Source organism: Gadus morhua, chromosome 19 (genome assembly GCF_902167405.1).
Source record: "Gadus morhua chromosome 19, gadMor3.0, whole genome shotgun sequence".
NCBI lineage: Eukaryota > Metazoa > Chordata > Actinopteri > Gadiformes > Gadidae > Gadus > Gadus morhua.
Window position 1 is genome coordinate 17,938,478 of NC_044066.1, and position 65,617 is coordinate 18,004,094.

The 65,617-nt window shown below is 44.9% G+C and overlaps 4 protein-coding genes across 11 annotated transcripts in view; 3 read left to right on the forward strand and 1 right to left on the reverse strand.

The window, feature by feature from the left end:
• Window positions 1-22,742, reverse strand: part of impdh1b (IMP (inosine 5'-monophosphate) dehydrogenase 1b) — a 25,255-nt gene extending 2,513 nt beyond the window's left edge. The window contains exons 1-15 of one of the 5 annotated variants that reach the window (XM_030341329.1): window positions 22,495-22,742; window positions 15,416-15,514; window positions 15,052-15,129; window positions 10,455-10,503; window positions 9,019-9,120; window positions 8,493-8,567; window positions 5,948-6,154; window positions 5,526-5,613; window positions 4,626-4,825; window positions 4,120-4,210; window positions 3,924-4,019; window positions 3,153-3,296; window positions 2,445-2,589; window positions 2,062-2,205; window positions 1,551-1,634 (exon numbers count right to left, since the gene is read on the reverse strand). In XM_030341329.1, coding sequence (XP_030197189.1) covers window positions 1,551-1,634; window positions 2,062-2,205; window positions 2,445-2,589; window positions 3,153-3,296; window positions 3,924-4,019; window positions 4,120-4,210; window positions 4,626-4,825; window positions 5,526-5,613; window positions 5,948-6,154; window positions 8,493-8,567; window positions 9,019-9,120; window positions 10,455-10,503; window positions 15,052-15,129; window positions 15,416-15,514; window positions 22,495-22,715 — 1,823 coding nt within the window. In that variant the 5' untranslated portion in view covers window positions 22,716-22,742. Of the gene's footprint in view, window positions 1-1,550; window positions 1,635-2,061; window positions 2,206-2,444; window positions 2,590-3,152; window positions 3,297-3,923; window positions 4,020-4,119; window positions 4,211-4,625; window positions 4,826-5,525; window positions 5,614-5,947; window positions 6,155-7,696; window positions 7,811-7,935; window positions 8,425-8,492; window positions 8,568-9,018; window positions 9,121-10,454; window positions 10,504-15,051; window positions 15,130-15,415; window positions 15,515-16,616; window positions 16,775-22,494 lie in introns of those variants that run through there. The other 4 variants (XM_030341331.1, XM_030341330.1, XM_030341333.1 and 1 more) reach the window with 4 other exon arrangements.
• A 4,623-nt stretch (window positions 22,743-27,365) lies between these two features.
• On the forward strand, window positions 27,366-30,184 carry LOC115531973 (uncharacterized). Of its 3 annotated transcripts, XR_003973971.1 has the most exons (3): window positions 27,366-27,617; window positions 28,218-28,384; window positions 29,469-30,184. XR_003973971.1 is itself a non-coding variant. In XM_030341361.1 (2 exons), exons 1-2 carry the CDS (start codon window positions 28,990-28,992, stop codon window positions 29,706-29,708), a joined length of 549 nt encoding a protein of 182 aa, XP_030197221.1. In that variant the 5' UTR covers window positions 28,902-28,989; the 3' UTR covers window positions 29,709-30,184. The 3 variants fall into 3 exon arrangements, 2 of the variants coding, with proteins under 2 accessions (XP_030197221.1, XP_030197220.1); XM_030341361.1 differs by lacking the exons at window positions 27,366-27,617; window positions 28,218-28,384 and adding an exon at window positions 28,902-29,325 and having other exon boundaries at window positions 29,496-30,184; XM_030341360.1 differs by lacking the exons at window positions 27,366-27,617; window positions 28,218-28,384 and adding an exon at window positions 28,918-29,325.
• Window positions 30,185-31,377: 1,193 nt separating this feature from the next.
• Window positions 31,378-51,470, forward strand: si:dkey-159a18.1 (sortilin). Of its 2 annotated transcripts, XM_030341320.1 has the most exons (21): window positions 31,378-32,323; window positions 32,798-32,860; window positions 34,390-34,466; window positions 34,811-34,913; window positions 35,621-35,788; window positions 36,252-36,325; window positions 37,409-37,455; window positions 38,443-38,579; window positions 39,485-39,568; window positions 40,682-40,742; window positions 42,303-42,455; window positions 42,919-43,013; window positions 43,270-43,369; window positions 43,741-43,915; window positions 45,004-45,197; window positions 47,612-47,804; window positions 48,260-48,376; window positions 48,932-49,073; window positions 49,267-49,367; window positions 49,840-49,954; window positions 50,276-51,470. In XM_030341320.1, the coding sequence occupies exons 1-21, from the start codon at window positions 32,030-32,032 to the stop codon at window positions 50,294-50,296; spliced, it is 2,514 nt and encodes an 837-aa protein (XP_030197180.1). In that variant the 5' UTR covers window positions 31,378-32,029; the 3' UTR covers window positions 50,297-51,470. The 2 variants fall into 2 exon arrangements, with proteins under 2 accessions (XP_030197180.1, XP_030197179.1); XM_030341319.1 differs by having other exon boundaries at window positions 49,840-51,470.
• Window positions 51,471-51,720: 250 nt separating this feature from the next.
• Window positions 51,721-58,562, forward strand: fam3c (FAM3 metabolism regulating signaling molecule C). Its single transcript, XM_030341356.1, has 10 exons — window positions 51,721-51,893; window positions 52,478-52,524; window positions 52,651-52,755; window positions 53,119-53,145; window positions 53,532-53,655; window positions 53,968-54,026; window positions 54,401-54,451; window positions 54,665-54,749; window positions 55,383-55,509; window positions 57,059-58,562. The coding sequence occupies exons 2-10, from the start codon at window positions 52,509-52,511 to the stop codon at window positions 57,146-57,148; spliced, it is 684 nt and encodes a 227-aa protein (XP_030197216.1). The 5' UTR covers window positions 51,721-51,893; window positions 52,478-52,508; the 3' UTR covers window positions 57,149-58,562.
• The last annotated feature ends 7,055 nt before the right edge of the window (window positions 58,563-65,617 follow it).

Genomic DNA, 65,617 nt, shown 5'->3' on the forward strand with positions numbered 1-65,617 from the left:
CTCAGGCAGATATTTCCTTGCAATAAAACAACTCTGCAATGTAAGCATAGCATAAATCCAGCCTCTTTTATGTCCGTTTCTGCGTATGGCCAAAAGGGTGAAAACTATGACTCATCTTAGAAATGCGTTGATATAAATCGACGTAAAATATTGATATTCTATACCATTTTCAATACCAGAGGGAAAGTTTTTTTCAGAAAAGAACGTAACCAAAGTAAATAGAGTATATCTCCAAAACTGCTAGGGCTATATTAAATCTTGGTTCCAATAGAAAGATTGTTGTGCAAGGGAAATATTCAATGTGGATACTACTTTACGGCATAAGTGGAAGATCACATTTCCACCTGAAATAATTATCAGTTGTTCATTATCAGTTGGTATCACTGTCGTACTATGAGACACAAACAGGTAGATATCTTACCATATTGACACTTTTCACCTCTATTTAAAGTTCAGGGCAAATATAATCGAATGACACCAAGCCAAACATTCGCAAATGCACATACGGCCACTAGATTGCGCTGAAGAACAACTGTTCTGATTGATGGCAATTTATCTTTTTCCTAAGAAACCTTCTCTTAGTAATTTATTGTACACCATGTTTAGCTGCTGGATTATCTGTTTATGGTGGTTTCTTGAGATCAGATTAAACTTTGTGGACAAAAATCAAGGGTAAAATTTCATTTTTAGTTGTTAAAAGAAAAGGGGAAGATTCTTCTTAAATTGTTATTTGCGAGTTTTAGTCCCAGAATGATATGGTTTCGATTGTCGGAATCAGTGGAGGCTGAGCTTTCATGTAATATGTAGTTTGTGCAGGTCCAATTTCTTGAAAAACATCGCTATTGCTGTGCATGGGCAGAGTTATGAATCCCAAAAGCGTATTCTTGCATTTGCATATGACTTTAAATGATTCGGTAATCATGACTTGGTGATTTGCTTTTATCTGAAGTACTTCCAAACCACACTCCTCCATCACTACTCCGTGTAGCTTCTCTACCTCAACCGTTCGCGGCGGCGCTGCACTCGAGATGCTAGTCTGTGTTGGCTATACTTTAGCCAACACAGGCTAGTGCCGAATCACTGCCAGAGGCCGCACTGCGGGTGAGTGACAGGAGGCGGGGCTATGTAGCACTGTGAGTCTGTTAACTCGCTGTCCGAGAGAAGACAAGACAGCGCGCTGATCAATTGCAAACATATCTATTTTGTGTGATTTTGCGGAAGAAAATGGTCGCTCTGCAGTTTTTAGAAACTCTTAAATAAAAAGCCTTTACATGAACCAACCCTAAAAAATGCACTTGACCTTTCGGGCAATCAGAAATCATCTCAACTTGCCCAAATATTATTTCTAGCTGCCCCGGGTAAGCGGGCGGCCATTAGTGTCAACCCCTGAGTGATCTTATATGAATTAAACGCAAAACAAACCCATGTATGAGAGGTGGAACAATTGATTTATATCACTGCACGACTAAAATGAGGCTTAATTTGACCCTTTTGGCCATCCATACAAGTGTGTGTGTTTGGGTGTGTGTGTGTGTGTGTCCACGACTCACGAGTGCATCCCGTGGACTCCACCCTCCACCTGTGCCGACATCGTCCTCTTCTCAAACTTCAGCTCCCCGGAGTACATCATGGACCTGGGGAGGGAGGGACCACAGGTTCACAGAGACACAACACCACGAATGACGCACACAATACACACAACTATTAACACACAACACCATGAATGACAACGCACACATGACACACAACTATAAACACACAATACCACGAATGACAACGCACACAAGACACACAACACCACACTCAAGACACACAACTATAAACAAACACCTCGAATGACAACGCACACAAGACACACAACTAAAAACACACAACACCACGAATGACAACACACTCAAGACACAACTATAAACACACAACACCACGAATGACAACCCACTCAAGACACACAACTAAAAAGACAGAAAGAATAACTTCACGGCTTTAATTCAGATCGTCTTAGCAGCAGGTGCGTTGACCTCCATGCGTTTGTGTCGTTGTGAGCTCAGACACGCCCCTCACCTGAGCACAGACAGGCTCTTGGCGCCGATGTCCTGGCAGCCGTGCTGGATGCCGGCGATCAGGTAGGGGACGAACTTGTGGATGGAGCCCTTGTCCTGAACGGAGCCCGACACGCCCTGGGCGACCTTCACCTTATCGCCCTCACTGGGGGACACACGGGGAGAACCACCGATGAGGGGGGGGGCCACACACACACACACACACACACACACACACACACACACACACACACACACACACACACACACACACACACACACACACACACACACACACACACACACACACACACACACACGATAACATACGCACAACACCCTAAATTAGGACACACACACACACACACACACACACACACACACACACACACACACACACAGTACCTGAAGTATCTCTTCTGGCTGCTGGTGCTCTTCTCCATGGCGTCCAGCGATCCCATCCCGCGGTACTTCTTCAGCCGCACGCCGTCCGAGAAGAAGTACTCCCCCGGCGCCTCGGAGGTGGCGGCCAGCAGGGAGCCCATCATCACTGGTGGGGAGGGGGGCACATGGTTACAGGAGGCAGCGCATAGCAACGGGCTCTATGGGTTTAAATTACTAAATTAGAAGGTTTATGTTTTTGAAATCAAAATGAGAAAATCGAAATTTGAAAAAATCTGAATTTATGAAATCGAATTCCTATATTACAGTTTCTAAACTGAACATCATTCAAATCGGAATAACAACTTTTGATAAAAAGAGCCGTATTACACCACCAGGCGTGAGGGTGATTAGCCGTTTCTAGACGTTTTGACCATTGGCCTCTTCTCTAGCGTTGCTCATCTATGCGTCTAGGTGGACACGCCCACTTGTGATGTCAGAAGAACGGCGTGTAACGGCTGACCACACTCACACCTGGTGGTATGATACGTCACCTTTATTTTTGAAATAAGAAAATTTAGGTTTTTTTAAAATCAAAATGAGAAAAAAATCCTAAAAAACAAAACTTCCCCTCCTCTTGGGCCCCTCCCCCACAGCCCCTCCCCCTCCTCCTCAGCCCCTCCCCCCTCCTCCTCGGCCCCTCCCCCCTCGGCCCCTCCCCCCTCCTCTCACCGGTCGACGCCCCCAGGGACAGCGCCTTCACCACGTGTCCGACCGTCTGGATCCCGCCGTCGGCGATCACCGGCACGCCGAAGCGCCGCGCGTACTCCGCCACCTTGTACACCGAGGTGCCCTGGGGCCGGCCGCACGCCATCACTGGGGGGGGGGGGGGCAGCATCAGTCACCATGGAGACACACGAGGAGGCGCGGCGCTCCAAGAGTACTCTTCATGTAAAATGATATCTCTAGATACAGACATGAAAAGGGGGGTGTGTGTGTGTGTGCGTGCGTGCGTGCGCGTGTGTGTAGCAGAGCAGGAAGTGCCCCATGCTGCCAGGCCGGGGATCTCCCCGGGTGTGTACAGTGATGGCTGGTTTAACCCGTACCCACCGACTACACAACACACACCAGGTGTGCAGCCCCGCCCAGTCAGCCTGCCGCGGGCCAGGTGAGGCTGCTCAGACCAGCACTCCTCTAGAACACTGGGTCACGACCCACAAGATGATCGCGGGAGATTTTAATTGGGTCGCCAAATAAATAGATATTCAAAACTTTTATTTTGATTTAACAGAAATACTTGCCACTATTTCGGCATTTATTTCTACAGTTTCTTGACAGTCTCACTTCTTGCTGCTGAAACACCCGAATTGCTTCCCCGGAGGATTATTTAAGTTTTATCTTATTTTATCATTAAAAAAAACCTTTAAACAAGGAGCATGTTTTTGATAGTATTATTCTATTTTGGGTGGTGGAGGAGGGCGGGGGGGGGGGGGGGGGGGGTACCTTCTTGTGTGATGCAGATGGAGCCACAGCCCATGCCCACCCGGAGGGCGTCCACGCCCGCGTCGATCAGGTTCTTGGCCTGCGCTGCCGTCACCACTGCAGGGGAACCACAACACCGGACATCAGCCAACAGGGCACAGATCAACGGGGGGGGGGGGGGGGGACCGATATCAGCGAGCGGGAAGGGGGGCCGTACCGTTGCCTCCCACCACCTGCAGGTCGGGGTACTTCTGTTTGATGTAGTGGATCATGTTGATCTGGTACACCGAGTTGCCCTGCGAGGAGTCCTGCAAACGAAATAATGAGTTGATAAAAGTGTAGGAGGGGGTTCTTCTTTGCTCTGCTCCACAGCATTTAATACCAGCGTCCTGCATCCTCTACAAAACCCTCACCGACTCGTTACCAATCCGCTTCAAACTGAGGCCATGGAGGAAGACCTAGGCTTTATCTTTGATCGAGATTAATAAGCGGAACACCCAAACGCACGCCCCTTTCCCAGAATAATGTCGTTAATTAAATCACACACACTTTAGATGATCACATCCGCGGAATTAAAAACGCCAGGACGAATCCCCCCCCCCCGTTTCACACCATCCCATCCCCCAGGAGGGGACAGGGAACACAACAAGCCTCCACCCATCCTCCACCATCCAGCACTGCCCTATCCCACCAGGAGGGGGCAGCGAGCACAGCTCCACCCACCAGCACCACCATGTCGACCCCGGCCTGCACCAGCAGGTCGAGGCGGTACTTGTCGTCCTCCCGGGTCCCGATGGCGGCTCCACAGAGCAGCTGCTTGCGGGAGTCCTTGGAGGCCAGCGGGTAGTCCCGGTTCTTCTTCAGGTCCGTCCGCGCGATGATGGCAACCAGCTCGTCGCTGTCGTTCACGATGGGCAGCTTGCCTGGGGGGGCGGGGGGGGGCGTGCAAAGACATGTTTTTGTCAACATGTGCCGTAAACTATTTTTGATACAAAATGGATGTTTTTAAAAAAGGCGACATATCATACCCCCAGGTGTGAGTGGGATTAGCCGTAACAAGCCGTTTGTATAATCAGCCTCTTCTGACATCACAAGTGGGCGTGTCCACCTAGATGTGTGCTGGATAGATCAGTCTACCAGCCCACTCGGTGGACTGTAGCAAACGTTGCTCAATCTATCCATCACACATCTTGGTGGACGCGCCCACTTGTGATGTCAGAAGAGGCAGATTTTATAAACGCCTCGTCTCACTCACACATGGCGGTATAGTATGGGACCTTTAACGTGTGACGGAAACCCTTTTAGATACAAAACGGATGTTTTAAAGGATTCAACTGATCGAGGAGATCCACACCCTGGCACCCCTCTGAGATTGGTTTGCACTCGGAGGCTCCCCGTTAGGTTACCTGCAGATCACCTGCTGCCCCCAGCGGATGGAGAGGACAGGTGTGGAGCCAGCACTTAAACAGCCGCTCCTTTAATGAGGCCACACACCTGTCCTCCAGCTACTGGAACTCCTGTAAAACGTGTTTATGGAAGCTTCTTTTTTTTTCTGTTCTTTTTTTTTGTTTTTAAAGGGCAGGGTCGGTGGTTATCCTTTGAAGAGTGTAACCGACGTCTCACCCTTTTTGCTGCGCTGCAGAATGTCGTTGGCCTCCTTCAGTGTGACCGCTGCGGGCGCCACCACCAGCTCCTCCCTCTTGGTCATGGCCTGTCGTCATGGAGATGCACGTCAAAATGCAGGAAGACGGGGTCGCAAACTTTCATGGATGTTGAGAACAACCAACGCATGTTCAGACACAATACCCCCGTCAACAAGACTGATCTGCGAGGCTAGACCACTGAAAGACCCTCAAGGACAAAACGAGGTCATTGACAGCACACACACACACACACACACACACACACACAGCGGAAATAAAAGACGATGTAAGCACACCCACAGACACAAGCCCTAAACAAGGAAATTGACACCATACACAAGGCACAAAAAGATAACAAACGCACAACACCCTAAATTAGGACACACACACACAAACACACACCTCCCCCAGGGGTCTGCTGTGATCCTTCTCCGTGAGGAAGTCGATGTCTCTCGAGGTGACGATGCCCACCAGCTTGCCGCCCATCTTGCCCGTCTCCGTGACGGGGATCCCCGAGAAGCCGTGGCGCACCTTGGCCTCGAAGACGTCGCCCACCGTGTTCTTGGGGCTCATGACCAGGGGGTCTGTGATGAAGCCCTGCTCGAAGCGCTGCGAGACACGAGGACGAAGGCGTTACGGGAGGAGCCAAGAGCGCTAGGAGTGGTCCAGCATGGAAGCATCTAGAATAATCCTAAACGCAAAACTTATTAACGACAACAAAGGTGAATCTTGATTTAGCGTTTCTATCCGCAAACGATCACTGGAGGGAGAATGAGCTGCCGGTCACTCAGAGTTTCAGCATTTTCTGTTCTCTGCACATATCGGAAAACAGAATGTTACGTATTTTAAGCACATAAGCTGCCCCCACATAGCCACTAGGAAGCAGGATCGAACACACAAGCTGCATTACCCTCACATAGCCACTAGGAAACAGGATCGAACACACATGCTGCATTACCCTCACATAGCCACTAGGAAGCAGGATCGAACACACAAGCTGCATTACCCTCACAAAGCCACTAGGAGGCAGGATCGAACACACAAGCTGCAATAACTACTCCAGCCACAGATGGCAGCACCTTTAGACAGGCGAGGATGGCGGAGCCATTACGTCACACCGGGCACACTCCCACTTCACACAGGCCACGCCCACTTGACGATGAGAGCGCGGAATTCAGATGGAGAGGCCAGAATCAATAGGAGCCCGGCCGAGAGTCCTGGGCCTGTGCCCGGAGCTCGAAGTAGTGCCCGATATTATTCCAATACGCGTTAGATACATTCCCTCCCTTATGCTTCATAGTTACCATACCGAAATAAGCCTACTTTAACAAATAAAGTGAGTTAAAAGCGACCAAGGACTGGACTGCTTTCTTCAAGAAAAAATCGCAACAAGAAGAACATTAAATAACGACAAACAAATGGGCCTAGGAGGCGATCACTAGCATTCCATTGCCAGACCCTCAGTTTGTTTTTAGATTTCAAAGGGCTGTTATCAACGGGCTCAGCCCCAAATGGCCTCTGGACACAATTGGAACGAGCTACAACCAATAAGAGCAACGACGGTGTGTCGTAGTGGTGGTCTGCCGGGAACCGGACTGAACGGGAGGGGCGGTCAAACCAAAGCAGGAACTCCCCGATTCATCCGGTCCCCCGCTAGATCACGATCCATGAGAGGACTAGTCTAGTCCACCCTTGGCAGTGACAGGGTGAGGTTTGATCCGCCCTGTAGTCTCTTCAAAACGCTTAAATCCACTTTGTGACGTTTCGTCAGATATCGATCTTCACCCACACAGGCCGCCGCTCTGACCTGCTCTATGAATACCTGCACAGGGAGTGACCGCCCTGGGCGGCCCTGCCTGGAGCGACGCGCTCGCACCAGGGACGTCAACAACAGACAAAGTACCGTCTTTTTTAGAAAAAGCTACATTTTCTATAAGCCGCAGGAGCGTTAAAATGGGGTTGTATTCTTTCAAATAAAAGTTTTCAAATGTTTTTTTACTCAACTATTTTACTTGATTATTTTATGACGCCGTTTCTATGTGAAGCACTTTAAGTCTGTCCCTTGGTATTTCAGCCTAAAGCATAAATAAGCCACTCCATAGTGTAAGCTGCATCTTATTAGGCTTATCTTTGCACACAACCAATACTTGCCTGCACTAGGGTTTGGCGGTGGTCTCTATGTTCATTGAGCCCGTTCATGGTTATTCTAGAAGGCCAATATACAATAGGAGGCGTTCCAAGGAGGTGGGGAGGGAGTAAAGTACACTGCAAGCAATACAATTAAAGTTTCGGAGAAATACATTTATAAAAGATTGAACATTTTATTTTTAATATTTAAAAAATCCAAAATAATTGTAATAAGAGTAAGTTAGTAAATTAGTTAAAATCACCTTAATATCGGCGTAGGAATAACTCATTGTCCATCCTCCCTTCAACTGCCAATATACGATCCGATCGCAACTTAGAAAGATCCCTACATTTACCCCCAATGCTGGCGTGAAACCGTTCAGAAACCGGTCAAAAAGCAGCATTATTCCTTGGGCCGTGACATGGCTACGTAACCGGTCATCTGATGGCTGAGTAAGCGTGTGAGTCATTGGAGATAATGCCAATTGAGGCTTTAGTAAAACCTTGAACCTTCAGACAGATTTAAGGCATCCTTTATTTTGCAAGCAATTCCTTTAGAAGCACCATCCTCGAATTTAAATGAGCGCATGGGCTGTACATCGTGACGGCATTAGGAACTTCATGTTTCATCACTCAGCGCAAATCCCTGAAAACTGCAGATAATTTTTTCAGTGAAGTCGTTGCAAAATCGACCTCGAAGCTGCTCTGGAAATTCAGCTGCAGCGATCCCGATAAACTCAGGATATAAGCTGCGGCTTGAAAGACGGTCTCCATAAGATACGTAGCGCTTCCAGATCGCGTTGAGCACAGGCGGCCTTACCTTGGCCTTCCGGACCTCGTTGGCCTGGAACTCAGGTGTGCAGTTGTGGTGGACGATACCGATCCCTCCCATCAGCTAGGAGAGGAGAACCGCTTTAGAACCATGCAGGAGACTTGGAACAATACGGGCGAAATTAAACTAGCCAACTTATCGACAATAAACCTTTTTTAGGGTCTATTTACTCCATGGAATGTCATGAACGGGGTGAAATGCCCATCCCAAGTTTGCAGACCAAAGTGCATTCGGTTGCTTTGACTGACGAGCAATCAGAGAAAGCCAGTATTCAATGTTTAACGACGTGGAAAGAAAGGCATGGCAAATACCTGCCTTTTGTAAACCCATGATTAGCAAATATTTGTTAAGATAGACCGCATAATTGAGACTAAATATGCAAGGTCAACAGGTTCATGATTATACATTTCCTGGAGATCCACTCAAAACTCTCTGCTGAACAACTGAACCGCTGAATAATTCAAACGACATTGCCGGAGTGGACTCAGCGCACGGTCTGCGCAGTGAGACGTACCGCCATCGCGATGGCCATGGCCGACTCTGTGACGGTGTCCATCGGAGAGGAGATGAGGGGGGTCTTCAGCGTGATCTTCTTGGTCAGGGCCGACGTGAGGTCCTGGAGAGGAAGAGGAGCCACAATGAACACCATGAAGGCTTACGCGTAAACAACCAGGGAAAGCATGGTTCTAATGTAAAACCAGTCTCGGCCAGTAGGGGGCTTGGTTGCTTGGATACAACACCGGCCACAACGCGTCTTCCGATGAAAAGAAATGCACAACATCCTCCCAGCCGGCACAGCCAGCCCCCCCCCCCCCCCCCCCCCCTCCCCCCCCACAAGGTGCCCCTGTGGGGGCGCGCACAGAGGAGTTGTATTCCCATAACAAGCAGCCGGGTAAGCGATGGGAGAAAACGAAAATTAAAGCATTCCTTTCTCATGGGACCCTGTCGAAGGAGTTCTTCATACGAGGGGACGTTTTTAATTTGTTCTCTCACGCCGACATAACAAGATTGTACAAGTGGCTGTACAGGTGCAGCGTTCCCCAGGGACAGTACAGTCCAAGGGCGAGAGGGTGGGATACATTCCCAACACTAGTTCTCCATCTTGTGAGGATAAACGCACTGCCGTGCAACATTCTTCCCAGGGATGTTGAGTTGTATCATGGGCCTCCAAAGTTAAACAACTCCCATCTCCCAGCTCCGTCTCACCCCCCCCCCCCATCCAACGTTTCATGCAGACCTAACACCACTGCTTCAGGACTTACAGTAAACCTTCACGCTTCCAGAAGGCCCAACATCTGCCTAACCACAGAGGAGTGGTCTGGATAAAAATAACATTTGCAAAAAAAAAAAAAATACAGTGAGAAAACGTCTACAGGCCTTTTTGTTTTACTCCTTTTTTTATGAAAGGGAGTAAAAACAGAGAATGACTCGCCAGACTTCTTGGCTGTGCTCGGGCAGAGAAGGAGCAACAACCCGACCACTAATGTAAGCACAAGGGTTAGCAGACAAGGCAGTGACGCAAAAGAGAGAAAAACAAAGCGAAAAAAAGGAAATAATGCGGCTGACTTATCGGAAGACCAGAAAAATGTAAGAACATTTATTTTTGGAGTTGTGAAATTACGTTAAGGTCCGGGAGTACAGAGAGCTTTTGTATCTCTATGGACCGATCTGGTAGTTCTTGGTGTTGCCTGTTGGCCTCTAAGGACAGCGTTTGTGGTGGTAGGGGTTGGATTTCGTTGAAGTAACCTGGAGGGTTAGGGTTACTACAGTTACTACTACGACTACAGCTGCATACTAAAATCGTCCACCGTTGTGGAAATGCCTGACAGCAATTTATATACAACATGCGTTTCATTGTTATGGCCATCCTGCGATGGCCATCCTGCGACGGCCTTGTGCACCGTACGGTGGGCGTTGGGAAACGGTCAGTTTGGATCGCCACACACTCACCACTTCGTCTGAGGTGAAGTCAATGAAGCCGGGGAGAATGAGGAAGTCACTGAAACAAAAAAGCAGAGTAGTGACGGTTTAGCGCGACTCAGATGACATTCACAGTGCGATCAGCAAGCCAAACCTGCTTGAAAACGTCAACAGTGTCCTCAGTCAACGCACAATTTTCTACGGATTAACCTTAAAGTTCATCTTAACTGAAGTTGAAATGTACAAGCATTCGACTAAACGGTGGACTTGAAAAAAAGGTTATCAGATTAAAGTCTTTTATGGCATTTCCTGTTTCTGAATAGTTGAATCAAAGTTCTTGGCACACAAAAGAAAAGACACAAAAGAAAAAGGAAATACGCAGAAACGTCAACACATTTCTGAACACTGCGACCATGAACCAAGAAATGGAAGCTCTGTTCCCAACCTACATCCAAACGTAAATAATTGATAACGCTAAATGATATAAATAGACACAGCTCACAATGGCTTTGCTCTTCTGAGATCTTTGGGAAAACCATGCTCCTGATAAAAATCGCATGTAAACTGACTCTAACATATAAGTGCATGACCCCTTTGACAACTCAGTCTTCGTAGACAGCACGACCGCAAGAGCGGTAGGGCGGCACGATGAATCATCTTAAAAACGGGATCTCGATAACTGCAATCTGATTTCTAAATAATAATGGTTCTGCTGCAGTTTCATTAAGGACATCAGCTGCATCGAAACAAGCGCTCCTACGTTCTTAACAATTGGCAACGCAGTGCTACACCCCGTGATGCAGAGAAGCAGAGAACCAGGGGAAGTAGACCAAGACAGGGAGTGAGACACCAGTGAATTACAGTCAGACAGTGTGAGGGAAGAGATGTTCAAGGAAGGACAGATAAAAAAATGACAATTGAAACAGAAACAAACCGTATCACATTCTGTGGAGTGGAAGTGTTTCGCATTCAGAAGAGGATGAAAGTCAAGCTTGCGTACATTGCAAGCCGCGTTTTTGCAATAGTAGAAGCAGCTCCGCAAGTTAGAGGTAATTTACATTAAACACGATTTTCAGTTGTGATTTCTTACCACCTCAATAAAATAACAAATCCAGGAGCTGAATGGGACTGTACGGAATATATCGGTTTCGTGAAAAAGTGATATTACTTTTATTCGCACCATTGTCGATTTTGGATGGCTCTAGCATGCGCAAAAATCTGTTTCTTCTTAGATATTCACCATGGTCATTGTACATGAGCAGGACTTGGTGAAGACAACAGAAAATTCACGTTACTCACTCAGTCCTCTTATCGAATCCACAGAGGCGAATTACAATCAGAGGGCTACAATTATCACCATCTGTTATGTACTAATCATTCATCTCGATAGCATCCGGCACTACAAGCCTACTGTGGGAAGTGAACATAGGTTGCTTGTGGTAACATGACGCGAGCATTTGTATTGCGACGGCTGTGGGTACCAACTCTATCCGAAAAAGTACTTTTAGTTGTTGAACGTGGATCCTAGCTCACACACGAAAGTCTCCAAAACATGTATTCAAGAGTACTTCCAGCGTACCAACTACCCGTCGCTGCACTATTTTACAGTTAGATTATAACTCACTATATTTGGGATATTTATGGTTTATTATGGTTATGTATTGCATTATCTCTCAGCACTTAAATTACATCAAAAGTGTGACTAGTCGACTCTCAGCTTGACATGGCGATTAAGAGGGTCAAGTCTTTAGGTCGGGGGCAGGCTTAGTGTTTCTAGTGGCTAGTCTAGTACATGGGTTGGATTTGAAACCTTTGCCGACTCCTGTCTAAGGACTGGTTTTGCCACTGGCAACGGAGAGATGTTTAGTTAGTGCGAGTGCTTTGGTTGAATGCGTGTGTGCACACACCCGTGCACGCTTCGGGGCGTGTTTCTACGCGTGTGTGTTTCCTACACTACATCGTCCAGACGGCCCACAGAACAGCCATACAGGGCTGGGCAGGAAGACGAGAACACATCTGTCCCCATTCACGGCCAAGCCACAGACCACAGCTGGGCTGGGCTATGGACCAGGCCTGTTTGCTCAAGTCTCACACACACACACACACACACACACACACACACACACACACACACACACACACACACACACACACACACACACACACACACACACACACACACACACACACACACACACACACACACACACACACACACCTCAAGTCTGCACACCAAACTCACAAAGTGTATCAGCTAGAAACATAAACAGCCATGTCATTATGAGCGGGAGGATGTTTAAAAATAAAATCTGAGTGTCGGGTTTAGAGTGCATTATTAATTTTTTTTTTTATGCTGTTTGCCAGTTCATTTAAATGTAACATTTATGACTCGAAAAAGTTCATTTAGTCTAACTTGATATATTAACTTGTATGTTCATGTAAACAGACTAGCATTCATGAAGAAGACTGCATGAAGTAGTCAAACCATGTCAGGCACAAACAAATGAATATGAATGACTGTTTACATGAACATACAAGTTAATGCAACATTCATACAAATGTGTTAAGCCCAGGTAGGTGCCACAAGCTGCCCTAAACAGACCACAATCAGGCAGCATTGTTTACCTGCCCCCCCTTGCAGACATTACGGCCTGGTTGCCGGAGTGAGTGTGCTAATAAGCAGGCAGACCTCCACGAGCTAATTTAGGATCAGATATTTGTCTTCTGCTCATCATTTAGCATGACTTGTTTACACCCAACAGGACTCGCCTCGTTTTGTCTGACGTGTCATTATGGAATTACAGTAATTACATTCACCGAATGATTTAATCCTAAAATGTGTCCGATGGTACAACCACTCCTCCACCCTCCTGTGGTTGGCTCACATGATCGCCCTACCGACCCAGTCACGTGAGGCACACATCCTCACAACGCAATGCTCCTTATTAAAAAGGGCCACAGCCACCAGGACGCTCCTCCAATCAAACGCACGCAAATCCACTTAAAGAGCAGCGACCTGCAGCTCATCAATGGGCTCGATTGTTCCAGCGCCTTCTAAACTCAATCAACAGCGCAGTCGTACAAAATGTCCCACTACAAGACTGATTGGGTTTCAAGTGGTCCGTTTTAAATCTACACAAAATAAGAGCATATTGGGAGACGTTCCACTGAAGCTGTAGGGCCGGGTGTCTTTGGTCCAACATCTACAGTTACTCTGATCAAAACTACCTGATTCAGGAAAGACTGACAAATGTTTGTTTTATAATAAATAACTGATCCACGCTAAACCAGCGAGCAGCTTGGGGCACCTTAAATAAACGTCGATAATGGTAATCCAGCCACTATGTGTAGGGCATTAAAGGCTCAGGTTCTGCGGGCACACTGCCAGCTAAAGGACACGTCTAACAGGAGACCAGAGATGCGTCTGAGGAATCCAGACCAAGTCCAACCCGTTGCCCCATGACATGAGGAAATTAAAGAAACCACTAAAAATACCTACTCATGCTTCTTATTGGCCTTCGCCCAAAAATATGTTCCGGATGATTATCTACCATGAGAAGTGATTATTATCAGTATGGACATCCTAGTAGTAGCCTGCTACTAGTAGATAGTAGTAGGGATGCACCGAAATGAAAATTCTTGGCCGAAACCGAAACCGAATACACTGAAACAGTTGGCCGAAAGCCGAAACCGAATACCGAATGTGGCTTTTACGTTTTTTCATTCATTTTGCCTTAATTTTTCACCATTGCATAAATCAAACAATTAAATGTCCTTTATAAACTTTTTTGTCTTCCTTTTCAATAAAAAAAATCAATTACAAAATGGATACAAAATATTTATTTAGTACCGAACGTTTTCTAACATTCCAGCAGACCTTATAGCAAGAATTTAAGAACAATGTACCTTTAAATAAATGAGTAAAACAATTATTATTTATTTATTTTTTAAATCAAAAATAAAAAGCTGTATATTTTCTGCCTTTTTACTCCTTCGGCCGAAACCGATCATTATGTTTTGGGGCATTTTCGGTGGCCGAATATTCGAGGGCATCCCTAGATGGTAGCCATTAGTTTGATTTACAGTTACACTAAACATTAGTAGGGACATGCTGCCAGTGGCGATTAGTAGTATTAGATGCTTATTTTAGCCACTATCAGTTGTAGCATGCTTATAGTAGCAGTAGCATGCTACTAGTAGCCATTAGTGTGGCCAGGGTAAACTACAGCTGAATGCTGAAATCGAATAGATTACTAGCGTGTTCAAAACGATGGATCCAGCAGTTCATGCACAAATGAAAGATAGTCGTTGTTTTAATGATGAATGCTGGATGACAACAACAAGCATTATATCCTCCCTAATCATGATCACAATTACGGCTATGTCCTCATCATCCGACTTTATATTCATCAATTCATAATAAGAACAGAAGCGGTCGTGTCTCTCGTCTTAAATGCGCTGCGGTTGAGCGGGAACATTTTTGGTGTTTTGATTCCTAGTTGGGAGCTCGCCACTCGTGGGGGAAGGTGGTGGTGGTGGTGGTGGTGGGTGGGGGGGGGGGGGGGGGGGGTAGCGCATTCTCTGGTATTAGAGTGTCATAGATTGGTTAGAAGGCCGTTCTACTCACTTGTAAGTCAACCCATCTCCTCTAGAGCACAGCTCATCAGCAGTTTGACCATCCGAGACAACACACTGTTGGTCAGATCTGCGATTCAAAACGTGTTGGCCGTTACAAAGCGCTTGCGCACGCGCGCGCACAAAGACACTCACACGTACACGTACACACAGTTAGACGTAGACGGACAACCACACCTGGACACGTACACACAGACAAGCAAAGTGTTCCAACTGTTGCATGACGGGAACATTTCCACCATCACCACAACCAACTTGAAAAATTTGAGTTGTTGTTGAGTTGTCCATTAGCAGCAGAAAATAAAAGAGAACAATAGATTGATAAAAGTAAGGATGAGAGATGAGAGTAGGCTTACTTGTAGGTGAGGCCATCCCCGATGGAGAAGAGCTGCTGGGCCGAGAGTCCATCCTCCGGAACGTAGCCTGTGCCACCACTGATAAGGAAATCGGCCATGCTGGGAAAAGATGTACACGAAACGACGATAAGTTAACTGGCTCATTGAATTACAGAATGCAATACAGTACACAATGCCAAGCGCAGAACAAAACAGTCCTATGATGAAAGCCAAATACGACCTTTCCCTAAGACGGCATAACCATGGAAACATCAGCATCAGCCAGGCGAATGCACCTGCGCAGTAGCTGCCAGATATATTCGCTGGGCATCTCAGTGAAGCGATTGCGATTTGTGGGCATTTATTGTTCATCAGACGAAAATAGGACCCGAGCCATATAAATCGCTTTCATCTATTCCGTCTGATCGTACAAGAGAACCACGTTAAGACTTGCCTTCGCGTCATCTAGGTACACTTGGCCAACGAGCTACAGGAGCAGACAAGAAGAACAAGACGAGCATAACAGCACAGCACACGTATATCAAAATGACGCACTTGCCCTGTGCATCTCTCCCTCTCCCCGGTCTGCTGACCCATATCCTATAGACAGGGGCTATTGGTCTCAGTACCATTGATCAGCTGTCTGGTAGTCATCGATTATGGTCGTTTTCCTTGTGGCATGCTTGTGTTGGATACGAACATAGGACGGCTAGGCTAGTGGCGGTGGCTAATGGTACATGTGGCACTTCTATTCAGATAAGCTCCATGAGGAGCAAGTACATGAGGAGCAGCTTAGGAGGAGACACTAGGCTAAAAGCATCTTCAGCCACCCCTGCTACTTCAACACAATGAGAAAAGATGATGTAAAAAACACATTTAGATCCGTGCATTACCCAGCCATCAAGAGAAGATCGGATCTGTATCAAATAATAATAGGATAATCGCAATATTCAAATGTCTATCCTCCTGTATTAACACAGAAATATCTATCCCCAGGATTCGGAGCAGGGCTGTACAATTGACTGCCACGTACATCGTAAATGAACCCCACATGCACTGCTTCCTAGGGTGTGAATGGCTCTGCTCCAGGCTGACACATGAGCACACATGGCGCTAGCTAGCATAGCAGCGTTAGCGAATACGTGGAGCAGAACTAGTGCTCAGCGATCGGCGGGTCGGATCAGGGACTATGCGCCTTTCTTAGGTCTACTAGGGACTTTACCTTTAAAGAAAAATCCAAAATGAATGATGGTGAGTTGCTCCCCAGATGTCAAAGTGATGCTGGATAGTAATAGGTAGCAGAGTTGATTGCCTGTCGCTGGTTCCACCGGGTGTGTGTGTTGATGCGTTGCAGCAGTATGTGTGTGTTTTGTACTGGCAGAAGCGTCACATCCCCCCTCTCTCTCTCTCCGTGGACCACGAGGCCAATCACGGGCTCAGGCCTCGATTGAATTAAAAATACTCGTCAAACCACTTTTTCTTATGAAGAATACAAAGTATTCTGCTTTTGGATCACCATGCACATTTTTTGGAGAAAATAATCATTGAAATCCCTTCCTCTTGTATGAGTGTATGAACTTTTTTTCCCCCTCTATTTCTATGATTTTTATGGATTGCATTTATTCATTTATTTAATATTTGGAATGTTTGAATTATTTCAATCCATTTGGGAATTTAAATTTGCAGTTTATTTGCTGCTATTCTGACGTCGAATGCATATTGGTCTGTTATAATATAGTTGTCCTTCCTTCCAGTCCACAAACTGGCCCATGTACTGTCAATCATTCCAGAATAGAGATGCATAGTGAATTACAAAACTTAAATAATCAGCGTCTTTAGGGTCCCTATAAGGAGTTGGTCGTGGATCTAAAAAGTGTCCTGTAGTATTAATAGCCGATTAGGGTAGGCCTACTCCGACCAACAAATAAATTAATCAACCACCACATTATCTGTTTTATTCAAAGTGTGTAAACATTCAAAGTTAGCATTATGCTATAGCCGCCTATCTATCTTCCTATGCATCTATATTTGTGACTTTTGTCTTTAACTAATGTAGTCCACTAGTCATGTGTCCACCAAATTGACTCACAGTAGGTTTCCTAAGACATGATGTTTCATGTTAACCTTTGGCCCAGCAGATATCCAGATCAACTGACACAATTACTGTGGCATTCTGAAGGCTATAAGAGAATGTGTATACTTCTTCAGCCACTTTATAGGTCTACCTGCCTATTCACACTTTTATTTTTCTTCTATTTTGACTTAGATAAAAAAATCTATCTTTATTTCCTTTACCTATTTATTTCATTTTATTTTGTATTTTATTATTTTATAGGGGAGAAAAATGTGATGGAAACTTTCAAAATGATGTATTAATATGAATGTATATGCTTTTTAGGGTTAGGTTTTGAATGCCTTGGATATATCACATCTACATTTTAAGAATAATTCAAGAAAGTTTAGGCATACACTTTTCAGACTATGCAGAACATCAGTTATGGTTTCACTTGTTTTGTGTTTATGTTATGTTATGTGTATGTTTACGTTCAAAACTACCGTCAAATACTGTTTTATTGTGAAGAATAGAAATCCATACCAGGTCTTACATCCCCTCACGAGTCACCGCTCCAATTTAATCCATTCCACTTCCATTGCGCGAGAATAGCCACCTCTCTAAAAATTCCACTCCAGGATTTGTCTCTTTCTACCTTGCAGCGACACATGCTTGGCTGCTGTCAAGGCTACAAGTTAAAAGTGGATCGAGCTCTTAATAGGTCAATGATCGAGCTCCCCTGACCCGACCATGTTGACGATTCTGGCGGAGACAGGCATGCAGTGTGATATATAATATAATATGAGATTAGAAAAGGTGTGGGGGACTAAACAAGTGGCGAAGCTAGACCTCTTTTGCCTTAGCCCACCCTATCGTTTCGTCCTCAAATCTCATATTCAACCTCTTTTTTTTTACACAAGCAATGAGAGAATGGATGTTGTACACTAAAGAACAGGCTCAGATGGGCTAGTGAAATCGAGCGCAACCTTCCTGCAGGAATCTCTGATTTGTGGGTGGGAGTCTCCTGTTTGACAAAACCAAAAATGCAGCACGAGCGCACCTAACATAGTTTCTGCTGTTTTGTCTGTCAAAAAGGCTAGCTAGTCTTTATCAGAAAATCCACGATTTCCAGCTATGTAATAACATGACCAGGTAACAATAATAACATTCATTTTAAAACCTTGACATAATCTGTCAGATGTATTAAATGACAGTTGACCATAAGGCGATTCTATCTATGCCTCCTCTTGAATTGCTTCATAGTTTAGTCGGCAGAGGCTTGTGCATGCGTAATAAGCATGATAAGCATGATAACAAGTACCGCATGTTCTAATACTATGTGACTCAGCTGATAGAAGGTGTGGGGGGGCTGGGCAGATGGGACTTAGTGTCTTATATATATATTTATTTATTTTAATAAGTTACTTATTTTATTTTAAATAAACATAATACCAAGGGTCAGAAGTTTTTCAAGAATTTTGATCTTACAGAGTCATGACAGAGGGACTTGGTGTCTTTATTGATGCTTGAAAGATGAACACATATTATTTTTTTTGAAAGGGAATAAGCTGATGAAGCTGACAAGTGACCAATATTTACTGTTTATTTAAATTAAATGCAAACCCCAGTGAATCATTTGCTCTTGTTTCTCTGTTTTGAGATTCACACAGACTTAGCATTCTTGTTTAAATGTTACAAATTGAGTTAATAAACTGAAGTTGGAAATAGTTTTAAGTTGTTGCAGATGTTATCTCCGCTAATTTTATTAATCTAAATAAATAAATATCAGCAGGTTCTCAATAGTAGGCTATTTCGATTCAGGGAGGGCGCCTAGGGGGGGAATGACAAAAAATTATTGAGAATCACTGTTCTAGAAAATGTTGTAGGCCTACTTGTTGATTAGCTCACGTTGGCAATGAAAACACCCTCAGCTGATATAATAATGCCAGCTTTTTGTTTTTTACTGAAAATTAGCACCCATTTTTTTTGCATCAGAAAAACAAGATTATTTTGCATCAGAAGATTTATATAAATGTATTGGTCCCTGAAAGTGAGACAACATAGTTTAGTCCTCCCGAAACAGTGGTTTGTTAATCATAGTATTAGGCTAGTACCTGTGGTATGTGGTATGTTTCGCATATTATTGATCTAGTACAGGTTGTACCAATGTGTTTCAGTAACTGTGTAAATAAAAAAAAAGGGAAAAATATGGTCATTTTGAGTGAAACTTACACAAAGGAAATCTTATATGCCTCAAATTTGTTTGTACAGTTCACATCCATGGATTATCTCTTCATCCAAACAGTCTTTTCTCCTTTCATCACTTTACTGGTTCAGAACTGCATTTTTTAGCTGACACGGCCAGCTATTGGCTTAGACATAAAACAGCATAGTAATTAAAATAGATATGAAGGTTGTGGAATAAAAAAAGTTTGTACAAGACTTTATTTACTTCATAGACCCCTGTGGCTTCCTGGGATTCAGCCCCCCCAAAAGTCAAACCTAGAATCACCCCTGGACTAAACCTAGATGTTGAAATGTGCCGGGGACACGTCCCCTCCACTTACAATAGCTGTTACGCCCTTGGGTCTGTTTCACTTTAAAGTTTTCCTTCTTCCCAGACCACAAACTCACAAAAAAATAAAATAAAAATCATGCCCGATTAGAAATAGAGCTGCGTAGCGAATTACGAAACTTGGATAACCAGGATCACCCTGTAAGGTGCTGGCAGTTTGTATAAACAATTTAGACTTTTAGCCAAACAAAGTGTACAAATATTCAAAGTTCGCACATCTCTATAACCGCCTATCTATCAATTTAAGCATCTTTTTTTATTATATTCATTACTTCTGTCTTTCACTAATGTGGACTATTCAATTCCAGGAACTGGACACACATTTGGTACAGCAAACATCCAGATAAACTGACACAATTACGGTGGCTTTCTGAAGGCTATTAGAGAAAGTGTATTGATGCAGTGGTATTCTACTGTTTCTTTCGCAAACAGACTGCAGGAGCCAAAATTATTGCACAAATTATGCTGTACTTTTATTTTGCATTTGTTTTAGTATTTTACCTTTATTTTATATTTTATTGACAGCCGTGGATCTAAAAAGTGGAGTATAAAGTTTGGTAAAGTATAGATTAATAGCTGATTAGGGTAGCCCGACTGAACAAATAAATGAATCAACCAGCTCATTATTTGTTTTATTGAAAGTGCCATTCAAAGTTGCTCTAAAGCCACCATCTTTCCATCTATGCATCTGTTTTGTATATTCATTACTTTTGTCTTTCACTTATGTAGTCTACTAGTTATGTCCAGCAAATTCTAGGTTTGCTAAGACATGATGTTACGCAATAACCCTTGGAACAGCAAACATCCTGATATAGTATTACTGCTACTGCTACTGTTTCTTCCGCAAACAGACTGAAGGATACCTTTAAAATTATTGCACAAAAAATATTTCCTTTTTCTTGAGACACTTCCTATTTGGGTGTAACTGTGTATATTTGTCAATATTGGTTATAGGCCTACATTTTCAAGATATTTGTATTGCTTTGATATACTTTTACATTTTCTATTTTTCTATACTTAGACAAAAACCTATATTCATTCCTTTACACATTAATTTTGTTATCTATGTGTAGTATTATTTTATCTTTAAGGGAGAAAATGTGACGGAAACTAGTTGTACTCGTAATATATGTATAATAATAGTAATGTGTAGATCTTTTAAGAGGTTCTGAATGCCTGGGATACATCATATCTACATGCATCCTTGAGAGCAAACTTTTCTACATTAAATCTTTCCTGTGTTACTTTGCTGACTAGGCATATCATTTTCAGACTATGCAGAACATCAGTTATGGTTTCCCTTGTTTTGTGTTCTTTGCCTTTTTTTCCCAAAGTGGTTCCAGGCAGCCCTACTGTATTCCCTTTGAAATCAAAAGTGGGTCATTGCAAATATGGTGGTTCCTCCATGCTATTTTGAGTTCTTGGTAAAACGGGTCTTCTGCTTGCCCCATGGCAATGCTGCGCACATGCCTTGATCGACCATTACCTGCCAAACTTCTTTGTATGTGTGTGTGTGTGTGTGTGTGTGTGTGTGTGTGTGTGTGTGTGTGTGTGTGTGTTTGTATGAGTGTGTGCATGCATACATGTGTGTGTGTGTGTGTGTGTGTGTGTGTGTGTGTGTGTTTGTGTTTGTGTGTGTGTGTGTGTGTGTGTGTGTGTGTTTGTGTGAGTGTGTGCATGCATACATATGTGTGTGTGTGTGTGTGTGTGTGTGTGTGTGTGTGTGTGTGTGTGTGTGTGTGTGTGTGTGTGTGTGTGTGTGTGTGTGTGTGTGTGTGTGTGTGTGTGTGCGTGCTTGCTTGCGTGTATAGAAGAGAATGCCTTTTGGCTATCTTAACATAGCAAGTGACACGTTAAGCCATCTCGGTTGTATTCTCATCTGGCTGGCAGCCACCAGTGTTCTCTGATTCCTTCCTTCCGAGATATAAATTTGACCTCAAGGTCTTCTGCGGCCAGGTTGGTCTCACAACGTATGTTCCCATGAGCAGGAGGTGATGTAGTGGTCAAAGAAGGCATGAGCATAAAGTGAAATTGCATCCGTGAAATAGAAAGCTGGCCACATATCCTAATACTCTCCAAGACTATTAGGATTAGGCTTCCATTTAATCCATGTGTTGCATGTTTCCGTACTAAACTACTTGTTAGTAACGTCTGAAGTGTTAAATGGACTGCATTTATATAGCGCTTTACGAACCATTGGCCACCCAAAGTGCTTAACAATATTGCCTCACATTCACCATTCACGCACACATTCACACACCGATGGCGGAGTCAGCCGTGCAGGGCGACAGCCAGCACATCGGGAGCAGTGAGGGTTAGGTGCCTTGCTCAAGGGCACCTCGACACTCAGCTAGGGGATCGAACCGGCAACCCTTCAGGTTACCAGCCAGCCGGCTCTACCTCCTGAGCTTCTGCTGTCCCCAGATTCAGGTCTACACACGGTCACTCTTGTCCTTGCGAACATGGGCTCACCTCACAGGTCCCAGTCCGACCTGGATCCGCGTGGCGCTGTATCTCTGCGCCGCCGTCTCGTGGCCATGCGTGGTGGCGGTCTGCCGGGCGCACCCCTCCCCTACCTGGGGCGAGGGGCTGGCCCTCGGGGGCTCCAGGTCCCCCACGATCCTCCGGTAGTCCACATGGTAGGTCTCCCCCCCTCCGCCCGGCGCAAAGTGCTGGTACCCGTGGCCCTCCATCGCGTGTTGTTGTTGTGATGCCGGTCGCAGCCTCGCAGGCTCCACTCCTCTCCTCCTCCTTTGGCCCACCCCCTCACCACCACTACGCAAATGGGGACGTTTGTTTTTGTTCACAAGGAAGTCTCACCCCCCCCCAGCCCCCACCCCACCCCACCCCACCGCCCGAAGGATAAGATAGAAGATGTGGGCGGGACGACCTCTCCATTCACTCTCTGGCTCTCCTGAATGACGCCCCTGCGATGGATTGCAAACAAACTAATCAGACTTGGTTTGCAAATCAGCGGAGCAGCGGGTTGGCGGCGCGACGCGTCACAGGCAATCCTCTTGTGTTCCTTAAAACAATCCTTATCTGAATCCCCACCCCCCCCCCCACGCTGTCCTCTCTCTTCCTCCTTGTTTGCAGGTCTCTACCGTAGGTGTAGAGTCCTGTCGGCTCCCCAGACCCGATGAATCAAGCCCTGATGCACCAGTGTTTGCCCTCAGAAGGACTAGGCGCTCCCAGAGCCTAGGGGGGGGGGGGGGGGGGGGGGGGGGGGGGGGGGGGGGGGGGGGTGGGGGGGGGGGGGGGGGGGGGAGAAGACGCAGAGCAGAGCGTCTCGGTCGCGAGCAGGTGCACACCTGGGCCAAACAAAGATAAGGACGCCTGCAACCGGCCCCCGTTGAGGCGTGTCCTCGCAGGGCGTCGCCACGGAGACCTGCCCGCCGAGAGGCCGCCGGGGGGGGGGGGAGCGATGCCCGGAGCGCTGCCTTGTTGTCGGGTGGAGAGCGGGGGAGAGGTTGCCGTGCGATGATGCTCTGCTGTCCTGGTGGGTTCTTCAATAAGCATCTCAAGTGACTTGTCATTCATTAGGGGCTCTGTGGTCATGGACGTATAGTGGTTGTGGGGGGGAGCTTGCATACAGTCATGGAATGAATATATGTTGTTGTGTGGATGGGTTCTTTTTATAGGAAAGAGGCAGTGCCCAGGGGAGGGGGGCTCCTCTGGAAGTTAATGGAGTGTGAGCTTTTGTCCTACCGGGTATTCCATGAAGCACTCACACTTTTTTGTCCCATCTCACTCATTCTCTTTCTCTTCCGCTCTCTTTATCTCTCACTCCTTCTCTCTCTCTTTCTCTCTCTCTCTCTCTCACTGATTCTCTCTCTCTCTCTCTCTCTCACTGATTCTCTCTCTCTCTCTCTCTCTCTCTCTCTCTCTCTCTCTCTCTCTCTCTCTCTCTCTCTCTCTCTCTCTCTCTCTCTCTTTCTCTCTCTCTCTCTCTCTCTCTCTCTCTCTCTCTCTCTCTCTCTCTCTCTCTCTCTCTCTCACTGATTCTCTCTCTCTCTCTCTCTCTCTCTCTCTCTCTCTCTCTCTCTCTCTCTCTCTCTCTCTCTCTCTCTCTCTCTCTCTCTCTCTCTCTCTCTCTCTCTCTCTCTCTCTCTCTCTCTCTCTCTCTCTCTCTCTCTCTCTCTCACCTACCTCTTCTCTCTCCCTCTCAGTGAACTAGGCTGTAATCCGACGGCCTGTCTTTCCATCATGGGCAGCGCCTCATTTTCACAAAGAGGATTTAAGAATTAGAACGGGCGAGCCCTGCAGAGCGGCGGTGGTGCAGTAAAGCTGTGTGTTTACTGAGGAGGCAGCATAAGAGCAAAGTGTGGTGCACCGGGCACATTGGACATGCAAAGGGGATTCAAAACCAGCCATTAGAGGAGGATATGCTGTGGTTTTTCTAGTTTTTGCATTGCAACACACACAACCCAACGCTGAGCCCTCCAACGAGACGGTCACAAAGGTCCTAACATTGATGTGTGGTAGAGAGTTGCCATGCGATGGCTACGACTCAGTCTACGTTTGAATCCCTTTATGTATGATTTTAACAACATTACGGCCCTGTGACCACTTTCACGAAGCTAAAGGAATATTCAGTACAACAGTCTGCATTCACGGACATTTCCATTGTAATTAGTAATGCATTGCTTTCAATGTACTGGAAGAATCCAAAGCCCTCCGGCTGGAGGTCAAGAACACCGAGGAGTGTGTGTCTTGTTTCATCTTCCACGGGCTTCACATATGGAATGTGGGCGTGGCACTCAATTATGAGTTGAGTGACATGGGCAGACATTTGGCACACTTGTTTTTTTTTTACATGAAACAATGGCTCCAGGAGGAATCCCGCTCTAAACATCCCCACCTCCACCACCCCCCCCGGCGCCCCCTCCGTGGATTCACCTCCAGGTGGATGCCTGCTCGTGACATGTTGCAAAGACCTTAAGATGGAAAATCCTCTTATCCTTTTTAGAGGATGGAAGAAGTCCCCCACTTTGGAAATACACTCAGCCTTCACATGCTGGGCCCTCATTAAGGAAGACACATGGAAGTGAGATCACATGTGAGCTCGCAACAAACCTGAATTCATGTCAGTGGGGAGTCTTCCAAACGAAGGCATTCATGTATTTATTTTTGGTGTAAACATTGGTGAGTCTTGCCAATGTCGCAGTACACCTACAGATATGTGTGTGTGTGTGGGGGGGGTGTTCAGGTGCGTGTGTTTGGAGGTAAAGTCATGGCGGAGACCCTTTGAATCAGCAATAATATCGGTCATAATTACCAACCGCGTTTTGAGGCCATCTTATATTCAATGGGGCAGTGCTCACAATTATATGTCATCCATCACAACAGAGAGAAATGTTACATACTATTCATAAGTAGGCTTCATTTACCACCATTTATCCTCCCATGAAAATTATGTTTTAGGCGTTTTAAATATACTTAAAATTGGCACTTTATATCTACATATAAAGTGCTACGACCGGCATCACAGCCACAACACACATGGAAGGCCAAGGGTACGAGTACTTTAGGCGGGGGGGCAAGGGGGAGACCTACCAGGTTGCCTACCGGAGGGTCATGGGGGACCTGGAGCCCCCACGGGCCACCCCCTCGCCCCAGGTGGGGGTGAGGGGGGGAGATGTTCTCAATTATTATTATCATCATCGTATCTTACTTGTATGTTACGTGCTATCGTTTTACAGACTAATTAACTAACAACAATATTATAAATCAATGAAGGAAACTTATCACGTGACTAGACCCTAGGTTACTCAACGCTCTAGTAGCTGCTGGCATCTTTCCGGCCAGTACAGTACAGGCCACAGTAGCTTCTCCGACGTTGTTGGATAGCGAGAGGTTGGTTGCAAAAAAAGTAGGTTGCAATTTGCAACCTCACCGCTAGAGGCCACTAAATCCCACACACTACACCTTTCAGTATATCAGTTTGGGGGGGGGGGGGGGGGGGGGGGAGAATCACACAGTTCATCCTCTCACCCAGTTCGTATACCCGTAATGCATCTAATGTGCACAGCGTGGAAACTCATTGACTAAGTTAAACGTGAGTCATGAGATTCAAACCAAGGGCACCCACCCACAACAAAAGATTCCTCTGTGGTGTGTGTGTGTGTGTGTGTGTGTGTGTGTGTGTGTGTGTGTGTGTGTGTGTGTGTGTGTGTGTGTGTGTGTGTGTGTGTGTGTGTGTGTGTGTGTGTGTGTGTGTGTGTGTGTGTGTGTGTGTGTGCTCCAGACAACTATCAGTTGACCTGAACCTAGAATTTACTTTCTAATTCCCCTCACATTGAATTACTTAAAAAGGGGACTCAAATCATGCTTCTCACTAAAACAAAAAAGAAAGAAAGAAAAAGGTCTCTGCAATGGTATACAACTACACCACAAGGGGGTAATAGATGTCCTGGTGTTTATACGTTAATTTATTAAAAACGTTATTCATATTTTGAGTTTATTGTATTGTCTCCTGGTACATAATTTACATTAGTAAATCGGTGCTCATTGTCCTGTTGACGTTGTAATCAGTTTCTGTTGTTATTAGAGGTTTATTATACAGTATGGTTCTGGTATCCATGGGCGGGCAGGAGATATACACCGTCAGCGAAACCATAATGCCCTCATGAGGGCATGGCATGAACTGCAAAGAACTGGATTCTCTATACTCAAGTGTTATACCTCACCATTTCATCTGCCTAAAACTAAGCACTTTTTCTCTGTCACTCAGCCCTACTTGACTATATGCACGTGTGTGTGTGTGTGTGTGTGTGTGTGTGTGTGTGTGTGTGTGTGTGTGTGTGTGTGTGTGTGTGTGTGTGTGTGTGTGTGTGTGTGTGTGTATGTGTGTGTGTGTGTGTGTGTGTGTGTGTGTGTGTGTGTGTGTGTGTGTGTGTGCGTGTGTGTGTGTGTGTGTGTGTGTGTGTGTGCTTGTTACTGTGTGGTTGTTTTCCTGTGTCTCCCCTCTCGTTCTCTGTAGGTCTCACGCCATTGGCTGTTCCTCCACCATCGTCCAACCCCCTGTCCAATCTGGGAGCTGTCTGTGGCCAATCAGTGTCATCAGGCCTTGATAACTTGCACCTGTTTGAAAGAGATCAAATGTATGCTTGATTAACAACTGTTATTATTTTCTGAATATTAATTTGAAATGACAAATATTCATATGAGTTGTGATTTTAAACAATAAACAAAGCACTGGGATTAATAATGCTGAAACTCCTTTTCCATATCAGACACCGCCATCTGGTGGATCACTTATTTAACTGCAATTTTTATTCCACTTTCACAACTTCCCTTCTTTTAACCTCGTACTTAGTCATACATCCACAAATATGATTAATTCCTTTTCAGAAACACATGAAGAAGCACACTCGGTCTAGGTTAATTACGAGGGTACTCTCCTAGAACGTACTCTCAGAACCCACCAGGCCAGGCCAGTATAGTTATTATTTTCTGTATAATATTTGTGTAAAGCAAACAGTTAGGAGTCACATGCCGATTATCCTACACAATTCTCTATCTAGCAGGCAACAGGAAAAACCAACAAGAACAACCAGAAACAACCTTTGCCAACAGAAAGTGGGCAAAATAAGGTACACATAAATATATATTCAGCTGTTACGGTAATGCTTGGTAGACTTATGTTAAAAATTCAATTGAACCTCTGTCTCTGTGCTTGTGCGTGTGCGTGTGCGTGTGCGTGTGTGTGTGTGTGTGTGGGGGGGGGGGGGGGGGGGGGGGGGATATAGGTTATTTCCGAGATAACTGAATTGGTCATCTGCGTTACTCATATTTGACCGTAGAGATCTGAAGATGGGGGAAAGACAGAAATGCATGCTTACTCATTAATACTTCCTCATAATCAGACGTAGCCTACATTGCTCAAAGCCATTGCCTCCTTGTCATTAGTGTGCAGTGACACTGATCTCCAGAGATGGAAACTGGTGGAGGCGTGAGGATAAAAACAGAGGTGTTAAGAGAGAAAATAAACATTGGTTAGACAAGGTCATTGAGAAACCACAAGTTAAATATTAAACAATTGAAACAACTGCGGGCTAGCCATTCTGAGACCGGCTGAAGTCTATCGTGATTTCGAATGATGCAATGGGTCAAATCGTTCACGTGTTCATTCCCCATTCACACCATTAACGTTGTTTTCACCAGGGTAAGTCTGTACCTCTGTTGTACATTAGGTAATCAGTGGGCACAGCTTAAACCAGCCAAGTCCAAACACACTCAAGGAGAGATCTCCTGCACGGCAGTGGAGCTGCCTTGTCATGTTCATTGACGGCAACTTCAGCAATAAACTGGATTTCCACCAGCCTGCGTCCCGGGTTTGAGGGGTCCAGAAAAGTTGCAGGTATGTAGCATGGACAATATTGTTACAATATGAAAATAAATATATATATACAGTAGGCTATATAAAAATAACAAAGATTAACAGGAACAGTGCGCATGCTAATCCAGAGTGGCGCAGAAAGTTAAAGAAACATCTGTTGTTGTTTCGAGGACAACTCAGCAAAGGCAAATAGCACTAGTTATATTCGGCTATTAAGTAACATGTACACATCCCAGCAAAATAATAACACTTCTTAGACTCATGTGATGAATTCTAGGGAGCAACACCAAGGCCCATGGATAGGACATGGCGGTTGGTCAATAGAGGGCGCTAGGGCGCCCTCTATCAAATAGGATTCCTCCCTCAGCAGCATTCACGCAACACAACTAGAGAACAGATAGATCGCTAACTAGCAGAGGGTTGTAAGCACTTTCCCCCCTTTTCAGTGGGGGAATTGGACTCCCCAAGCAATGTTATACTTAAAAGGAGCAAGTAAGTTACATATTAATCCAGTCTTTCGGCCTGTGGCATATAAGCAACTGTCCCATATTTCTAACTGCATTTGAAGTAGACATTGATGCCCACAAAAAATGTAACATTATTTGGGTATATGCTATTTCTACTCAATGAATACTTTCACTCGTATCATCCGTGCATTTAACTCCACCACGAGAAAGCCTGAGAAACCGTCCTGCTGCTTGTGGAACTTCCACTGGAACTTCCCCTCCGTGTCGTCACCGCTGAAAGTGGTGCTGCTGAGCGGCGGGCGAGCGCAAGTTGTTACATCTCCTACGCTCCGGGGACAGCGGTCCACACTTAACGTACTTCCTGAGATTAACAAAGAAGACGCAGAAGCTCATGATACGTTTGGTCATTCGCGCAAAGAACGCAATAGCTCAGGGATCTATCTCAAAGATCGTCGCCATCCATATCGCTGGTGTGGATTCGAAAGCACTGCTTGGGTAAGCCCCCGCTGTATTATTGGTTCCCATGTGCGGTCGTTTGGTGGGTAACCGCCAGTGCTATACATCTATGCGTGCTTTTCATCCAAATAATACTTAATTTGGACTAAATCACATCCAATATTTTTGTTTGTCTACTACAGAATCGCATTGTTCTTATACCGTCTCAGCTGGAAGTCATGGAGTGGTCCTTCGTGAAGTTGTATCTCATCGGATCGGCGTTGAGCGCCTTCACGGTCTTCTTCTCCTTGATGGACTCCTTCGGTGGACTCATGTACGGCCAGGATGACCTTAGGGTGTGGGCCCAGGACCACCAGAGACCACTCACCGCCCCCAGCAGTAGGACAGGACCGACAGGAGCGAAAGACGAGGACTCGTCGTAAATGGGGGACCTACACATGGAGGGAATTGTATAGCCGATGAAGAGCAGGTGTCAGATGGCGCATTTGTGTCACACACTAACCCACTGTCCTTATTCTTTAAAGAAACACATTGTTTCTTGCACTAAGTCTGTTACTTGTATATATGTATTACCTTAATGTATGGATCAGAATGACCAAGTCCAAGGCTTAGGTGCTGTAAATGTAAAAATGCTGTGTGTGTTAAGTCGTATTATTTAAATATTTATTATATTCTGATAAATGTGTGAAACACTGTAATGGGTCTAAGTAATGGGTCACTGTAATGGGTTAAAGTCAAACACTGTTTGACTTTAAAGACGTTTCTTGCTGCAACCCTATCCAAGAATCAGTTTTCTATACCCAACAAAGGTTGTCAAAGTCTAATAAGACTATAAGGCAAATGTGGCTCACTTTCCTTATTGTTGATATTTTACATATTAAAGTTGTATAACAACCTACAAGTGTGTTGATGTCTCATAATCAATGATTTATTGTAAATGTATTGTCTATAATATGGAAAGTTTTGTTATAACAAGTTCTGATTCCCTGGATGTCGACAGAAACACACGTCCGCTTAAGAGAGAGAGAGAGAGAGAGAGAGAGAGAGAGAGAGAGAGAGAGAGAGAGAGAGAGAGAGAGAGAGAGAGAGAGAGAGAGAGAGAGAGAGAGAGAGAGAGAGAGAGAGAGAGAGAGAGAGAGAGAGAGAGAGAGAGAGAGAGAGAGAGAGAGAGAGAGAGAGAGAGAGAGAGAGAGAGAGAGAGAGAGAGAGAGAGAGAGAGAGAGAGAGAGAGAGAGAGAGAGAGAGAGAGAGAGAGAGAGAGAGAGAGAGAGAGAGAGAGAGAGAGAGAGAGAGAGAGGGGGCGAGAGAGGGTGCGAGAGAGCGTGGGTGCGAGAGAACAGCATGGGCGCATCCTTGGCCTCTCTTTGATAACACAATTAAGCTCCAAGTAGGCGGCACACAGAAGGAGGACAAAAACAAAAATGTACGTGTGTGTGTGTGTGTACGTGTGTATGTACGTGTGCGTGTACTGCTTCTAGAGGAAACCTCTGGACTCCTCTACACTTTTGCTCTCCTCTGCCGCGGCCTCTCCTTTCCTAGGGCCCTATGAAATCCGCGATAACGAAAACGCGGACGGAATCACGGAATTGGACAATAAAAACGGAATCAACTGATTTTTTTTTTTTTAATTATTTCATTAAGCAGGAAAGTATTAAAAGTAACAAAGTTACAATTTAAAACGGGCCTGTCTTAGTAAAATAACTGATTTCCAGCAGGTTCCTGTTCTTCAGCACATATAACATGCAACAGGGACAAGGCACATCAGACGTCACATTTACAATATGCAGCGGAATGCAGCGGAATTCGCCATTATTTTGGTGAAATTCAGTTTCAAGGGAAAAGGGAAACAACACAGGTGACATTAACGTCACTGAATGTTTAGCAGTCACTCGCACAACAATGTTAAAAAAAAATCCCCGGTCCACCACGCAAACAGTTTCCTATGTTCATATTTTTATATATTTTTACTTTCCATATTAAGCGCTATATAAATTTCATTTATTATTATTATTATTATTATTATTATTATTGTTATGTTGTGTTGTTATGCTTCATGGTGTTTCTGATGTTGTGTTATGCTTTATGCCGTTTAATCGACTGCAGAGGAGAACTGTTGAATCTACAGAGTACTAGAAGGATGAATCGGAGCAAGTGCTCGGATATATTCAGAGAATTCACGGATCTTAATGGAAAACGTCTCTTTGACAACCAAAACAACAACTTTTGAGAGAGAGGATCCTTAGTTTAAGAGTTTTCCCGGTTTACTTCAACGCAAGTTCCGGTTTCTAACGAATTATCCTTGTTAGCTCGCTATGTTCGCCTGTTACCAGTCCCTGGTTCGAGAATAATAACAAGATAAGAATATCAATAACAACAATCAGAGAAAATAGGGAGTTGTGGCGAAAGATTTGACGAAATATATCCGATAACGGAAGCAGATATCTGGATTCGGAAGTCCCTCCACCTCTCGCCGCTAAACCCATTTAATGTCCAGCCCCTCGCCACTATCGCTCATTTGGAGCATCCGTTGCAGGCTTTCCGTCGTGAGAGGAGAACGCCTGGCAACGAGGTTACTTTAGACAGCACTTTCTATGGTAATGAGGCGTTAAAGCCGTCCCGCCCACTGCCTTTCAACTTCAATCCAACGTAACCAACGCACTAGAGCAGGTTGGCAAAGTCAAAGAACAGAACCTGAAGCGCTCCAACCCGGTACCCCCCGATTAAACCCGGAGAAAAAAAGGTCATGGCCTCGAGATCTGTCATCAGTGTCGTTATAGCGGTACATTTTCTATGCTCGGGAATTTGGTGCAGAGATCAGATGGGGCGCAAAACGGTGACTTTCCACCGAAATCAGCAGGATGATAGCGAGCTGCGCCAGGTGCGCTCCCGCGCCAGGAGGGACAACACGGGCACCGACCGCAACACCACCGCCTCCACCACCGCTTCCTCCAAGGGCTCTCAAGGTCCCGCCTTCACCTCCTGTCGACGCGCACTATCCCAAACCGAACATGAGATTTTGGATGATAATACGCATGAGGTGAGTTTTTGAATGAAATTAATCAATATTAGCCCAAATATACAGGTGATATAAACGTATGCAATGTCATTTTTTAAACCTATTGTATAGCAATGTATTGCTTAATTATTGCTTATTGCTAAAATGCCTTTTTAACTTTGCCTTTATTTTCTATTTTTACCAGAAAGATACATGATCTGATAGATACCAGAGAGAAAGGATAAGGGTTTGAGACCCAAGTTCTGTCTGGGTTAGAGTCCTAAAATCTGCGTTGGAGACCCAGAGAAAGGACTTAAATACATTGCACTTTATAAAATGCTGATCTATTTCACTAATTTTTTGCATATGTTTTCTTTTACTTATCTATTATTTTATTTTATTGTATTACAATGTTTATATATGAGCCACTTTGAGTCTGCCTTGTGTATGAAAAGTGCTATATAAATAAAGTTGCCTTGCCTTGCCTTAAGACAACCAAACCTTTCCCTCTCTTAGACAGGATTCAATGGAGATGATGGTTCAAGTTTTATTTTGACCTGGGTGGGTGATGGAACAGGGGTGAGTACGCCTGAAATTGATTGAAAATTCTCTCGAATGTCATCTCATTGTGTATGTCGTTATGCTGTCATCAGCACAATTTTTTTTTATTATCCGTTACATTCAAATTCATAATGATTATAACATTTACGATTTAAGAGCAATACAATGAGAAGGCGTAGACCTCATTAGAATATCCTTTTCGAGTTTACCGCGCCTGTCTTTGTATGAGCTCATTTCAGATTTAAAGGTGCTATATGTAACATGGACACCAAGCGCTTAGAATTGGTATTGCAGTCATAATTCCCAATTTTGGCGAGAGATGTCTCCGCCCCCATACTAGAAGTTCACGCGCGTTGCCAGGTTTGGGTCACTGAACAAACACGAGCGCAAACAAGCCAAGCGCAATTTTGATATTTTGGACAATTAAAGGCGAGTTAAAGAGTCCTACCCTGTAAGTTGATCAGCTAATGTATACCGTGGATGTTTGTTTATTGTATCCAATTACAAACCACCGCATGTGGCATCCATTTTGAAATCCTTCTTCCCTGTATGCTGCCTCCATCTTTCATCGTGCTTTCTAAATCTTCGATGGCACATGGTCCTTTTACGATTAAACAGTCAATGTCATGCATATTACATAGGAATAATGGGAGCGGAAAGGCATCGGAATATTTTTCGGCTATGTATTTTCAAATCTTGCATAAGTTCTGCTCTCTCTGTTTATAACTCTCAAATCTTTAGCCAAAGCTTTAATCACAGAGCGCTCTATGGTGTGCTTCAGTAGCTTTTTTAAGTTACATCGCTACATTCCCACCGTTCATATCAGTGGGAGTAACGATTAAAAGCAAAATAAGTAAGAGTAAACAAACGACATCCCCTAATTTTATATTAAAGGCTAAGTAAACCCTGTTTTAGCAGGAGAACTTCCGTCGATGAGTTTCATCAACGTGATGTGAGCATTTATAGAAGTGTCGAAACCTACGTTACACTCCCTTGAGCAGAGTTTGCAGCCAAAAGAAAACTACCGCTCGGGGAAAGCATTTTAGCTGAGGTAGCAGTCTTCTGGACTTTTTTAAGTACCCTCAGGCTTCACCGGTTCTACAACTTTATGCATTTAGGTCAAAAGAAACACAGAAATGCTTGCTAACACTTTGTGAGACCCGAATGGAACCATTCAAACTGTAAAAGGATCTTCGATTCTATGACAAACGTGGGAGTTAACAAGGACCTTAAAGTCCTGTGGGCTCTGGAGAATGTACGAGGCTGGCTGTCTGCCACTACCCGGGGCTGTTCTGTATTATTCCGCTAGATTTTGTTTGTATTGGATAGGAAGTGGACGTTCACGGCTGGAGAACAGCTGTTGTTCAGCCAGCTAGTTCCTCCAATTACTTTTACAATCAGGGCATTTAGCAGACGCTTATGTCCAAAGCGACTTACATCGGTTAATAAACGCTTTGACCCACATTGACACACATCCTCCCTGCTTATTGGTATGTGAACGGAATGCTGAGTCGGCTGTTAAGGCCGTGCTTCTGGGTTCCACACAGGTCATCCTGGTGTTGTCCACCATCAGCGCCCCCATCGACTCCTTCCTGAAGGGGGGGTCGTCCCGCCTCTACCGAAGGTGACCTTATTAATGTTGTACGAGTACTGTTATTATATCGGCTGTGTGCGTGTGCCTGTGTGTGTGTGTGTGCGTGTGTGTGTGTGAATAATCCCACGTTCAGTTTCCTTTCTACAAATTGTAACTTCTGAGATTAATCAATCTAACATTGCCTTGTCTTAGAAGTTAATAGACTCCATAAACATCAGTCTCTTACCTCCTAGCCGTGTGTGTGTCTGCGCATACTTGTGTGTCTGAGACTCTGCGTGTGTGTGTATGTGTGTGTGTGTGTGTGTCTGTGCGTGTATGAGAGAGAGACAGAGAGACATAGAAGATAAGACATGTGCTTGTCATCCTGCCGTCAGTATGGACTATGGCAAGTCATTTCGCGATGTCTCCCACCGGATAGACCACACGTTCATCAGGAAGGAATTTGGTGTCACTACGGGACCGGGAAATTCTTTTCATGTAAGCATCTCGCATCTGTCTGAGTTTGCATGCGGGTGTGTGTGAGTGTGTGTGAGTAAGTGTGAGTGTTTGCGAGTGTGTGTGAGTGTTTGTGTTCCATGGAACCCTGTGTGATCACAAACACTCTTTGTCTCCTACAAGTTCACAAATGTTAAGAGAGTTTTGCTGTCGGCCAAATAATCAGTTGAAGCGCAGAGAAATTCAATTAAAATCCCATTAATAATCTCCAGCATTCAAAAGTTGGATTTATTTATTTATTTCTTGTTCGCTAGTGTTTTCTATGTGGGCTGTTTTTCAAGGACAGCAAAGCAAGTCAAGTTCACCTAGCCTGCATGCTTGTCAGACTTTCCAACCAAATCACTACCAACAGGTTTGGTAGAGAAAATGACGTTTCAGATTTAAGTTGTGGGTGTGTCTGACAAACCCAGGGAGAACAAAGAAAACCAATGGGTTAGATTTCATTCATTGATAAAAGTATTAGGTATGAACAAAATAAAAAAAAATTAAAATGTCAGAATCTGTCACCTAACTTTTTAGGTTTATTCTATTGTTGCTTACTTTATTGTGTATAAGCACTATTGTGTTTTTGCTGTGGGCTGCTGCAAAGCCTTCATTTTCTCATCTGGAGTGAATACTACCTACCTGCCTGCCACCCTAACCCCACGTACCCTCGCTCCCCTGATGGGCCCTGGACTGACCCCCACCAGGTGATCCTGACGGCAGACACACCGGTGGTGGACAACTCCGGGGGGATCGTCTTCAAGTCCTCAGACGCTGGCGTCACCTTCCGCTCCGTCCGGCTGCCCTTCCACCTGGCTCAGCCAATCGCCTTCCACTTCCTCATCCCCGACTACCTGGTGGCCATCAGCATCGACGTGAGCCCCCCCCCCCCCTCCCCACGCCTCCACACTCTCTTCCCTCTGGAACTGTGCTTGTGTCAGCACCTCACCCTTTCTTGGAAAGCTTAGGGGGTTATACAAACATTCGTCACTCAGCTTCGCGTAAAACTTTCGTCGTACGTGTTGCGAAACCTTTTGTTGCTCTCTCGTTCTCTTTCTCTTTCGCCTTTGCTTCTCCCATTGTCAAGGTCATGAGAACTTGAACTTGTATTACACTGAAGTGTAATACTTTTACACACACACACACAAAAACACACATACACACGCACATATACACACCTGTCCTTACTGTTGATTAAGGTAAACCTTTTCTTTCTTTCCTCTCTGTGTGTGGCCACAAACACACACATGCACACACGCGCACACTTGACCTTACTGTTGAATTAGGTAAACCTGTTCTTTCTCTCCTCTCTGTGTGTGTGGCCCTCTCCACCAACAGGGCGGACTCTGGCTCTCTGTGGACTTTGGGGCGAACTGGAGAAAGGTTCACGATGGAGCGTACTCCTTCATGTGGTGAGGGTGAACACCAAGCAGAACAGATAAACAAGGCGCACACACACACCCATGCATTAAGCAGGCTCTGTTGGTGCCATAGCCATAGTGTATAAAATGGATGTAGCCTCCAGGCAGACCTCAGTTATTCCAACTGCATCCAATTCTCTTGGCTTATGAGCACCGTCATCTTATCTTGTCATAGACTCCGCCTCATTTCCTCTGACCAAAAAAGGGCATTGATGTGACGTCGGGGGGGAGGGACGTACACCGAATTAGCTCGTAGTTCATTCGTTTTTAAACGATCGGTTGGTGGTAGTACAGTCGACCGCAGAGCAAGGCATCCTGGCTCCGGAATGAACAATAGGACTGAACCCAGTCGAGGTCAAGATGACGGAGATAGCATGCTAATCCTGAAAGCTAGCCTCCGAGGCGAGGTGAGGGTCAGCGGCTAGCTGTCACTCAAGAGGCCGCGCCCCTAATTATTCATACATTTAAACCTCCTAAAAATAACCCCCCCCCCCGCCCCTCAGTGTTGTAATGGAGATATGAGCTAAACATACTGACTAGAATGTTTTTTTGGACCAGGCTGTAAATAGGTTTAATAAGACTGTGAAAACGGCCTGTTTAACAAGCCTGTCAACGAGGAATTGCCCACTTTTGGTACCACCTCGTAGCGGCCACCCGCCGCTACTGCAATGTTTGTCTCATCCGCAGTGGGTGCTGGGAGAACTCGCTGTGGTGGGGGCTGGGTTGGTGCCTGTTGGGGGGCAGCTTGTGGCTAAACTCCCCAACACGCTATCCATGAGGGTAATACGCCTCCATGGGATTTCCTCTTCCCATGCCCATAATTTCACTGCTCTGGCAATGACAATAAAGTATTGTAAAAAAAACAAACTGATTCATGATTGAAAATGGCTGCTAACAAATGAGTTCCACAGTATATCAGTCTATAAAATCATTTAATAGGAGGATTTTTGCTTAGTCGTGTTGTATCATGTTGTGTCATGTTGTGCTTAGTCATGTTGTGTCTGTGAGGAAAGCATTTGTGCAATTGTGCAAAATGTGTGGTGTGGTGAAACCCTACTTCCTCGTTTCATGCAGGGGTGCTGGCGTGACTCTGTTCTTCAGTTACAGCGCCGTAGAGACAGGCATGTATACACCCCGATGCCACACTTTCATTATGACAATCATTTGCTCAATGTGGACACGGTTAAAAAATGGTAGAAACCTTAATTTAGGTTTGACCAACGCTAACAGGAAGGGGAAGTCATGAGGATAACATCCACATCCGTTGGTATTTTAGTAGTTTCTTTATCTATGAGAAGATGAAAGGATTATAACAATGTGTTTTGTCAGGCTTTCTTATGACGTGTGGCTCAGTCTCTGTTTGCCAACCATCTCTTTAACTTTGTGAATAGAAGCCTCTGAAATGTACTTTCGACTGTATTGTGCCACACGTTAATTATTTAAACATTGTATTCTCTCACATTTATTCACTTTGTAGAATTCAGTCACTCTCTTACCATCGTGTCTGAATGTATGTTTCTCTATGTATGTGTGTGTGTTTCTTTGTGTGTGTGTGTGTGTGTGTGTGTGTGTGTGTGTGTGTGTGTGTGTGTGTGTGTGTGTGTGTGTGTGTGTGTGTGTGTGTGTGTGTGTGTGTGTGTGTGTGTGGGGGTGTTTGTGCGTGTATCTGTTTGTGTATCTGCAATTATATATGTGTGTGTTTCTTTGTGTGTGTGTGTGTGTGTGTGTCTGTGTGTGTGTCTATGTGTCTGTATGTACGCGCGTGTGTGTGTGTATGTGTGTCTGTATGTATGTATGTATGTATGTGTATGTGTGTTTGTGTGTGTCTGTGTTTATCTCTGTGTCTGTATGTATTTGTGTGTGTGTGTGTGTGTGTGTGTGTGTGTGTTTGTGTATCTGTATGTATGTGTGTGTGTGTGTGTGTCTGTACATGTATTTGTGTGTGTGTGTGTGCGTCTGTACGTGTGTGTATGTGTGTGGGTGTGTCTGTATGTGTGTATGTGTTTGTGTTTTTGTGTCTGTATGTGTGTTCATGTGTGTGTGTGTGTGTGTGTGTGTGTGTGTGTGTGTGTGTGTGTGTGTGTGTGTGTGTGTGTGTGTGTGTCTAGTGGAGGCGGACAGACGGGGCGAGCTACTCCTGAAGCGGACTGAAGACCTCGGTATGACCTTCACCACCATCGCAGAGGAGATCTTCTCCTTCGGCTACATCGGGGGCTTCCTCATCACCTCGGTGATGGACGAGCAGGTGAGAGACACACAGCCCGCCCTGACCGCGCCGTCTCAAGGCTTCGTTATGGTTCCACGTCGACGCAACACAAGGGGGTTACAGACCCCTTACGTCCTCGCGGACCCTCCTTGCGTCCACCGCACGGGCCGGACGCGCGCCTCCCAAAGATTGTAACCTTCCGTCGAGGCGACGCAGCAGCGAGGGCTGTGATTGGTCCGCTCACTGAAACCCGACGCAGAACCAAAACAGGTTCACGACTGCGTCGAAGCGTCGGCGTGGTCGTTGCGTTGCGTTGACGTGGAGCCGTACTTAAAGACCTGACTTAAGGCCCATAACTGAGCCTTAAGTCAGGTCGTCTGAAGTCCCAGAAGCCCCATTCCAAGCCTCCATCGTGGTACTTCATGACCAAAAGTTAAGAATAATCCACCAAAGCAAAGTCTTGTTGTTATGCTTATTATTATACCATATAATGGGAGTGAAGTCATGTGAAACCCTCCTATAGTCGTCCCTCATCGCCTGCCACACCTTCCACCATGTCTCCTCTTGAACATATAATAAATAGTGGTAATTATAGTTTTGTTGTTTTCTGCCATGTCAGCAGTCATGGAAACACAATTCTTAATGCAAGTTGACATAGCGTCTGTGACCCGGGGGTGTAGATAAGCCTTTCACGGAGCAGCGCCATTTTGTTAAGATTGTTGCCATCAGCAACTGAAACAAGCCATATATGGAACATCCTGGAAGGGGAGGTTGAAATGGCGGTTCTACCACCCTGTCCAAACCAAAAGCTCACTAGCCTTCACTCCTTAGGCCCTAACAGAACAACGTAAACGTGTATTGTGTTTGGATTACAGGAAATGAATCATGTTTGTACACTACTATTACAATGTAAGGTGAAAGTTGAAAGGTGTTTGTCCGCCCAGTGGTCACCGCGGGTCATCTACGTCTCCTCAGACCAGGGCAACAGCTTCAACCGGGCGCAGCTGCCCTCTGCCACCACCGAACAGGTGAGTGACACACACGCACGCACGCACGCACGCGCACACACGCACACAAAGACACCGACACAGACACACACACACACACACACACACACACACACACACATACACACAAAGACACCGACACACAGACACACACAGACACACACACAAAGACACCGACACAGACACACACAGAAACACACACACAGACACAAACACACACACAGACACAAACACACACACACACACACACGAAAACATACATACACACACACAGACACACACACACACACAAATACATACATACACACACACATACACACACAGACACACACTCACACATATACACATACACAGGGAGAGAGAAAGAGACTGAGAGGGAGAGAGAGGTGAAGGTGATAAATGGTGAGAGGGAGAGAGGAAGAGAAACAGAGAGAGACATGATAGGCAGAAAAAAAAGGTGGAGAAATGCATAGGAAAGAAGAGAGAAAGGATAGAGAAACAAATTAAAAGGAATGAAGAAAGATCTGAAATAATAGTGCGTTACTGTATTTACATATACACCGGGAAGTTTATGGAACTTTAGTAGCATCTGACATCATCAAAGGTCAAAGGCTGCCTTTGTATCCATTCATATTGTGTGTTGTGCCTCGACACTATCACTGTTTCCACTTTCCTTGTCAGTGTTCGCAATTCTTCTCGTTATCCTTTTATGGTGTTAGTATTAGACATGTTGTGTAAACACACACCCACACACACACTCTGATTAGGTTCTCATAGAAGCGTTTAGGCCATGACCCTTTGGATTATCTCAGTCAACACTTGGATTATCTTTGCCTTTATTTTTCCATTATTATTTTCTATCCCAACACACATCTGGTTCATCAAGAAAAACGCACACATACCATGTTGCTGACTGAATAAAAAAATATCTTCTCTCTCACAGAGATTAGTCAACGCTAAGGATACCAAAGTTGTCACATCATCTTGTGCTATAATTACACACTTTGCACCTGCATCCGGTCTGTGTGTGTGTGTGTGTGTGTGTGTGTGTGTGTGTGTGTGTGTGTGTGTGTGTGTGTGTGTGTGTGTGTGTGTGTGTGTGTGTGTGTGTGTGCCTTCATTGCTTTGGTTCAGTTCTACTCTATTCTGGATGGAGACGAGGTCATGATCTTCATCCATGTGGACAATCCAGGAGGTAATATGTCGTACTACACGTAGGCACACACACACACACACACACACACACACACACACACACTCATGCACATGCACACACACGCAGACACACACATATATACATATACTGACATACACATACACATACAAATACAGACAGACACACGCACACATTGTAAACCAGCCCGACTGTCTCTGAACTCTTTTTTAACCATTGCCTGAATTCACAGAATACAACGAATAGTTGGCATGAAAGCTTCTTGAGCGACAAGCTCATGTACTTTTACCCAACCTCAGCTGGGCGGACACACTGTTGCCCTCTCTATAGGTTTTTGCTTGTCATGGAAAAAGCACAGCTTAGGTGGAAATACAAGTTTCACAAGATCTTTGTGTTGATGATGAATCATACTCCTTGCGTGTTCAGTCTGTGTGTCTGTTTGTTGATTTTTCTGATGGCAGCTTTCTCTCTCCCTCTCCTTCCTCCTCCCCCTCTCTCTCTCTCTCTCTCTCTCTCTCTCTCTCTCTCTCTCTCTCTCTCTCTCTCTCTCTCTCTCTCTCTCTTTCCTTATTCTATTTTTTGATATTGATATTTTTCTCCTCCTTTCCGTCCTTCTCTCTTTGTTTTACTTATTTTCTCTACTAACCCTCTTGTTTCTTTCATCCACTTTTCAGTCACCCTGCATTCAGATTCCAATTCAGACAGTCACACATGAATGCATACTTTCCCCTCTTTGCAGTAAGCCATTTATATTGGCCCTTGGCTCGCCTGGGGCCTTATCTGCGCTCCCAAAGACATAATAGGGGCCATGCAGGATGAGAGCTCCTTATCTGTGTAGACTGGACGGACCATGACCTAGATTAACTGGCAAAAGCTGAAACACATAACAGAGATCAGGATCAGGGACGACATAGTGCACACACAGTGTGTGTGTGTGTGTGTGTGTGTGTGTGTGTGTGTGTGTGTGTGTGTGTGTTTGCTTATCATGTTCATCACAACCTGAGCAAAGCAATTTTTGCCAGGAAACTCGAAGCTTGCATGAGCTCAACTCAGACAAATGATTGATGAGGACCTGCCCCTTTATGCTGACACTGAGAGCCCGGATGCCAGCATGACACCACCTTCTCTCACGTTCTCTTCATTATGTATATTAGCACATGTTGCAGGTATTCACCTCATTCCCAGTGGATGGTTTTCATGACTCTCCTCTTCATTCCGTTCCTTTTTCAACTCTTAAACCCAAAGCACACAGAGCTTGTATTTTGGTTAAAGGTGACGTATTACACCACCAGGTGTGAGTGTGATTAGCCGTATCAGACCGTTTTGACAAACGGCCTCTTCTGACATCACTAGTGGGCGTGTCCACATAGATGTGTGACGGATAGATGAGCCTACCAACCTACCCAGCGGACTGCAGCAAACGTTGCTCATCTATCCGTCACACATCTGGGTGGACACGCACACCTGTGATGTAGAGTGATGAAGATTTTCCAAACGGCTCGTAACGGCTAATCACACTCACACCTGGTGGCATGACATGTCACCTTTAACCTTTGCGACCTTGTTTCTGTCGCTCCACAGACACCTACTTCGGGACCATGTACACGTCGGACGACCGCGGCATCCTGTACTCGCGGTCCCTGGAGCGCCACTTGTTTGGGGGCCAGCGTAAGAGCGACTTCACCAACGTCACCTCACTCAGGGGGGTGTACCTCACCAACAAGCTGGAGGAGGGTACGCTCACCCCTCCATTCATCACTCATCCATTCATCACTCCCGTCCATCCGTCAGCCCATAAGCTTATCCATCCATCAGACATCGTTCCATCCTCAATCAATCCACCCATTCATTCATTCATTCATCCATCCACCCATTTATCACGCTTTCATTCACCCATGCATCTTATGAATCACTACACACAGCGATCCATACGTTCATTAGATCCATCCATCTCCTTTCATTTCACTGCATTCTGGTATATGAGTGCGACCAATAAAGCTCTTGAATCTTGAATCGATTTACCAATCCATTCTATCAACGATTCACCCATCCCTCTATTTATAACATCGAGATCATCCATGCATCCATCCGTCCATCCGGACTATTCATTATTCATCCATCTATCAATCCATCCACCCACCATCCAGTCTACTGCTTTATTGCTTCGACCTTTGAGTCTTTTGCCGCTTCCCCACAGACGGCCGGATCAGAACGGTCATCTCCTTCGACAGAGGAGGCCAGTGGAGGCTGATGGGAAGGCCGGAGAACGCTGCGTGCGGAGACGTACAAAATGTATGTAACGTATCGGGTAATCCCTACCGCTGTGGTTCATGTATCGGTTATAGAACCGCCATCGCTGTCTATGTACTTGTGTGTGAACAGTGTGTGTGTCTGTCTGTCTGTCTGTCTGTCTGTCTGTCTGTCTGTCTGTCTGTCTGTCTGTGTCTGTGTGTGTCTGTGTGTGTGTGTGTGTGTGTGTGTGTGTGTGTGTGTGTGTGTGTGTGTGTGTGTGTGTGTGTGTGTGTGTGTGTGTGTGTGCTCTTTACAGTGTAACCTTCACATCCACGGAGAGCACAGCCGCTACAATCAAATCGTCCCCATGCTGCCGCTATCAGAGCCGTCTGCCATTGGTCTGGTCATCGCCCACGGTAACGGGGGTTAGAGCAGTTGACGTGTGATTTTGCCTCAAGGCCAATGCGTTGTCGCAATGTCTTTTTGCATTTTTTGAATGCAGTATTAAAGTAGTCTGGTTCATAGTAACTACAGTTACTTGTGCCATTTTTTTATATTGCATTTATGACATCGTTTTAATAAATATCTCTCTTGCTCTCTCTCTCTCTCTTGCTCTTGCTCTTGCTCTCTCTCTCTCTCTCTCTCTCTCTCTCTCTCTCTCTCTCTCTCTCTCTCTCTCTCTCTCTCTCTCTCTCTCTCTCTCTCTCTCTCTCTCTCTCTCTCTCTCTCTCTCTCTCTCTCTCTCTCTCTCTCTCTCTCTCCCTCCCTCTCTCCCTCCCTCCCCCAGGCGTTGTGGGGGACTCTCTCTCGGCCACCCAGCACCCTGACGTGTTCATCTCTTCAGACGGGGGGTACCGTTGGCGGGGGGCCCTGGAGGGCCCCCACCACTACCGGATCCTGGACTCCGGGGCCCTCGTGGTGGCCGTGGAGGCCCAGCACGAGGGCCAAGTCAAGACCATCAAGTACAGGGCTCTATTTACAATTGTTCGCTTTATAATTCATAATTTATATTGTTTATACTTTAGTGTTTATATATAAGGGGAAGGGGTAAGGGGAAGGGGTAAGGGGAAGGGGGAAGGGGTAGAAATGGGATTGGGCCTTGTTCTGTTTGTCTTGTCTTGTCCTTACTTTAGCAATTAGGTTAGAATTGATGTCACAGTCTTTTTGTTAGAATTAATTCTTTGTATTCTTATTGTATAGTATTTTTATCCTGTGCTTTTCCACTGTTACAGTGCAGTCATCCTTCACCTCCTGATGTTCCCGTCTGTTGGGCCACAAATTCTCAGACAATGTAACATTGTGTTGTGCTCCAGCTATACTTGCCAGTTCATGGTTCAGGGGATGCACCTTTGAGCTATTCCAGTAAACTGGTTGATCATTGGTTGAGCTAACACTTCACACATTTACCTTCTTTAGAGAAAGTCAAGATTCACCTGGTAGCAATTTACCAATTCAGGACAGATTTAGAAAAAAAGTCTAATGGAAATGTATAGAAATATGCTTGACATAATATGACAACTTGTTCAACCATTTTGCATGTTAAGACATATGCAATGAACTAATGCCTAAATGTTGTGGGGGTGAGACTATTCAATAGAGACCCATTACAATACATTTTGATCAACATGACATTGATAATGACGGCCACCAGCAATTGATAATGTAGGAAAGAGCAGAGAATTGTACATAGTCATTTGCAGGAATGTACCCAAGCATTTGCAACTTGTTCAAAGAAATGAGAAACTGCTTTTTTGATGTGCACAAACGACACAATGATGTGAAGATTGAACAGGCTCTGATCTGAGAAATTTACCAAAGCGACTGAGAAAAACAAGAGTAAATAAGTGATGAGTGGTGCCTCAACTCGACACTTAAACGAGGGTTGGGCCATGTCAGAGCCCGCTGACTCAGACATTATTCTGCTTCGTTGTACCTGAGGCAAATTGGCACACAGAAAAACCGCCTTGATTTGAAACACATGCCAACACTTCGACCTTCCGAGCCTGGCATTCCAGCAATATGGACACCGGCTTATTAAACTGCTCCCCAGGTTCTCCACGGACGAGGGCCAGTGCTGGAAGGCGTACAACTTCACCGAGCACCCGCTGTTCTTCGCGGGCCTGACGTCGGAGCCGGGCACCAAGGCCATGAACATCAGCGTCTGGGGCTACCGGCCGGAGGACGACGGGCAGCCGATGTGGGTGGCCGTCACCATCGACTTCACCAGCATCCTCAGCCGACAGTGTAGGTCCTGATGCTAACGCCAAGCTAACTAATGTTAGCTTAGCTTACTAAGCTAAGTGTGGCCGTCACCATCGACTTCACCAGCATCCTCAGTCAACAGTGTAGGTCCTGATGCTAGCGCCAAGCTACCTAATGTTAGCTTAGCTTACTAAGCTAAGGGTGGCCGTCACCATCGACTACACCAGCGTCCTCAGCCGACAGTGTAGGTCCTGATGCTAACGCTAACTTAACTAATGTTAGCTTAGCTTACTAAGCTAAGTGTGGTCGTCACCATCGACTTCTCCAGCATCCTCAGCCGACAGTGTAGGTCCTGATGCTAACGCTAAGCTAACTAATGTTAGCTTAGCTTACTAAGCTAACTAATGTTAGCTTAGCTTACTAAGCTAACTAATGTTAGCTTAGCTTACTAAGCTAAGTGTGGCCGTCATCATCGACTTCACCAGCATCCTCAGCCGACAGTGTAGGTCCTGATGCTAACGCTAAGCTAACTAATGTTAGCCTAGCTTTCTAGGCTAAGTTTGGCCGTCACCATCGACTTCTCCAGCATCCTCAGCCGACAGTGTAGGTCCTGATGCTAACGCTGGCTAATGCTAGCCCACTAAAGGTAACCTGTGTGGCCGTCATTATCGACCCCAAGGGGAATCTCAACAGACAGAGTAGGTTGTGATGCTAATGCTAAGCTAACTAATATTAGCTTAGCTTACTAAGCTAAGGTTTGCCATCAACATCGACTTCGCCAGCATCCTCTAACTCTAGCTAGCTCTAGCTACCTAATATCAGCGTACTAAAGTTAACCTGTGTGGCCGTCACCATCAAACTCAAGAGCGTTCTCAACAGGCTGTAGGTTGTTACGCTAACACTAGCTAACTAATGTTAGCTTACTATAGGTGAAGTGGCCGGCGTCACCGCACTGTTCCATAGCATCATGACCAGATACTGCAGGTCGTGACGCCAGCGCTAGCTTACTAATGTTGACTGACTCATTAGCGGACAGGATGCTATCGCTCCGCACCTCATTTTGGCGAACTAAGGTTAACCTGCGAGAATAAACATGGGTAGATCCAGACACTCAGACCATGTTAAATGGAAGCTTTCATTCATTGTTTGATCCAAGAAGGATCTGTTTGATTTGTTTATCTCACACTATGAGTCATGGTACACGGGTCATCAAACTGGAGTAGAGCTAACGCCTCATGCCCACTGCACCGTCAGTCAAAGGACTGGGAAGGCGTGGCTGACGGATGGGGGAGGTTTCCAGGGTCGTCAGAGCCCGATTAGCGTCACAATGCTTAAATTTGCATGCGTGATCTGATTGGATGACTGATCCGTCGCTGCTGAAAAAGTTTTTCAACTTTTTGACGGAGCCTTCAGCGCACGGATCCACAATGCATTGCGCGTCCGTCCCCATTCAAAGTCAATGGGGATCAGTCAACGGACGGAGGCAGTGGGCACGAGGCATTAGATCGGGCCCAGAAAATCAAGCCCGACCCGGCCCGAGCCCGTGTATGTTCTGTCCGAGCCCGGCCCGACCCGACACATTAACTGTAATTATGAGCCCGAGCCCGATTTCAAAACATATGTAAATTTGTTCACATTTGTTACTAGGCCTACTCTGCTAAATATATATGTAAGGGATAATGTATAGAACGCCGGTCATTATCGGGAAAATAAGCCCCGACAGGGCGAACAGTACACCGACGCGCAGCGAAGGTGTCTTGCCTCGCCCTGAAGGGGCTTATTTTCGATAATGACCGGTGACCGGTGACGATACATTATCCCGCTTATTACACGGCTACTTGCCAAAACGAAAAAATAACTTCACATGGTGTGTCTTTTTACAAATTATTCGTTACCAGCATTCGTAGTGTTGATCAGCAGAGAAATAGTTTGTCCGCAAAGAGGGTGACGTCGCTTAGCAACGGAAGACGCTGGGGCTGACAAGTCACCGGACTACTACCCATGCAAGTGAACGGAGCGTTCCACGGCATTGAGAAGACCCGTGTAATTAAGGCCTATAATATTTCTGTTTATGGCATAGATTTCTCCTCAGATTAGGCAAATAAACCAATGATAAAAAAAAAAAACCTTGATCAAAGGCCCGGCCGACCCGGCCCGAGGATAGTGGTGGGAAATATCGACCCGACCCGGCCTGTGGGTCGGGTCGGGTCGGGTCGGGCTCGGACTCGGGCAGAGAATCTAATCACTAGTTTGGAGGCAAGCAAAAAAAACTGAGCAGGAAAGTCCTGTATACAGTTTGACTCACTTCACATTGCAACATCGTCTCTTGACCTATTAAGAAAAATATGATCTCCACAAGCTTTTATTTTGGTTATTTTGAAGACATGGTTTGACAATAGTTCAAATTGATCTGTTTAGTTGTTACAGTGGTTGTGTTTTACTTTTTTATTGTCTAGGTAACAGCCAGGACTATGAGGAATGGTTGGCTCATTCCAGCCCTGGCGGGGATCCAGAGACCAATGGGTGTGTCATGGGCTACAAGGAGACCTACAGGAGGCTGAAGAAGTCCTCAGTCTGTCGGAATGGGCGGGACTATGGCGTTCGGAAGAAGCAAAGCCCCTGCCCGTGTACCAGAGAAGACTACCTATGGTGAGTCACCCTGGGGTGCTGGTAGCGCGTCTGTGCCCAAGGGGGGGGGGCTTCTGTGAAGCACAGACATGAGGAATACTTAAGTTCTTCCGAACAATAGTCACACACACATAGAGAAAGGTGATCATTCACAACTCAAACAAAATACATTTGGCCCAACCTGTGGGCTGTGTCAATATTGACTCTGGTGGCGTTCCCTCAAAGTATATAATCGTTCAAAGTATCTATTGCAGTTATTATAAAATCAAAGTTAATTGTATATTTCTTTTTTGGATAAATGCATCACGTTTGGGGTCTGAAATACCTATACTGTGAGCCACAAACACTTCGGAGATAAAGTGGGCCTTGAGTCAAAAAAGTTGGGAACCTAGTAAAAATGTGGCTGCCTTTGGCTGCTGTGCAACGTGTAATGGAACATGGTTTCATACAAGGCTGTATTCTTCTCCTTCCAACAGTGACTATGGCTACCTCCGGCGTAACGACAGCTCTGAGTGTGTGAGGCAGCCCAACACTGCAGACCCCAACCCAGAGGTGTGCCTCAACGGAGGGGACGAGGAGATCCAGACCTTCGGGTAAAACGTCATACACGCTCATTCTAAAGCGCTCTGTTAAAACAGCATATTGCACCATTATGATTGAAACTAAAAAATATATAGATATTAGGGCTGGGCAACGATTAAAAGTTTTAATCGCGATTAATCACATAGTATGGTGAGTTAACTCGCGATTAATCACTCTTTTAAAGTTCAATTTTAAATCCACTCAAATTGCAGTTAAACGAGATTATCAAATGGAATGACACATTATCTTCATACCAAATGTAATTAAAAAGCAAAAAATAGGTCAAGTGATCTTGAGGGAGTTTTATTGACTCACTCAGTATGGGTTGAATATGAAACTTATGGAACACCACAGATTTAGGAATTGTAAACAGGCAGTTAACTAGCACAATTGTAAACCAACAGTTACTACAAGTGTAGTCAAATTCAAATAAGTAGCGGCACAGATTTGGGAATTGTAAACAGACTGTCACTTACTGCAAGTGTAATTGAATGTAAAAGCCCTAATATATGTATATGTTTCCTGCCCATCATCGGCAATAACCCAGTGTGTGCTCTGCGCTGAAGGTACAGGAAGGTCCCTGGTGATAAGTGTGAGGGGGGCTTCACTCCTCAGCCCATGTCGGAGATCATCCGACCCTGCGGGAACAAGCTGAGCGAGGCGTCGCCAGCCAACCAATTGTCTCCGGCGACCCATTTCGACACACCGGTCAGTGGGAACCTCCCTGTGTGTGTGTTTGCATGTGAGATGTAGCCCATCCGTTCTGTCTTCTGATATGTATTATAAGGCTGCCTCACATTGCAACACTCAGCGTGTTTTTGCGTGTGAGATGTAGCTCTGTATGCCGACGATGTAGCGCTGTACGTTCACACCGTGTGTCGTCTCCGCACGTGTCTTCCAGCGGGAGAAGATGGTGCTGATCCTGGTGGTGGCCGGGGCCGGGTTCTTCGTCCTGGTCGCCGTGGTTTCAGCCGCCCTCACAGTGCGGAGGAACAGGAACAGGTACCTGGCACAAGTTGCTATATGCCGGCTGTAGGATTTTGTATTTACCAGTATTTATGTTTGGTAAAGTTTGCATGGGATTTAATGCAAGTTGCTCAAAAGCAACATTATTAATTAATATTGGGGTCCCAATTCAACCTACACTTTGTCGGGATTCCCATTGGATTTAGGGTAAGAGATTTAGGGACTCCTAGATGGGCACTTTTCATACTTCAACAACGTACTAGTACTGATACTTTTCGATGGAGCAAATGGAAACGTAGGAGAGTCCTATGTATGAAATTCATATTGTTTTATATTCAACCCTCCTTTGAACTCCCAATTTACAACTGTGGCCATCTAGGCTAAAGCCACACGGCCACTGTGAGCTGCACAGTGCACAATGCACACTATCACCCAGCAGGATCTGTGTGAAGCCACCCTCATTGATCTCGGTGGACTGAAGGGCCCGTTATGGTTCTGTTCACCCCAGGACCCCCACGTACCGCTTCTCCAACCTGCGGGTTCAGGACGAGGGCCTCACCCCCGACCCCGACGGCACGCCCCGCGGTCACGGAGCGCTGTTCCACCACCACAACTCGGACGACGTTAGTGCCTCCCCTTGTCTGGTCCCTACCGACCTGTGGTCCGCAGGAAAGGGCCCCCAAAAGTAGCTGAATCGACGATAATATTTACAATTTGTGGGCATATATACAATGACTAATATATTAAAACTCAACTGTGTTTGGGAAATAGCCGTGAGTTAAAGTACACGGATGATTTTGTGTAAATAGTGGTGGTTTTTGCATTACTGCTAGTTCAACATTCACTGTTTATTTATCCATTGTTTACCGTTTGTGTCATGAGATGGTTCATGTTCATACGTTTTGTGTGTTTGCTCTTTACATCTCCCGATCTTTGTTTTGTAGGATCTCTTGAATCTTGAATGAGGCAAAAAGGAAGCATTCCAGATATGAAGCTTCGATATCGGTTCATTCCTGCACCAGGGAGGATTTTGGCCTATATTGTATTTCATAGATTTATTAAAGGTGACATATTCTACCATCTGGTGTGAGTATGTTTAGCCGTAACAAGCCGTTTTCAAATCTGTCTTTTTTGCCATCACACGTGGGCTTGTCCACCTAGATGTGTGCTGGATAGATCAGTCTACCAGCCTACTCAGTGGACTGTAGAAACCGTTGCTCATCTATCCGTCACACATCTAGGTGGACACGCCCACTTGTAATTTCAGAAGAGGCAGACTTTCAAAACGGCTTGTAACGGCTTATCACATTCACACCTGGTGGTATAATATCGTCAACTTTAATGCTATTTTGTGGCTACATCCATCTTTTTTAAATGGTATGTGTGTAATATGTCATGTGTTTATTTATTGGCTGTGTAACTATTTAGCTGAGGTCACTGTTGTTATTGAGTTATTATGACATGGTGTTCCCCATTGACCAATTCCACATGTAGCATCTGTGGAGAACCATGGTGGGAAAATCGAGGTGTATAATCACAGAGGGAGATGTTAATGGAACCTTTCTTTGACATACAATCACACAGAAGCATTGTAATTGTTGGATTTGTTATACATTATTCTCAATAATTCTTAACAAAAGTGATGTGTGCAGTAATTCAGTGACAAAGTGCAGGTTTAACATACTTCAGATCCTCTATTTTCTGGTCTGGTTTCTGATGTGTACAGTATTTCAATTTTTTTTATTTTGCACCCTGTCCACTTTAAACCGTAGGAAGAAAAACAATCTGACTTTGCTGAAAGTGTGCATTCATAATTATATTGAACAGTTTTGGTTTATTTGTGTTGTATTTCTTACATTTTCCCAAGCAGTTTAATATTGTACATTTCAATGCTAACATTTTTTTTATATATATATATATATAACATATCTTTAAAGTAATCAACCCATGGGAGCAAATGGGGAAATTATAGATACCCACTAAAAAGGTGAAGAAAACATTTGGAATTGTACATATCCTAATAATGCTATCAAATAATGTCTATGCAAATATAAATCCCAGACTTCCAACTTCAACCCACCTACTCTACTACATCAAGCTGCACAGCAAAAATAAATGTGTTCCCACTTATTTCAACAATACAGTTTAATTAATTTGTATATAGTTCACTATTTCAATTGCATTTCATGATTCTATTTATTTACTCTCATCAAGACATTTCTATTTTCATTTCTATTAACATATTTGTCTGTTTATTTGTTAATAATTTATACATCTGTAATTAAAACACATTGCTGTACCTTAAACATTATAAAACGTGATACATGTTATTCACTACTCATACTCGACGAGACCAACAGGGGGCGGTGTGACCTCCCTAGTAATAACACAAGGAACCGAACGAAGAAGGCGGATATTAGGACGGGACGAACCGAAGGCTGCGCCCGGTTACCGTTCACCGAGTGATCGTAATTAATAGGACATCCTCACATCGGATCCCGTGTACCACTGTTGGTTGGTATACATACATCTACTCCGGCCGTTCCCCGGGGCTTGTTAGAGGTACGTGCCATTCGTTATAACTCCTCGAGTCATAATTATAAGGCTGTTTCACTTTGCAACATAAAACAATTATTCACATATCAATACATTATGTTATGCGGCTTTCTACAAACCTATCTCATCGTTGAATTGCTTCTGATAAGTTAGTCACTGGTATGTACTGGTCTATCCAGTGTTACAGTCAGTCGTTTTAGGATATACTTAACTCTACTTAATCCAGAAGAGGGTTAAATTACATGCTGCAGGTTACACCTTCAAAGTAAAGGCAGATATGAGGACACCGTTTAAGGTTATTAGTACCTCAATTTATGGTTATTCAGTTCTCTAGGATATTATCATTGGTCAACATGTTTCAAGCTTTTCTCGGTGGTAGATTATCATCCATTCGTATGACAATAATGTATCAACGTGTCCCAATACAACCAGATCAATACAGCATACCTAACCAGCCTCTGCAACAGGCACCACTTATTAATGTGTTATACTAGCATTAGGTAGTTACTGCTAGGAACAAAGGGAATATCGAGGCATATGTTGTGTCATTGGGGAAGGTCTGATCCATGGAATGCATTTTGTCCTTACAGGTTCTTACGTGTGAAACAGAGGTATTGGAAGATGTTAAGGGCTGGAGGTAATTCACAAATACAGACAATCTTTGTTTTGTGAACTTGATACTTGGGAATTTGCTGACGTAGTAACTTGAGACTGAGGTGTATTAGTTCAGTGACCATTTAACCTCTTCTCTCCGATTCCTTAGGTGTTCTGAAGTTGGTGGCAGTCCTATCTGCTTTTTTTGTGGCCATATTTTTGGCTTTTCAATTACTGGATATTAAAGAAGATTTTAATATCGGCAGCATTTTTGGTGAGTATAAGAAAGCAGATCGAACTCTCTATCCCTTGTCTATGTGATTATTATATAAGGAAGCTAATCATTATAGATAAATAAATTAGGAAGAAGGGGTGAGATTAAATAAGTTTTCTTCTCACCCCTTTTCGAACAGGTAAAGCAAGTGTAAGACAGTTTCTTCTTTTGTGGTTTTCATTGTGTGTAAACATTACTTTATTGTAACTGTCCACTTGTTTCATTTATTTGATTGTTTATTATTATTATTTTTTATTATTATTTACTTGTTTGAAATAAAAACTTTTTCAATTCAATTCAAAATTCAATATGTGCTATGTCCCAAACGTATAGTTTTACGTATTTCTTTTCTCTCTTTTCCAGCGAGATCTATGCCGGAAGAAGTTGCCCGTATGTACAGCTTCAGTTTTTTACGCCAACATAATTAATTCTTAATTTTAGTGTTCTATAAATGTTATTTGTTCCCAAAGATAAAAAACTTTTTCTTCCATGTCACACGCCATATAACTACCTCCATGAAAGCAAACGTCAGAAATAGACACTATTCATCCTCAGTTTTTATTCCTAGTGTCATTGTGTAGCACACAATAATGATACAAATAAACGCCCCATCTTGTTTGTTGGTTTGGTTCTCCCACTCCCTCAAACCGTACCGTATCGAAGATCCCTCATTTCAAATGCCATTGTTAACCCTAACATCGTATTTGTCTAGAACAAGGAAAGGCTCCAGTTATTAGGTAAACAAGAATGTGAACCGGTAACCTTATCCTCTACAGCTACTGTGCCGTCGAGGTACAAGTGTGGGCTCTCCAAAGCCTGTCCTGCCGGCCACTTCTCCTTTAAGATTGCCAGCGGAGCGGCAAGTGTGGTGGGACCAAAGATCTGTCTGGAGGACAACATGTAAGAAGCACCGCTGTCCCCCACCTCATTCTCTACTGATACACGCAGAACGTCCACGTGGCCACGCAGAGACACGCTGAGAACCGCCGCAGAGCTGTCTGTATGTATACCGCCCACGCTAGTCCATGTGTAGCAACGTAATACGCCCTGGTTAATAGAAGTAGACGTCTCGTAAATACCTTCCTGAACCACACCTTAGTAAGGATGACCTCCTCTACGAGGTATGCTGTAAGGTAATCCTCGCGGATTTGTTCTGCCGCCTGTAGTGAGAGCGATGACGCTCTGACACACTTTAATGGTTTTTTGTTTCAGACTGATGAGTGGCGTGAAGAATAACGTGGGGAGAGGCATCAACATCGTCCTGGTGAATGGTACGCGTCAAACAGCTTGAGCCAATAGAGCCCCACGGTTGTTTGTTCATGATGAAGCAGTATGGCCTCCTGTGTTGACTGAGTACCACTTGCATTGCATAAGCAGCAGCTCTCTCATCAGTGTTTCCCCAGCACTGTATGGTTAAGGCCTTAACAATAGGGCCCCGCCTTGATAACCAATATAGTCAAGGCGTTAAGAAAGTACAAAACTTGCGTAGGGAAAGAAAACATACTTCCATCAGGGCCAAAAAATAAACATAAATAATGCATCGGTAATACTGTTCACAATGGCACTATTCACGTGCCATAGAGCTTATTGAATAGAGCTGTATATCATGTTAACATACAGAATATGTGTATGATCGTTTCCATAGGGGAGACCGGTGCCCTCATCAAGACAGACTTCTACGACATGTGGGCCGGAGGTCTGACCTGTTTGTTTTAATCCCATTTAATTAAAACTAGGCCTGTAAAAAAAAAAAAGAAAGAGACCGTGCGTTTAATGCATGAATTGTTATTAATCCCGTTGAAATAAGATTGCGTAAACGTGTTATTAACACGCTAATTCTGACAGCCGCAATTAAAACCGATCTGTTCAGCGGACTTTAAACCAGCCCTCCCTGACCTTCTCCTTCCAGACGTCGCTCCGTTCATTAAGTTCCTGAAGGAGATCCCAGACGGCACCGTGGTGATGATGGCCACCTTCGACGACCCCGCGACAAAGTAAAGAGCACCCCCCCCCCCCCTTTCTTTTATTGAGTATCTTAATAACATTGTGCCTTTACGGACCAGATGGGGAAGACAGACAGGGGAGCAGGTTGGATAAGAGAGGGTGTGCCACAGGTTGGAATCCAACTTGGGTTGCTAGAAGGCATTATCAGCTCACTAGCATGTGGAACTAACTGCCCAAGCCCCCCCCCCCCACCCCCCCCTTTTTTAACAGAGAGTGCCCACTCCTAATTTTGTACCCTTTTGTACTTGAGTTTTTAGCATAAATTCAGAAGACCAGTTCAAACTACACCCCACACAAAAGATCACATTGAGACAACGACAAAGCGTCCATGACAACAGCATCAGAGTAGGAGGCACATCACGGAACCTGGGTTCACAACATCAACAACACACACAAAATGATTACAAGAACGTAAATAGCTGCAACCTAAAACAGAAACGTATTGTTTCTGTATATCTTGTTGTACCGTATACCCTCTCTTAATCTTTGACGATACAAACGTATCACCTCCATCTTGTGTTGCCTGATTGGTCAGCGGGATAGCCTCTACCCTGTACATGTATGTTGTGCCCCTGATTTGTGGCGTGGCCGAACCACTGACTGGCTGCTTCTATGCACCTCAGACTCAACGAAGAGGCCAGGAAGCTCATCTCGGAGCTGGGCAGCTCCGTCGTCAACAGCCTGAAGTTCCGAGACAACTGGATCTTTGTCGGAGGAAAAGGCATCAAGACCAAAACTCCCTTTGAGCAGGTGAGAGGGGAGCCACTGTAGAGCTTACACCTCACCACCAGGCGTTGTCAGGGTAGGAGTTAAGGCTGGCCGAATAGCTTCAGAAGAGTAGTTTGGGGCGAGTGAGATTCAGGACCAATGGTTGGTTGGGCCGCAAGATTAGTAAGAGCAAGTTCAACTTTTAATCTGCCATTTACAGAAATTTGAAGTGACGGTTGAAAAGCAGCATTGATAATCAGTCCACCTTTAGGTTCTCATTTAAGGCATTTAGCAGATGCTTTATCCAAATCGTCTTACAACGATTCGTGGACATAGTCAAACACCGACGGCGGAGTCAACCATGCAAGGCGACAGCCAGCTGGTCAGGAGCAGTCAGGGTGTGACGCCTGGCTCAGGGACACCTCGACACTCAGCTAGGAGGAGCCGGGGATCGATCTAGCCAAGAGTCGACCTGCTCTACATAGGCAGGTCCTCCTATACCACGTCTAGAACCAAACACAACAGAATATAACTAAACACAGCTCAAAGCAAGCAGAATAGAATTGTAATGAGATACAAGATATATACATCTACTTCTGGCCTTTGTGGTAGAGAGAGTAATAAAATAAAAAGTTCACTATTAGAACATCTCTATGAATCAGCTATCTTTGTGGTCGCATTGATGGAACAACATCATATAAATAAGTATAAGATAAGCTTACATTTAGGCCTTATATGCCTTTAAACGGGGAGAATTATATTTGACGATCCTAAAAAATAATCTTGCTGGCTGTCAATTTGCTTTTCAATTTGCTTCAATCTATTGGTTCACCATGTAATAAATTGTAGCATAGAGGAAATTTCCAAGAACTTAGTTTTCCAAGAAGTTTATGTAAATCTGTTCCGCCTGAGGGGAACTTATATTTCCATGTCATTTGATTACTTGGTTGCCTTTGTTAGTTTAAATGTTAGAATGTATTTTAAATCCGCCATGGTTTGGATCAACTTGCCTCCATTCGTGGTGGAGAAGCGTTCTTTAATGGGGCGGAAGGCGATCATTTCACATCCCAAAGGAGTGTTAAGCAGTTCCTGCAGCTGTAGCTTCGTTTTGTCCAACCAAGGTGAGCGAATATAAACCAATAGCGCCCCCCACAGGACAAATCCACATGTTTCCATTCTGTGTTCAAACCCCACCCCGCCATGCCAACGGAAGGAAGCTAGATTGCATGAAAGCAGAAATGATAATCACACTGCCTATGACTCAGACACTGTCTCGGCACAGTCTCTCTAACTCTGACCATGGCGTATAAACACTGAATCCTAACTTGTGGATTTGTCAGTTTGCTGGCACTATTTGGTTGGACAAAACAAAAATACAGCTATTGGAGCTGCTACCCGATCTGCTCTTTGGGGACATGATGGATATCGATTAATGCTAGATGATGAACGCTGATTTACATCTCGATACAATACACAGCGTCAACCTAGGGTCATCATAACAAAGGACCACGTGCAATGTGCGGGAGTTTCCCACTGGCCCCGTTAGCTGAGCGGTTAATTTCTCCTCTGTGTTGTGTGTTTATCTGGGCAGCACATAAAGAACAGCGCAGACACCAACAAGTATGAGGGCTGGCCCGAGGTCCTGGAGATGGAGGGTTGCATCCCCCAGCGACGCGATTGACCTTTGAACTCTGGCATTGACCCTTCACTGCTGCCTGGGATGTTGGCGTTTGTCTTTTATTGGAAAGTTATTTTTGGGACCTGGAAAGAGTGCTTGCTTTCACACTCTTTTGGGGTGTCTCCAAACAAGTTTTAATGCCTTTTTTTTTTTTTAATAGGTCATTTTCACAGCTTTTGTTCCCTCATCTTCTTGACCCACTTCCATTTTTAATGCAAGTGTTAAACTTCCATCCATCCTTCCTTCTGTTTGATTTTCCTCAAAGCTAACGGCTAATTACTTAACTTAAAGGTAAATGTTTTGCTGGTTTGTCACGTGCTGTATAAGTGAAACCCGGCTGTGGTAGTTCACTGTAAAATAGCACAAGTCCGGAACGATGATTGATGTCCACGTACATTTCAGAAGATTACTATTTGTTTGTATTATTTCTGGATGTTTTACCAATGGCGACACCTTTACATCTTCCTTCTCCAGTTCTGTTTATTTTTACACAACAAGAACCGTCCGTTGCCAGTTTTTTATTGGGATGAAAACAATTTAGTCTATTACATCCTAAGTTCAAGAAAAAAAATCCACTGTGAAATCTGTAAATATTTTACAAAAGAGGGTCCAATTTCCATGATCCATTTAAATAGTAAAGTGATTTTTAAAGGTTTAAATTATTTGTATTGTAGTTTGTCGTGAAGAGTGCATAGTTACAGGTTACTATACAGAGAGTACCTTTTGCATTCTTATGATGAATATTTGATCGCTCCTATGAGTACATTGTATGCACACAGACACTGTTACAATAGGTAATGTGATCACACTTTTCCTTTCGCAAGAGATCTGAAAGATGATAACTATTATTGTATTAACATTATATTCAATATTTACCTTTCTTCCTTTTTAAATGTTCCTACACAGCTTCTACTTAACTCTCCCATCATCTACTCACTTGTATTTTAGTATGCCTCCAAATGTGTCTTTGATGTTGAACCAGTGTGCCTTGTCCTAATATCACCGTGGCTTCCATTGTTGTCTGTTGGTGTTAAATTATGAAAGCTCAATACGAAGCAACCAGATTTCTCGCTCAAGGGATAGAGTTGAATTTGCCAGATTTCTAAAGGGTAAGTTGATGTTTGAACACGTTGCCTGTCTGCTGTGTTGCTTCCCTAAGGATGGGTCGAATGAACACCTAACAGGGAAATTGTTTGGTGCCGAATACATTATCTGTATCTTATCAGCACATAGCAAATACCAAACATTTGATAAAAAAATACATTGTTGATTTTATGATTTCAGATTGTAAATTATGGATGCTTATTCAATCTACAATAAGAATATGAGTTTGATTAGGCCCATGGGTGAGACAGGATTTGTTTGTACCTAGTATTTTATTATTCAAATGACATACAAATAAAAATCTTTGCTGGTACTTGTTCTGGGTGTTCTATTGCTATAGTTGTTCAGTTGGTCCAGTTCTAAACCAATAATTAAGTACTCTATTCCGTAATCTCAAACACAACCCTATGTTCTGTGTAAAGTGTGGTCTAAAAATGAACAGCAGGGGACGCCCTTGCCTCACTAACAGCCTTGTGTTTCTGGCGGCGGTCAGATAGTCTTTTGCTAAGGAAGGTTCGTACTGACTGAAGTGACCCGGGAGTGGCATCCATGATAAGAGGTCCAATTCTCCTAAAACTAAGGAAAGGTGCTTTAATACTTCCTTTCCTTTCTCTCCTTTAGAATAGGGTACACACAACCATCTTTTACGAATGGAAAGGGGATAATGCCATTCCACAATTCCTGGCGGTAGAACATGCATTAAAAAAACGCACCGTTCGTCTATTAACGAAAACAAACGGTCAACAGGACCGACAATTATTTTCAGACAATCATACTAATTCGGATCTTTTTCCATAATTATGAGCTGACAGGAATGTTAACATGAGTAACGATTATCAATATGACATCTATTTATTTTCCCCTTTGTGATTGGGAACCTACATTCCTTACCTATCATTTTGTATCTTATCAAAAGTAAAGTATCTTATCAAAAGCCTAATTCTCGGCGGTTTTTCCGCGTTTATAAAGACTGCGTTAAACAGCATGGGGGGAAAGTATCTGAGACGCGGGTTAAGTCGTCCATATTTGTAGTTTTCATCGCGGCAGAACGCGCCAATAACATCCGCTGACGCATGATGACGTCATCTAGTGTAAATGCAGTCCTCTTTCTCTTCTCCTAAGTCCTTATGAATGTTTCTTAACATCTTTCCTTGACCCCAGGACAATTTCCACCGAGGTCAAGAGAAAGAGGTAAGAAACAATAGACACATTCATGAAACCAATGTAATATCAGCAAGGTGTTTTTAATAACTATTCTTACATACTATTTGTCATGCCTACTGATCCTCATCGAGCAATTCATATTGCTTGATCAAGCAATTCATATTGCTTGATGAGGAGTATGTTTAAAATCTAGAAATCTAACATAATTAGTTTTATTTTTGCATTGCTAAAGATGCTAAAGCTCTGTTCATCGGTCAATCTTTTACACCACCGTCGCAAATTGTCTAAGATCAAAACGGTGTACATTTTCTCATTTGATTGAAGTCAAGTCACTTTTGGAACACTTTTCAGGTGTAGCTATTGATTTGGTTCCTTCATACAAGTTTATTTGTAGAAGTCTGATCCATTGACATTGTGCAGTTCAAATTGATGCTTTTAAAAAAGACCTTCCAAATAGCTTGTCAGGAGATTAACATTCTTCTACAGAATTATTATGCTGCCTCTGCGCTGTCTGTTCAATAAAAGCCTGCTACCTTAACGTCTGTCTGCTGGTATTCCCTTGGTGACAACCCCTTAGAATATAACCCATTCATTGGAGCTTTTAACAATCAATTGAAGCAAAGACGGATTGTATTTCTTCGAACAATTTGTCGGTTACAAGAAAAACCCGGTCGATGAAAACTAAATAGCTGCTGCTAACAAAATCTGATCAATTAGTTTTTTATGGAAGGCCCACGCCTTGGTCTGCTATTAAAACCAGTAGGTGTGAATGATTAAGAATCCTGCAGCCTTTCGCTGTTCTAGCGCCATGAACCAATAACATGTCATGGTTGAACGAGAGCATGGACATCTTATCATGATAAAACAATGATCTATTCAAGTTACAAGTTTGCAGGAACACTGGATAATGATAAAGAAGGACATTTATTGATAATGAAATTGTATGGGTATTTCATTCAGCCAAACAAACTAGTGAAAATTCTGTGTGGTCCTTTCATTCAGAATGCTTATTAGGCAAAATTTGCAACTGCCAAATGAACCTTTGAGTTGAACCGTCACACGCCTAAAGGAGGAACTTTTACTTCTGAAATAGTACAACTACAGTGGGTAAGAGAACCACAACATGGTGCAAAAAGCTTATCTGCCAACACTTTGGAAATTGCTGTTTATATTGTCACTGGGAACGCCCAGTGGACGAAGTTTAACAACCAATAAAGAACATGCTCCTTTCTGGGAAAGGAAAATGTGTTTGGGAAAATCTACGTAGACATATTACCACTGGCAAAGGTTGTCTACTCTCATGCTTGTTGGTGTGAATCAATTTCACCATCAGGAAAAATAGTTTGTTTCGATTTTCAACCCATTATCCTCAAGGGGTAAAGCTTTTCTTGTGTGACACCCAATATTTATGTTCACAAATTTGTGTCGTGCAGTCGAGCAGAGGCAACCCTCCAAGGGATTTGGAGGTACTCGCAGTGCACTTCCTTTGAAGAACATATCATAACTAAACCGGTATTGTTTTTCTTTCCTTATTTCCTTTTTGTTCTCTCCGTGCTCCAGGAATTGGCCAAGCCGGATCATATCTCCCCCCCCATAAAAGACCCAACAAAATAGATGACATTTCACTATTCAATCCAACCTAGTGTGTGATTGAATAGTGAAATGTTATCTGCCGGATTCATCGTTGTGGACATGATACACACACTCATCCTTCCTGGACCCCTCGCCCTTTATCCGTCAGCCGAGTGACCTTTAGAGGCTTTGACACAGAGAGCTTCGTTGTTCTCCGGAAATGAACACCGAACCTTTTGCGCTCGCTCCCCTGTGATCTACCGGGATCCCCACGCATGACCTGGCCATGACCCCCCCGCATTCCCTGCCCTGAGTTTCTTCCTTTTCATTTTCTTCTCTGTGGTCTTATGATACAATACGAGACAATATATATATATGACCGACGGTGTCGGCCTCAGAGCTAAATGTGGCATCTGGAGTGACTGTTCCCGCTCCCACAGGGGTTTGTCCTCAAAAACGTCAGTTCTGTTTGTAGTATATTGAGTGTTTGTGCACTGGCTTACTGAGTTTCATGCATTGTTGTTGTTTTTGTGGATGTCTTCTGAGGTTCTGTTTCTTTGGACGGTTCCTCTGAGATCCGCTGCCCAACACAGCATCCCTGAGAGGTGGAAATGTGGGAACAGGGCATTTATTAGTGCGTGTCTCGTCTGAGACGCGCACTATTAATGCATTATGTACAATCGTGATGGACACCCCCTCTTATAACCGTCTGATATATCTACGAGGAACAGGCCTCTCTGGGAGACCCCGCTAAGGACGGGGGCGAGGAGCCTGCGCTCAGGAAGTACCCCAGGTGGGTTCCTGTCCAATGTCTGTTTTGTCCATAAACACGACGGCTCTCTTTGTGTGTTTTCCTTTCTTTCTCTTGTTGCCCTTTTACAGCTTCCCTAACCAAATATTAAACAAAGACACCCCCTCCACAAACACACTCACACACTTAAGCACCCACAATGACGCACACACCTGAGTCCTAAGGCAACCCCGATGACCCCCGACTTCTGATCACCTGTTTTTTCAGCCCGCCCCCCCTTTGACCTTTGACCCTTTCCCTTGTTTACCCCCCCCCCCCCGGATCTGGACCCAATCATACCCAGGAACTTTGGCTGCCCGTACACTTTCTCACAACAAGCAGTCGTCTGTTATTCTCCTCCCAGCCGACCTACCTGGCTTTATCTCTCACAACGGCTGCGATAGACAACACAAAACCACGGCACGGTTTGTGCTGCGTAGCACAAACATAGCTTTGTTTTACCTTTCTCCTCCCAAACTATCGCTTTGGATCTCCCCCAATGCAAACGTGGCCGAGCAAGTTATCCAAACCTCCATTGGTTTGGTATATTTCTCTTTGAAATGCAGAATCGCTGCGATGTTTAGTACGAAATCACTCACAAACTCGGAATGAGTCTAGTTTGTCACCAGAATTTCCCATGAACCCACTAGATTTCCGGTTTCCTTTGGGGCCTTCTCCACCGTGACCTTTCACCCCCCACAGAGCAGCCTAGCAGACAGCTGTGTTTACACTCAGGCGACCTTGCAGTTGCAGCTGATGTCAGCACAGGGAGACACAACACCCTATGGGCTACCAGTGCCGCACACACACACACACACACACACACACACACACACACGCCCGCATACGCACACAAATGCACATACAGACCAAAGACCCATCCTGTAAATGTCACTTTGACATATATAATGTAAATATTAAACAAAGTGCAGGAACACAATTTTAGAGTTTATATTTATACAAATTGAGATATACTGTATATAAACTGTGTATATGGAGCATGTACTGTATATATACACCTCGTGGGCACGACTACAGATGTGAACACGCACAGGCCAGAAACTTTTAACTGTTTATCATGAGAGGTGATCTACTTTAGGGTTTCTTGAACAGATTCTGGTCAGCTCTAAAACCATGCATAATGAGAACTGCCTTTAGGCACAAAACTCTTGTTTGGAAGGGTACAGCCTTGGTGAACACACAAGTGTTTCGAGGGGGAGTTGAAACCTGACATTTTAAGGCTTGTTGACTTTTCTTGTGAGATGTGGTGACCTCGCCTCGGTTCAACCAATCGGCTGTCACTCTGTTGCTAGCTCAGACTGACAGTTGACCGATCAATAACAACCTAAGATAACGCATAGAGTCTACAGCCACCCAGCCTGACGAGGTGAAACCTGTTCTTAACCAATCACCTCTCTCTTCATTTGTGGGCGTCTAAACAACATGAACCTGTTTCTGTTGGTAACTAACTGTGGAACCATTTGGGGCTAGTTGGTGTGGTAGAGAGGGCAGGGTGGGGGGGTTACCGGCCCCGGGGGCCTCCTGGACAAACAAAGCCCTTTCTGTGCTGCTGTTTCGGCTTCCATCAAAAGGCTGCAGGTGTGTTGGTTTAACCCACGGTAACACCCGGCTGGAATGTCCTGACACCATCTCACACACACGCACGCACGCACGCACGCACGCACACCCTCATACCCCTCAACCACGCACGCACTTACACACACACACACACCCACGTACCCTCAACCACGCACGCACGTACACACACACACACACACACCCTCAACCACGCACGCACGCACACACACACACACACACACACACACACACACACACACACCCTCATACCCTCAACCACGCACGCACGCAAACACAGACACACACCCTCATACCCTAAACCACGCACGCACGTACACATACACACACACCCTCAACCACGCACGCACACACACCCTCATACCCTCAACCACGCACGCACGCACACACACACACCCTCAACCACGCACGCTTGCACGCACACACACACCCTCATACCCTCAACCACGCACGCACGTACACATACACACCCTCAACCACGCACGCTTGCACGCACACACACACAGACACACGTAGACAAACACAGACATGTGCACAAACCAAACTGCATAGACTTGCACACATAGAGCTGCAAACACATACATGGATAGACACACGCACACACATATACACACACATACACAGACGTCCTGTTGACTTTCAGACAAAGTGTGGAGGCTTTCGGCCCAAAATAACCTTCGCTGCGAGGGACCCCTCAAATGTAAACATCCCTCTCACACACACACACACACACACACACACACACACACACACACACACACACACACACACACACACACACACACACACACACACACACACACACACACACACACAGACCAACGAGGCCATATTCCCGTAGATAAACAGCTGATCCAGTAGGGTTGCAGAGGGATCATGGGCTGCCGGTGCCCTGATTCCTCAGCACCGCAGGGGGCTGGGGCGGGCAGCTCCCTCCGAGCGCAGCAGGCCTCACATGAAGTGGGCTGGCTGACCAATAAGACACTGGGACACATCATAGCACAGCGGCTCAGAGAGGGGAGAGGCACGGCCCTGTTTAGACAACTGCTGTGAGTGTGTGTCTGTGGGCAGGAATGTGTGGCGGAAGGTGTGGTTTGAGGGTGTGTGTGTGTGTGTGTGTGAATGATTTATTAAACCCTACAAATGGCAAAACATTACATCCGTGTAGTCATGGAGATACTTGCGTGCATGCAACATTACCCACGTGTAGTCGTTAACGTGTGTGTGTGTGTGTGTGTATATGCAACATTACAAGTGTGTAGTCATGAACGTGTGTCCGTCCGTCCGTCCGTCCGTCTGTCCGTGTGAGTGAGTGAGTGAGTGAGTGAGTGAGTGAGTGAGTGAGTGAGTGAGTGAGTGAGTGAGTGAGTGAGTGAGTGAGTGAGTGAGTGAGTGCGTGCGTGCGTGCGTGCGTGCGTGCGTGCGTGCGTGTGTCAGGCCATCTTGGAGCCACATGTGTTTTCGTTCAGACTGAGCACACACCTCCTCCCCCTCCTGATCATTTGGCACAACAGAACGATCGAGGAAAGAGAGTGTGTGTGTGTGTGTGTGTGTTTGTGTGGCTCTCCTCCAATCCCCTTCTCAGCAAATGGTGTGCTGCCATGTCACTGGAGCCCCACGGAAACACAACACCGTTTGGCCTGCGTCTGGCCAAATATGGCTGGCTGGCCCGGCCCCCATCTCCGCCCGAAGCCCTTCGTCACGCTCCAGATACAGCCATCAGCACGGTCCTCAGAAGCTCTGCCGCCCAGAGACCCTTAACCACGGCCCCCACCCCCCCCCCCCCCTGCTCTTCTCCTTCAAATCCATCCAAGTTTTCCTGTGTTGCTGTGTTTTGTGTTTACGCTTGTCTTGCGGCGAAATGCGAATGCTACGGCGTCGTTTGGGAAGCAAAGCATCTGCTGCCGAGTCTCTTACCGTTGGCCGGGTTCATGGGCTGACATCACCGTGCCAAAGAAGCAACTTTATGGGCTTTCCTTCACTGACCTCGATTGAGCCTGTTATTCTTTCTGCCGTTATTATTTGTTGTCTGTCACTCTCTTTCGCTCTCTCTCTCACACTCAATTTCCCACCATGACCCTCAAGCAGGCTCTTTTGTGACTTTCCTTCTGTGTGTGTGTGTGTGTGTGTGTGTGTGTGTGTGTGTGTGTGTGTGTGTGTGTGTGTGTGTGTGTTTGTGTGTGTGTGTGTGTGTGTGTGTGTGTGTGTGTCTCCTGCGAACTCTGCTTCTTTCTTCTTATGTCTCT

What these genes read in the sequence shown, in the direction of transcription:
- LOC115531973 (XM_030341360.1), top strand. Translation starts at nt 28,990, where the DNA reads ATGAATACTTTCACTCGTATCATCCGTGCATTTAACTCCACCACGAGA. An exon ending in GATTCGAAAGCACTGCTTGG is followed by an intron (nt 29,326 to 29,468) that starts GTAAGCCCCCGC and finishes TGTCTACTACAG; the next exon opens with AATCGCATTGTTCTTATACC.
- si:dkey-159a18.1 (XM_030341319.1), top strand. Translation starts at nt 32,030, where the DNA reads ATGGCCTCGAGATCTGTCATCAGTGTCGTTATAGCGGTACATTTTCTA. An exon ending in TCGTCCCGCCTCTACCGAAG is followed by an intron (nt 34,467 to 34,810) that starts GTGACCTTATTA and finishes TCCTGCCGTCAG; the next exon opens with TATGGACTATGGCAAGTCAT. An exon ending in GAGGAGATCCAGACCTTCGG is followed by an intron (nt 48,377 to 48,931) that starts GTAAAACGTCAT and finishes TCTGCGCTGAAG; the next exon opens with GTACAGGAAGGTCCCTGGTG.
- fam3c (XM_030341356.1), top strand. An exon ending in TAATATCGGCAGCATTTTTG is followed by an intron (nt 52,756 to 53,118) that starts GTGAGTATAAGA and finishes TCTCTTTTCCAG; the next exon opens with CGAGATCTATGCCGGAAGAA. An exon ending in ATCTGTCTGGAGGACAACAT is followed by an intron (nt 53,656 to 53,967) that starts GTAAGAAGCACC and finishes TTTTTGTTTCAG; the next exon opens with ACTGATGAGTGGCGTGAAGA.